Source organism: Callorhinus ursinus, unplaced genomic scaffold (genome assembly GCF_003265705.2).
Source record: "Callorhinus ursinus isolate GAN/ISIS: 27379988/994484 unplaced genomic scaffold, GSC_fseal_2.0 scaffold7, whole genome shotgun sequence".
NCBI classification, from domain to species: Eukaryota; Metazoa; Chordata; class Mammalia; order Carnivora; family Otariidae; genus Callorhinus; species Callorhinus ursinus.
In genome coordinates this window covers 66954214-67026302 of record NW_027397069.1, presented here as the reverse complement: position 1 = coordinate 67026302, position 72089 = coordinate 66954214, and the positions used below count along the sequence as shown (strand labels likewise).

General features: G+C 44.4%; 2 pseudogenes; one reads left to right on the top strand and one right to left on the bottom strand.

Annotated features, from left to right (window-relative positions):
* Positions 1 to 21180: 21180 nt before the first annotated feature.
* Positions 21181 to 22100, top strand: LOC112826385 (ferritin heavy chain pseudogene; annotated as a pseudogene).
* Positions 22101 to 66922: 44822 nt separating this feature from the next.
* LOC112826457 (large ribosomal subunit protein uL6 pseudogene) lies at positions 66923 to 67612 on the bottom strand (annotated as a pseudogene).
* Positions 67613 to 72089: the final 4477 nt, after the last annotated feature.

The following is a 72089-nucleotide window of genomic DNA, read 5'->3' as shown; positions in this document are numbered from 1 at the left end:
AGAATTCATAACTGAGTTCAGTAAGGTTGGATGATAGAAGATAAACTTACAAGAATCAATTATATTCCTATGTATTAGCAATGAATATATGCACACAAAATTTAGAAATATAATACCATTTACAACTACTCAAAATATGAGATACTTATATAATCTAACTAAATATCTATAGAGCTTGTATGCTGAAACCTACACAACACTGATGAAAGAAGTCAAAGAAGACCTAAGTAACCCAAGAGACATATTATGCTCATGGATTGGAAGAGTCAACATAGTAAAGACACCAATTATCTTCAAACTGATATACAGGTTTAATGTAATTCCTTTCAAAATCCCAGCAAAAGTTTTTATAGATACAAATGAAGTTTTTCTAAGATTTATATAGGCATGCAAAGGAATTAGAATAGCTAAGGCAATTTTGAAAAGGAAGAATACAGTAGAAAGAATCAGTCTACCCAAATTCAAGGCTTATTATAAACATAATATTCAAGACTGTGTATATTTAACAGAGAGATAATCACATAGATCAAACAAAACAGAATAAACAACCCATAAATAGACCCACAAAAATAAGTCCGACTGATTTTTCACAAAGTTGCCCAAGCAATTCCACGTAAAAAGATAGCATTTTCAACAAATGAAACAATTGGAAATCCATTGGTAACTAAGTAACTAACTAACTTAATAAATGAATGAATGAATGAGGCAGTAACGTACATCTTACACCTTATACAAAAATTAATTCAAACTGGGCAAATAAGATGACATAGTTGCATTTGTTGATCTTTGCGTTAAAAAACCTGGAAGGACACATAAGAAACAGTGCTCTGTGGAAGCAGGCAGTGAAGCGGTGAACAAGGTTATAGTTAGATGTGAAACTTCTCAATTTATAAATTTTTATTTTGTTCTAATTTCTGAACTATATGAATGTATTATATGAAAATTTAATTTAAATAAATTTAAAATCAATTAAAAATTGTTCAAAAAATTAGCTCAAAATGAATCATGGACTTAAATGTAAAATGTAAAACTGTAAAACTTTCTGAAAAAAAAGGGAAAATCTTTGGCAGTCTAGGGCTAGGCAAAGATTTTTTTAGATTTGACACTAAAAATATAACCCATTAAAGGAAAAATTGATAAATTAAACTTTACCAAAATTAAAAGTTTTATTCTCTTTTAAAGGCTGTAAGAGGATGAAAAGTTTCAGTACACATTGTGTGAAAATATTTGTAAATCACATATCTGACAAAGGACTAATATCTAGAATATATAAAAAACACTCCAAACTCAATGATAAAGAAGCAAACAATCCAATTAAAACATGGGCAAAAGATCTGAAGAAATATCTTACCAAGATGATACAGATCTATCTATCTATCTATCTATCTATCTATCTATCTATCTATCTATCTATCTATCTATCTATTATCTATCATCTATTATCTATCTATCTGTATCATCAATGATTAGGGAAATGCAAATAAAAACTGCAGTGAAATATTACTACATACATATCAGAATAGCTAAAATAAAAAACAATGACAACATCAAATTGGAATCAATTCAGATGTCCTTCAGTGAGTGGATGGTCAGAGAGTGTCTGGAATACTATTCAGTTATATAAAAAGAATGAACTATTTATACACACAACTGTATATCTAGATAAATATCCAGAGAATTACATTGAGTGAAGAAGCCAATTCTAAAAGTTTATGGGTTGTATGATTCCATTTATATAACATTCTTGAAATGACAAAATTATAGAAATGGAGAATGGATTGGTAGTTTCTAGGGATTGGGGTTTGGGGGAAAAGGGAAGTGGGTGTAGCTATAAAAGAGCAACACCAGGGATCCTTGTGGTAATGGAACTGTTCTATATCTTGACTGTATCAATGTCAATATACTGGTTGTAATAATCATACTAACTGTAATATAGTTTTGCAAGATGTTTCCATTGGGGGAAACTAAGTGAAGAATAAATGGAATTTCTCTGTCTTATTTCTTATAACTATATGTGAATCTATAATTATCTCAAAATAAAAATTCATTTAAAAAATGAGAAAACTGTCCAAATACTTTTTGTTTTGCTAGGGTTTTGCTCTGTAAGATTGTTTGAAATAAGAACAGCATTTGCTGGGGTATAGACATTGTTTTTATTAAATTGTAATTTCATTTTCACAGAGTTGGTTATCTTCCTAAAATGTCCATATTTTAGTTTCATTCATAACATCTTTAAGGGGGCCTAATTAGTGAGTCTTTAATCCAACGAGATAAAAGATAAATATGGGGGATGTCATTTTAAAATATATGTAACAGCAGCAAGACTCCTTAGGGAATCTGTACTCAGAATGGCCATTTCTCCTGGGGTTTTCCGAAGGGCCTCATGAGGTCTCTAAATTAGAAGAACCATGGGCAAGAATACTTGCTTGTGACACACACATAAGCCATATTCATACATTTTTATTTCTAACATCAGTTTTCTAAAATGATTTTCTTTCCAACTTCTTTATTTTCTAACCCTGAGGGGTATGACCTGGAATGATCAAGAGGTGAGGGACCCAGAAAACCAAAAGAAGCTTATTTATTTGGTAGAAAGAGAAGTCAACAGTCTTAGAGGACATTAATCAAGTCACATCATTTCTGTGAGAAATATATATAGAACTTGCTTTCCTATGGTGTGTCCTAACTATTTGATATTACAGTGTGTTTGAAGACCCACTATTCAACTGTATCAAGGGTGGGACAATTTCCTTCCATGTAACCTATGAATTCTTGTATTTGAAGTTGGTCAGTCTGCCAGTAAGCATGTTGCCTAGACACTCACCCCTGTTATATCATTAACCAGTGGCTGGAGTGAACTTGGTCTTGACACTATATAGAATAGATGACTTCCTCTTTGATGTGATTTTTAGAAATCTGATAAAGATTCTACTTTAAAAAAAGATCTTTCTTCTCTCAACTCACAAAGTCTCCACATACCCAATTTAAAGAAAATGTAGTTAAAGCATAATAGACAACATTATGGGCTTAAATCTAGGTCTTCTGATTCCAAGGTTGTCTGACTCTCCCTTTAGGTAACTTTCAGAATTATTCGACTTAGGGCAATTCTCTGTTTCCTTTGTTTCCTCATCTGGGTATACTTCTTACCTCAGAAGATGATTACAAAACTTTAGTAAGATAATATATGCAAAAAAACTTTGTAAATTCTAAATCCCTCTACAATTGTGAAGTGTTTCTGTTGAAGTTTAATATCTTACCTGTTCTCTCCTACTTTGCTTCTTTGCCCTGACTACTCATTAGCATCACCTGGGACATTTTAGTGACTACCAGTGGTACTTCTTTCTTTCTCTCTCCTCTGCTCCCCTCCTTTCCTTTTCCCTTCCTTTTTCTTCCCTTGGAGACAATGGCATGGTCAGGGACAAAGAGACAGGGGCTGAAGAACAAGTGTTAGGGCTCAGGGCTGAGGAGGTGTCAAAGCTAAGAAGGTGGCCAATGTGATCAGAAGTTTGGTTATACAGAGAAGGATTGGGCAAATATTGAATAGATTAAGGATTACAGAAGCCAGGTTTGCCACTCTCACTGTTGGAAAAAGGACTCAGAAATATGGAGAGAAGGAAACCTAGAAAGAACCTTGAGGTGTTGAATGGAAATTAAAGGTATTGGTGTGAATGCATGGTTTTATTAAAGTATGTATCCATGGGTGTGTGTGTGTGTGTGTGTGTTTTCTAACTCTGAACAGTAAGAGAGCCTAGAAGCAATGACACAATGACACCTTAGTAGCAATGAGCACAATGAACCACCTAGATTTGGGTTTCTAAATGCTAACAAGGACCCAAGGTCTTTGGAGAAATGGCTGATTCAAGGGCTAGGGCATATAAAGAATAGGAGAGTCTGAAACATTTTGTCTAGAAAGTAAAGAAGTATTATAAGGATATGTTGAGAATCTAGGAGCCGGCTTGAAGGAGTTCTCATTGGCCAAATTTAGAAAAATCGAATCATCAAAATATATAATGATACAGTTGGATTACAACCCTTTAAATAAAATAGAATACATGAGTCCATATGGATATAAATAAATAAGTAAATAAATGGGGTAAGGGGAAGAAAATTCTTAGAATGCCAACCAAGAAATGTAGAAGAAATAAAAGAATTAGAAAATCACCATTTGGCAATGCCAATGGCCATGAACTTTCCTCTCAGATTTCCAACTGCAGAGAACATAACTGACCTATGGCCCAAGGTGCTGTGTTCTGATACCATTGCCGAGTTCTCCCGAGGCATGTGTTTTTGGTCAATGGCTGTGAAAAGTGGGGATACTAAGGCAGGCTCTTTCTCTGGGACACATGGGAGTCTTCTGAGGAATAATTTGACTCAAGGAGTCCCGTGGCTTTACCAAAATTGTCTTAGAACTGTACTACAGTCTGTTTTCCTCCCCAGTCTTCCTTCCTTCCCCTCTTCTCCAGTATGATTAAACCATTTGGATGTGACATCTCTCCGCCCCTCCTCTGGCTCTGGCCTTCCCCCAGTCACCCTCACAGGACTGTCCCCAGTGCATCTCTTGCACATCTAACTATGTCTTGGTGTCTGCCTCTCAGAGAGCCCTAACTAACCCAGAAATCATCATTGGCGGTTTCATTTCAGGTGAGAGGCATCAATGGGTGGTGGGTGGTGGTTTAAGCTTTGATGAGAAACATGATACTGGCATAAGTCTTGGATTATCTTCCCACAAGTTACTTATTTAGCATAAAGGGAAAATGGTGCCTTTATAATGCAGGAGGTTGACAGACCTCCACTTGACCAGGTGATCAAGTTTAATGTTACCAGTTGTGGGACGGGTTGACATCATGTGTCCTGTGGTGTGCAAGAGGTGTGAAGCGTCACTTCTGTGGTATTCTCATCAAGCATGAATGATCTGAGTCTGGTCATGAGGAAACATTCATGGACCCAGTGTGGGTCCATTGAATAAAATCATGAAGCTCACAGAAGATAAGGAAAGACTGAGGAAATGTTTCAGATTGAAGGAGATTAAAGAGACATGACCATCAAACATAACATATGGTTCTGAATTAGATTCTTAACCAGAAAGAAAAAGAAATATCATGAGACCCATTGGGAAGATTCGAATAGGTCTGTGGAATGGATCATAGTTTTGAACAAATGTTGACTTCGCTTTTGGGAGGTTGTATACTAGTTATGCAGAGAAGCATCTGTGCTTTGGAAAATACACGTGGAAAGGCTTTCAGATAGTCCAGGAAAGGAATGATAATTAATAAAGGGTACAGACAGGGGTGCCTGGGTGGCTCAGTCAGTTAAGCATCCAACTCGGTTTCAAGATCCAGCCCTGCGTTGGGCTCTGCATTCAGTGCGGTGTCTGCTTCAGATTCTCTCTCCCTCTCCCTCTGCCCCTCCGTGCTCACTCGTGTGCTTTCTCTCTCTCTCAAATGAATAAACACAATCTTTTTTTTAAAAAGGGTACATTGGGGTGGAGCAAGATGGCAGAGGAGTAGGAGACCTGGATTTCGTCTGGTCTCAGGAATTCAGCTGAATAGGGATCAAACCATTCTGAACACCTATGAACTCAACAGGAGATGGAAGAAAAGAATAGCAACAACTCTCTGAACAGAAAAGCGACCACTTTCTGGAAGGTAGGACGTGTGGAGAAGTGAATCCGAGGCGATATTCAGGAGGATAGATGGCGGGGGAGGGGGCCTCCGTGGCAAGTGATAGAGCCGCAGAGCACAAAATCGGAACTTTTAGAAGTCGGCTCCGCTGAGGGATGTTGCTCCAGTGGCTAAGCGGGGGGTGGAACCCTCGCGGGACAGTGTGGTCTCAGGACCCTCGGGGTCACAGAAAGACCAGGGGTGCCTGAGTGCAGCAGAACTCCCAGGTATCAGAGCGGGGAAGCTGGCTGCAGAGACGGAGCCGAGGCGCGGGCTCTCAGCTCAGGGTTGCCATAAACTGTGATCGGTGACACAGTCGGGCCACTGCTCCTCCAGCAGGGACCCAACAAGCGGCAGAGCCGGGGAGACTCCCCTTCCACCCCCGGGAGGAGCGGCGCGGGAACGCATCGCAGGGTTCTGCTGGGTTTGGAGACTCCACAGGGGGTCGGGTGCCAGAGATAGAAACGCTCGGTCACAGGCCGGGTGAGCTCGGAGTGCGGCCGGAGACCAGGGAGACAGGAGTGACTGACTGCTTTTCTCTGGGGGCGCACTGAGGAGCTGGGCCCCGAGTTCTCAGCTCCTCCAGGCGGAGATTGGGAGGCCGCCATTTTCACTCTTGTCCTCCAAAGCTTGCAGGGAACAAAAGCTCCCGAGAGCAAACCCGAGCAGATTGCTTAGCCCGGACCGGGAAGGGCCGGGCAATTCCACCTCTGGCAAAGACATTTGGGAACCACGGCAACGGGCCCCTCCCCCAGAAAATCTGCACGAACAGCCAACCAAGACCAAGTTTACCAATCAATGAGAACGGGAGAACTCCAGCGCTAGGGGAATACTGTATATAGAATTCATGGTTTATTACCATGATTCATTAGTCTTTCAAAGTTAATTTTTTTAACCGTTTTTTTTTTTAATTTTTATTTTTCCCTTTTTCAACCAACATCAATCCCTTTTAAAAAATTTTTTTTATTTTTCTTTTTTAGAGTCATATTCTATCCCTTCATAGTAGTTACCCTTATTTTTGGCATATATATATAAGTTGTTCTCTCTTTAAAATTTTGAGATACAGTTTCTTCTAACAGATCAAAATATACCCTGAATCACTAGTGTATGGCTTTGTTCTAGTCTCCTGCCTGATCACATTCTCTCCCTTTTTTTTTCTTTTTTAAAAAATCTTTCTTTTTTCAAACAACTTCTTATCAATTCCTTTTATAAAATCTTTTATAATTTTCATCTTTACAGTCATATTCCATCCCTTCATTGTATCAACCCTTATTTTGTACATATATAAGTCTTTCTTCCTTTAAAATTTTAGCAGTAACTTTCTTCTAACAGACCAAAATACACCCCAAATCTAGTGTGTGGCACTGATCTATGCACCAGCCTGATTGTATTTGATCATATTCTGTTTTATTTCTTTTGTTCTGTTTTTGTTTGTTTTTATCTTTTTCTTTTTTTTTCTTTTTCTTTTTTCTTTCTTTCCCTTTCTTTTTCCCTGGTTTCAGATCTTTTCTGATTTGTTTAGAGTGTATTTGTTGGGGACATTGTTAACCTGTTAGCATTTTGTTCTCTCATTCATCTATTCTCCTCTGGACAAAATGACAACATGAAAAAAATCACCACAGCAAAAAGAACAAGAGGTAGTACTGTCTGCCAGGGACCTACTCAATACAGACATTAGTAAGATGTCAGACCTAGAGTTCAGAAGCATGACTTTGAAGATACTAGCTGGGCTTGAAAAAAGTATGGAAGTTATTAGAGAAACGCTTCCTGGAGAAATAAAAGAACTAAAATCTAACCAAGTTGAAATCAAAAAGGCTATTAATGAGGTGCAATCAAAAATGGGGGCACTAACTGCTAGGATAAATGAGGCAGAAGAGAGAATCAGCGATATAGAAGACCAAATGATGGAAAATAAAGAAGCTGAGAAAAAGAGAGACAAACAACTGCTGGATCACGAGGGCAGAATTCGAGAGCTAAGCGATACAATAAGATGAAACAACATTAGAATAATTGGGATCCCAGAAGAAGAAGAAAGAGAGAGAGGGGCAGAAGGTATATTGGAGCAAATAATAGCAGAGAACTTCCCTAATGCAGGAAAGGAAACAGGCATCAAAATCCAGGAGGCACAGAGAACCCCTCTCAAAATCAATAAAAATAGGTCAACACCCCGACATCTAATAGTAAAACTTACGAGTCTCAGAGACAAAGAGAAAATCTTGAAAGCAGCTCGGGAGAAGAGATATGTAACCTATAATGGTAGAAACATTAGATTGGCAACAGACCTATCCACAGAGACCTGGCAGGCCAGAAAGGACTGGCATGATATCTTCAGACTACTAAACGAGAAAAATATGCAGTCAAGAATATTATATCCAGCTAGGCTGTCATTGAAAATTGAAGGAGAGATAAAAAGCTTCCAGGACAAACAAAAACTAAAGGAAATTGCAAACACGAAACCAGCCCTCCAAGAAATATTGAAAGGGGTCCTCTAAGCAAAGAGACAGCCTAAAAGCAGCATGGATCAGAAAGGAACAGAGACAATATACAGTAACAGTCACCTTACAGGCAATACAATGGCACTAAATTCATATCTTTCAATAGTTACCCTGAATGTAAATGGGCTAAATGCCCCAATCAAAAGACACAGGCTATCAGATTGGATTAAAAAACAAGACCCATCAATATGCTGTCTGCAAGAGACTCATTTTAGACCCAAAGACACGCCCACGTTGAAAGTGAGGGCATGGAAAATCATTTACCATGCTAATGGACACCAAAAGAAAGCTAGGGTGGCAATCCGTATATCAGACAAATTAGATTTTAAAACAAAGACTGTAATAAGAGACGAAGAAGGACACTATATCCTACTTAAAGGGTTTATCCAACAAAAAGATCTAACAATTGTAAATATCTATGCCCCTAACATGGGAGCAGCCAATTATATAAGGCAATTAATAACAAAAGCGAAGAAACACATTGACAACAATACAATAATAGTGCGGGACTTTAACACGCCCCTGACTGAAATGGACAGATCATCTAAGCAAAAGATCAACAAGGAAATAAAGACTTTCAATGACACACTGGACCAAATGGACTTCACAGACATATTCAGAACATTCCATCCCAAAGCAACGGAATACACATTCTACTCTAGTGCCCATGGAACATTCTCCAGAATAGATCACATCCTAGGTCACAAATCAGGTCTCAACTGGTACCAAAAGATTGGGATCATTCCCTGCATATTTTCAGACCACAGTCCTTTGAAACTACAACTCAACCACAAGAGGAAAGTCGGAAAGAACTCAAATACATGGAGGCTAAAGAGCATCCTAATACAGAATGAATGGGTCAACCAGGAAATTAAAGAAGAATTTAAAAAATTCATGGAAACCAATGAAAATGAAAACACAACTGTTCAAAATCTTTGGGATACAGCAAAGGCAGTCCTGAGAGGAAAGTATATAGCAATACAAGCCTTTCTCAAGAAACAAGAAAGGTCTCAAAAACACAACCTAACCCTAACCTAAAGGAGCTGGAGAAAGAACAGCAAAGAAAGCCTAAACCCAGCCGGAGAAGAGAAATAATAAAGATCAGAGCAGAAATCAATGAACTAGAAACCAAAAGAACAGTAGAACAGATCAACGAAACTAGGAGCTGGTTCTTTGAAAGAATTAACAAGATTGATAAACCCCTGGCCGGACTTATCAAAAAGAAAAGAGAAAGGACCCAAATCAACAAAATCATGAATGAAAGAGGAGAGATCACAACCAACACCAAAGACATACAAACAATTATAAGAACATTTTATGAGCAACTCTATGCCAGCAAATTAGATAACCTGGAAGAAATGGATGCATTCCTAGAGATGTATCAACTACCAAAATTGAACCAGGAAGAAATAGAAAACCTGAACAGCCCTATAACCACTAAGGAAATTGAAGCAGTCATCAAAAATCTCCCAACAAACAAAAGCCCAGGGCCGGATGGCTTCCCAAGGCAATTCTATCAGACATTTAAAGAAGAATTAATACCTATTCTCCTGAAACTGTTCCAAAAAATAGAAATGGAAGGAAAACTTCCAAACTCATTTTATGAGGCCACCATTACCTTGATCCCAAAACCAAAGACCCCATCAAAAAGGAGAATTACAGACCAATATCCTTGATGAATATGGATGCAAAAATTCTCACCAAAATCCTAGCCAATAGGATCCAACAGTACATTAAAAGGATTATTCACCATGACCAAGTGGGATTTATCCCTGGGCTGCAAGGCTGGTTCAACATCCGCAAATCAATCAACGTGATACAATACATTAACAAAAGAAAGAACAAGAATCATAGGATCCTCTCAATAGATGCAGAAAAAGCATTTGACAAAGTACAGCATCCTTTCTTGATCAAAACTCTTCAGAGTATAGGGATAGAGGGTACATACCTCAATATCATAAAAGCCATCTATGAAAAGCCTACAGCGAATATCATTCTCAATGGGGAAAAGCTGAGAGCTTTCCCCCTAAGGTCAGGAACCGGCAGGGATGTCCACTCTCACCACTGCTATTCAACATAGTATTAGAAGTCCTAGCCACAGCAATCAGACAACAAAAAGAAATCAAAAGCATCCAAATTGGGAAGGAGGAAGTCAAACTCTCACTCTTTGCAGATGATATGATACTGTATGTGGAAAACCCAACAGACTCCACCCCAAAACTGCTAGAACTCATACAGGAATTCAGTAAAGTAGCAGGATATAAAATCAATGCACAGAAATCAGTGGCATTCCTATACACCAACAACAAGACAGAAGAGAGACAAATTAAGGAGTTGATCCCATTTACAATTGCACCCAGAACCATAAGATACCTAGGAATAAATTTAACCAAAGAGGCAAAGGATCTGTACTCAGAAAACTATAAAATACTCATGAGAGAAATTGAGGAAGACAAAAAGAAATCAAAAAACGTTCCATGCTCATGGATTGGAAGAACAAACATTGTGAAGATGTCAATGCTACCTAGAACAATCTACACATTCAGTGCAATCTCCATCAAAATACCATCCACTTTTTTCAAAGAAATGGAACAAATAATCCTAAAATTTGTATGGAACCAGAAGAGACCTCGAATAGCCAGAGGAATATTGAAAAAGAAAAGCAAAGCTGGCAGCATCATAATTCCGGACTTCCAGCTCTATTACAAAGCTGTCATCATCAAGACAGTATGGTACTGGCACAAAAACAGACACATCGATCAATAGAACAGAATCGAGAGCCCAGAAATGGACCCTCAACTCTACGGTCAACTCATCCTTGACAAAGCAGGAAAGAATGTCCAAAGGCAAAAAGACAGTCTCTTCAACAAATGGTGTTGGGAAAATTGGACAGCCACATGCAGAAGAATGAAACTGGACCATTTCCCTACACCACACACAAAAATAGACTCCAAATGGTTGAAAGACCTAAACATGAGACAGGAGTCCATCAAAATCCTAAAGGAGAACACAGGTAGCAACCTCTTCGACCTCAGCCGCAGCAACTTCTTCCTAGAAACATCGCCAAAGGCAAGGGAAGCCAGGGCAAAAATGAACTGTTGGGATTTCATCAAGATAAAAAGCTTTTGCACAGCAAAAGAAACAGTCCACAAAACCAAAAGACAACCGACAGAATGGGAGAAAATATTTGCAAATGACATATCAGGTAAAGGGTTAGTATCCAAAATCTATAAAGAACTTATCAAACTCAACACCCAAAGAACAAATCATCCAATCAAGAAATGGGCAGAAGACATGAACAGACATTTTTCCAAAGAAGACATCCAAATGGCCAACAGACACATGAAAAAGTGCTCAACATCGCTCGGCATCAGGGATATCCAAATCAAAACCTCAATGAGATACCACCTCACACCAGTCAGAATGGCTAAAATTAACAAGTCAGGAAACGAGAGATGCTGGCGGGGATGTGGAGAAAGGGGAACCCTCCTACACTGTTGGTGGGAATGCGAGCTGGTGCAGCCACTCTGGAAAACAGTATGGAGGTTCCTCAAACAGTTGAAAATACAGCTACCATACGATCCAGTAATTGCACTACTGGGTATTTACCCCAAAGATACAAATGTAGGGATCCGAAGGGGTACGTGCACCCCAATGTTTATAGCAGCAATGTCCACAATAGCCAAACTGTGGAAAGAGTCAAGATGTCCATCGACAGTTGAATGGATAAAGAAGAGGTGGTATATATACACAATGGAATATTATGCAGCCATCAAAAGGAATGAGATCTTGCCATTTGCAACGACATGGATGGAACTGGAGGGTGTTATGCTGAGTGAAATAAGTCAATCAGAGAAAGACATGTATCATATGACCTCACTGATATGAGGAATTCTTAATCTCAGGAAACAAACTGAGGGTTGCTGGAGTAGTGGGGGGTGGGAGGGATGGGGTGGCTGGGTGATAGACATTGGGTAGGGTGTGTGCTACGGTGAGCGCTGTGAATTGTGCAAGACTGTTGAATCACAGATCTGTACCTCTGAAACAAATAATGCAATATATGTTAAAAAAAAGAAGAAGATAGCAGGAGGGGAAGAATGAAGGGGAGTAAGTCGGAGGGGGAGATGAACCATGAGAGACGATGGACTCTGAAAAACAAACTGAGGGTTCTAGAGGGGAGGGGGCTGGGGGGATGGGTTAGCCTGGTGGTGGGTATTAAAGAGGGCACGTTCTGCGTGGAGCACTGGGTGTTATGCACAAACTATGAATCACGGAATGCTACATCAAAAACTAATGATGTAATTTATGGTGATTAACATAACAATAAAAAATAAAAAAGGTACAGACACACACATGCTCACATAAGAACAAATAAGATGAATGTTAATAATTGAGGGGATCTGGGTGAAGAAGGTGAAGCAGTTCTTTATGCTGTTCTTGCATCTTTTCTGTAAACTTGAAATGATTTCAGAATAAATTATAAAAAATACGTTAAGAAAATATCAGTAGCCAGGCCCCGACCCGGGCCAATTCAATCAGGATCCACCAGGCCTGGGCATTCTTTTCCAACTCCCCTGAGGTCTCTCCAGCATGTGTGCAGGGCTGTGAACCAGAGCCTCTCCACCTCTGCCACCATCCACGCTGATGTAACAGTTGTTTGCCATCTGCAAACTCATCCAGGCCCAGGCTCTGTGACCAATTCAGGCACTGTCAGTGATGGTTTTAGGGGTTCTAGGCCAGCGGGTCAGTTTAGCATTAAGTTAGCCCTGCTCTGGGCTAACAGAGCCTTGCTCTGCCCTTGTTCTTTGAAACCGGGCTCTGCCTTGGGCTTGTGATGACCTCTTGCCTTGTGTCCCAGTGATGAGAGCTTTACCGTGGCTCCCTCAGGCCCTATTTCCTAGTTCTCCTAGGGACCGAAGTCCCATCCCTAGTCTTCCTAGCGGGTGAGAGGCTGTATCACCAGCTGTCAAGCCCCTTGGATGCCAATTGTCCTCATGCCTGTCTACTCCCATCGTCAGCAGTCTGTCTGTCGTTATTCTCTATCCTGTTCTGGGGGCACCCCTGGCTTTCTCCTGCTGGCCCTCTGCATGCCACTGTCTAAGCTCCTCCATACCACCTGTCACAGATTCCCCCCGACATGCTCTCTGCCCGCCCGTGGCACAGATATTGCCCGACACCTGCCACCGAGATTCCCTTCAGAACATCTGCCTCACAGCATCAGTACATGCCCTGCACACATGCCCACAGCACTCCGCATGTTCATTGCCAGATGCACCTCACATTCCAGTGCTTAATTGTCTGCTTTATGCAGTAGATTAGATTCCATGATGGGAAGAGCTATGTCCTGTTCACTGCTACATGCCCAGGACCTATTTAGTATATGGTCCCAAGTCCATAGTAAGTACTTGGTAAATATTTGTGGAATGAATGAGTGAATGTTGGGAGTCCAGATCCTGCCTGACCCTCTTTAGCATGATCAGTCTCATCACCAAATACCATCATTTGCATGTGCTTGGATACAAAGCAGGATGGGACCACAGCAAAGCCAGCAGGTGGGGAAGACAGGGGTTTAGCTCACCAAAAGACAAGGATCTTCTGACTTTTCAGGCAGGTGTGGCGAGCCAGTATTTCAGGAGGAACATGGCAAGGGGCTTTCAAAATCTCTCTTCTTGAAACCAAGAAGAGAGTAATACCACTCTAGTGAGGGGGCATCCCACCACAACAGAGCATCTTCTGCAACTTTAGCAAACCTCAAAGGGTGCCTGAGGGAGCCTAATTAAAATGCAGATTAGAGGGGCACCTGGGTGGCTTGGTCGGTTAAGTGTCTGCCTTCGGCTCAGGTTGTGATCCCAGGACCCTGGGATGGAGCCCCGTATTAGGCTCCCTGCTCAGCAAGGAGTCTGCTTCTCCCTCTCCCTCCTGCTCATGCTCTCTCTCTCTCTCTCTCTCAAATAAATAAATAAAATCTTTTTAAAAATGCAGATTAGAGAGTCCTCCCAAGACCTGTTGAATCAGAATGTCTGGGCCTGGGGTCCAGGGCTCTATATTTTTAACAAGGTTTATGCAGACTGCATTTGGAGAACCTCTGAGTAGAATGGAAATAGGACCCACCTTCTTCAAGATGGGATTCTGTCATGAGTTAGGTTGGATAGCCAGACTCCAGCCATGAGCATGGGATTTGAGATTGTTTGTGCAGACCATGATTCAGAATTTGAAAGCAGAGGGGCACCTGGGTGGCTCAGTTGTTAAGCGTCTGCCTTCGGCTCAGGTCATGATCCCAGGGTCCTGGGATCAAGCCCCGCATCAGGCTCCCTGCTCTGCGGGAAGCCTGCTTCTCCCTTTCCCATTCCCCCTGCTTGTGTTCCCTTTCTCGCTGTGTCTCTCTCTGTCAAATAAATAAATAAAATCTTTAAAAAAAAAAAGAATTTGAAAGCAGGAAGACTTTTTTTTTGGTATGGGTATGTGTATTTTGATTTTTCTTGAATGCTTTTATTTTCACCTGGATTTTTTTTTACTTTAAAAAATTAATAGAGTTTATTTTTAAGAATAGTGTTAGATTTATAGAACAATTGAGCAGCTAGTATAGAGTTCCCATGTACCCCTCGTCCCCCCCCCCACAGTTTCTGCTATTCTTAACAGCATGCATTACTGTGGTACACTAGCTGTAACTAATAGTTATAATTAATAATGAACCAATATCAATATATTATTTTTAACTAAACTCCATAGTTTACATTAAGGTTCATTCTTGGTGTTACACTTTCTGTAGGTTTTGACAAATGCATACTATCATGTATCCACCAATATAGTATCATGCAGAATAGTTTCACAACCCTAAAAATCCTCTGTGTTTCACCTACTCACCCCTCTTCCCTCTCCCCAATCCCCAGCAACCACTGATGTTCTTACTATCTCTACAGTTTGGCCTTTTCCAGAATGCTCGATATAGTTGGAATCACACAAAACGTAGCCTTTCTAGATGGGCTTCTTTCACCTAGCAACATACATATAAGTTTCCTCCATGTCTTTCGTGACTTGATAACTCATTTTTTCTTATTGCTGAACACTATTCCATCATAAGTATGTGGCAGTTTGCTTATCCATTCATTTATTGAAGGGCATCTTGGTTGCCTCTAGTTTTTGGTAATTATGAATAAAGCTGCCATAAACATTTGTGTGTTGGTTTTTGTATAGTTATGTTTTCAACCACATTGGGTAAATACCAAGGGGAGTGATTGCTGGAGTGTACAGTAAGACTACATCTTGCTTTGTAAGAAATTGCTTTCCAAAGTGGCTGTACCGTTTTGCATTCCCACCAGCAATGAATGAGAATTCCTTGTTCCATATCTTCACCAGCAATTGGTATTGTCAGATTTTTGGATTTTCGCCATTCTAATAGTTGTCCGTGAATGAGTAGTGATGATCTCTATTTCATTCCTGATATTAGTACTTTTACTGATTTTTCAAAGAACCAGCTTTTATTTTCATTAATTCCTATTTTCGATTTCAATAAATTTGCTCTAATTTTTATTTTTTCTCTTCATCTGCTTTAAATATATAGCTCTTCTTTCTCTAGTTTTCTAAGGTGGAAACTTAGATTATTAATTTAGATCTTTGTTCTTTTCCAGTACAGGCATTCAATACTCTAAGTTTCCTTATAAGCACTGCTCTCGCTGCATCCTACACATTTTGATAGATTGTATTTTCATTTAGTTCAAAATACTTTTAAATTTCTCTTTAGAGCTCTTCTTTGATCCCTGTGATATTTAGATGTGTGTTGTTTAATCACCAACCATTTGGGGATTTTCCCCCTATTTTGATGTTACTGATTTCTAGTTTAATTCCACTGTGGCCTAAGAGCATGCTTTGTATGATTTACATTCTTTTAAATTTGTTAACATGTGTTTTATGGCCCTGAAGGTAGTCTATCTTGAAAAATGTTCCACACAAGCTTGAGAAGAATGCATATTCTGAGGTTGTTAGATGAAATATTCTATAGATGTCAGTTAGATCCAGCTGATGGACCTTGGAAATCAAGCCCACAAGCCCAAGTCCCTGGTTGGTTTGTGGAAGTCACTCATGTCCTTCCCAGATTGATTAAAAATTCATTGACAGGGAAGGGAATGACAAAAGCCCAAAGTGTTAGTAGAATTGATGGTACTTCTTGGAATCCAGGCATCTTGGAATTGCCCCAGTCAGTTGCTAAGCTTACTGGTAGACCCCAGACATTTTCTTTAGTTTCTCTTATGTACTTGTGTATCTAAAACAGTCTCACAAAATAAAAATTTTATGAGGGCAAAAGTCAGGCTAGCCCACCACAGGCTAAGAGCTGGTTCCAGTCAGGGCTGCAGCTCCAGGTCCAACAATGTTCTAATGCAGTCTAGTGTGGAGATCCTGGGAGGCCTGCCTGAAGCTTCCAGACTGGCATACCTCAGCTCCCACCCCTAGACTGTAAAATCCCTGAAGCTGATGGCTGCTACTCCAAGGGGAACACCCCTACTAGCCCTCTGCAAGGGCCATAGCTGAATATCTTGGCATGAGAAGGAGAGGAATTAAATTCCTGGTGGATGCAAAGAAAAAGATGAAAAACAAATGTAAACATTTTTACGTGTTCAGCATAAGAGTCAAGGTAACCCACCGTCAATTTACCTGTCTTAAAGACATGTATTCTGAGGGATACCTGGGTGGCTCAGCTGGTTAAGCATCCGCTCTTGCTTTTGGCTCAGGTCATGATCTCAGGGTTGTGAGATCGAGCCCCACATCATGCTCTGTGCTGGGTATGAAGCCTGCTTGAGGTTCTCTCTCTTCCTCTGCTTCTCCCCCCTACCCCCTCCCCACTCCCACTCTCCCTCTAAAAAAAAATGTATTCTGGAAAATCCTCAAATAGCCTTCTGTCAAAGATAGAATAATAGGCACCAGATTTGTCTTACTACCTGAAATAACTACCTGAAATAACCTGAAATAACCATGTGACACAGCCGTGTCACGCTATGTGCCCAAGAGGAATGAAATCCTATGCCTATACACATTCTGGAACATGAATGTTTATGTTAGCTTTATTAGTAATAGCAAAAAAATGGAAACAACCCAAATGTTCATCAGGAGATAAATGGATAGACAAATTGTGGTGCATCTATACGGTGGAATACAACTCAGCCGTGAAAAAGAATAGAATTCTTGATCTATGAACAAATGGATGAATTTCAAAACATTTATATGTAGTGAAGGAAGCAAGACAAGAGTAGAGTTCATACTAAGTTTCTTTCATATAAAATATATGAAAATGAAAACTAATCTATAATGACAGAAAGCAGATTGGTGGTTATCTGGGAAGTGGTGGGTGGGGTAGGAGTGGGGAAATGAGAGGGTGGGATTACAAATGGCTGGGGGAAACTTTGGTGGGTCATAGATATGTTTATTACCCTGATTATGATGGTGGTTTCAGGGGTGTATCCGTATGTCAAAACTCACCTAATTTTGCACTTTAAATATATACATTCTATAGTAAGTCAACAGAGCTGTTTAAAAATCTGTTCTCATTCCACATTACCTTTTGCTGTTGTTCCCCTTTAAAAAAATGTTTGTGGGTGCCTGGCTGGCTCAGTTAGTAAAGCATGCGACTCTTGATCTCAGGGTCATGAGTTCGAGCCCCACATTGGGCACAGAGATTACTTAAACAAGCAAACAAACAAACAAACAAATGTTCAGTTTCCCAAGTAATCAAAGAAACAAAAATTAAAACAAAAATAATATAACCATCTTCACACATATGGAAAAACTTTTACAAACATAAAACGTGGACTCAGCAACAGACTGTCTCCTACACCCTTATAAAGGAAAAGTGTATTTCCTTTACCTGCTACTCACTGAATACTTCATTAATGAAGTTCACCTAATGTGGGAGTTCTCCTGCTCCAAGCCATTCTGTGACAACCGCTGGGTGTTCTACAGTCTAATTCGTTTCTGAAACTATCTACCTGTACACACCACAGGGTAAGGCTCAGTCCCCTGCAACTGCCCATCCCCCACTTCAGACTCTAATCTCAAGTCCAGGCTGTCACCCAGGCTTCTGACCAATTGACTATAAACTGGAGGTTCCCATAATCCCTCCTTAGGTTCAATTAATTTGTCAGAATTGCTCACAGAACTCATGAGACAGTTTACTTACTAGATTGCCAGTTGATTATAAAAGGATGTGACAAAGTTAATTTGTATATCAGGACCCACAAAATGGAGGCCACCCCAGTGGCCCAGCCCACGTCATGCATCTAAACCTAAGTCAGCCTGCACTGATGGGAAATACCTGTCAAGGAGTCTTGATATACACCAGTCACAAGCCTCCGACTCAGCTTTAGCTAGTTTACCTTATCCTAGAAAATAGAACTTGTGGGCCTTATCGAAAACCCCTGACCTCCTGGCCAATTGTGCCCTGTTTCTGCAAGGCCTCCTCTAATTCCATATACAACTCACACTTGCCTCAAATTTCTCAGGAATAGTGCTTCACTGCTTGAGAGGCACTTACTCCTCCAATCTCTGGATTGTTTTCCCTAAAATAAAGGACATCAAACTCAGTACTCGGTTGTATTATTTTTCTCATTTGACAGATATATCTCAGGAATAGTCAGATGGAATAGATGCATAGGCCAAGGTCTGCGGGAAGAGGTGGGAGCTTCCACGCCTTACGTGGGTGCACCATGCTCAACACCTCCATGTGTTCACCAACCTGGACCATACTTCAAGAATTTCTATGGAGGCTACATTACTTAGGCATAATTAATGACATTATTGTCTGTTGGTGATTGATTCCTCTCCCAACTCCCCCTCCTCTCTCCCAAGGTCAAGGGGCGAGGCTGAAAGTGCCAACCCTCTAATCACAAGCTTGGTTTCCCTTGCAACCAACCTCATCCCTTGGGCTTTCCAAAAGCCACCTCATTAACATAAACTCAGGTGTTGTTGAAATTTGTTATAAATAAAAAAATACACCCATTTTAGCTTTATCCCTTTGAAGCTATTTCAGGAACTTGGAATAAAATTAAATATTATAACAAAAGATATCACCATAGCTCTTATATAGAAAATTATAAGGGTTTTAGATGCTATGTGTCAGGATATATATATATTATATATATACATATAATATATATATACACTATTATATATAAATATATGTATATTTTAAAGGTTTTATTTATTTATTTATTTGTCAGAGAGAGAGCACACAAAGCAGGGGGAGCTGCAGGCAGAGGGAGAAGCAGGCTCCCTGCTGAGCAGGAAGCCCAATGAGGGACTCGATCCCAGGACCCTGAGATCATGACCTGAGCTGAAGGTAGACGCTTAACCGACTAAGCCACCCAAGCATCCCCAAAATATATATTTATTACATCACAATATTACAACCCTCATACACTTTTGGTGGGAGCCATAATTGGCTCAACATTTCTGAGGGCAATTTGACAATAGGTATTTAAAGTCTTAAAATGGGCCTAACCTTTTAAAATGTGCCAGTCCATTTTAGGGATTAATTCTGAGGATACTTCCTGTCTTAGAATATGAGAAAAGCATAGTTTCAGGGATATTAATTTTAGCTCTGCTTATATTTGCAAAAACAATTATAAATAACCATATGTCAAACAACTTGAGATTGGCTAAATAGTGAATAATATGGTCACACAAAAATAGGTTCTCCAGAAACAGACGTGGAAATGGTTGGGGGGAGGTACATATATGAGAGGGAGCCAGAGGTGGCAGGATTAGTCAAAGAACAGTGATGCAGGCCCGGCAAAGCTTTGACTGACTTGAGGGAGCTCAGGTCAAAACAGCCAGGCTGTTAGAACCTGCCCTCGCTCAGTCGCTGGGTGTGAGCAAGATGGCCAGCCGGGTGGCCCTCTGCCGCGGAGGCCTCCCTGAAGGAGCTGAGAGCTGGAGGGGGTCTGCTGACTGTACATGGCTGCACAGCATGTCCTTCCTCCAGGGGCATCCAGACAGCAAGGATCTCTCTGTCCATCACCATCCCAAAAGCTTTCCCTCCCTGCTTATTTTATTCCTTAGGCTCTGCTTCCACTTTTTTTTTTTTTTTTCCTGCTGACTTTCAGAGCTTGTCTCTTTATGAAGTATTTATTTATTTTAAAAAAGTTATTTGTAAAGCCCTCTGGAGCAAGAATGTTATTAAAATTAAGTTAATGGGAAAGAGTGTGAGGAAATGAGAATCTGGAGAGAATTCTGTGCCAGAGAATGATAGCGACATTCACTGTAACTTGAATCTGATGGACTGGACAAAGGACAGTGATGAGTGAACTGTAGGAAAGCAAACCCGAGGGTTCCCTCCTTTCCCAGCATTCATGGGATGAGCCTTTGCCAGTGAAGTGTTTTCCTCTTTGGGTCAGAAGTCATCAAATTGGCTTCCTATACTGTCATCCTTCCGTCTGATCGCAGCCAGAGACCCAGGGTATGAATGTATCTGTTTGTATTGTGTGTGGGGCAGGGTGGGAGGGTGGTTGTTACCAGGACCAAAGACACAGGACAGCCTGTGCCTGCTCCCTGCATGGGAGAGGTACAGTGGGACTCCGGGACCAACCAGTAGACAGAGCAGAGAGCCCATCTGGGAAGGAAGAACATTAGTATCCACAATAACATTAGAATTCTGGGTCAAGGAGTAAAAGCTAGAACTATTACAGAAGAGTACTGCTAATTATGGAAGGAGACATGGGCAGGTGGCTGTTTCTATCTGAATCTACATTAGCATCCTATTATCAGGCAACGAGTCAAATGCAGAGGGATGGTTTGCTAAAAATAAAAGAAAATAAAATGGTCTTTTCGAAAACTAGAAACTCTGACGATGCCAAATGTCAGCAAGGATGCGGGTCAACGGTCTCTTTTATTTTGCTGGTGAGGGGTTTGCTGTTACATTATATGGGAAGCCATTTGGCATTATCTCTCGGTGTTGAACATTTGCCTTCCCTGTATTTCAACAGCTCCGCCCCAGGAATATACCCTAGAGGGACTCTTGCACATGTGCCCAGGAAATAATGTGGTATGATGTTCATAAAAACACTTCTCTCCGCCGAGAGTCGCCGCGGTTTCCTGCTTCAACAGTGCTTGGACGGAACCCGGCGCTCGTCCCCCACCCGGGCCGGCCGTTCAGAGCCAGCCCTCCGCCATCTCTTCGTCGCGCCCTTGGACCACTCTCCAAGGCCCCCGCCGCCGCTCGCCGCCACCATGACACCGCGTCCCCTTCGCAGGTGCGCCAGAACTACCACCAGGACTCGGAGGCCGCCATCAACCGCCAGATCAACCTGGAGGTCTACGCCTCCTACGTCTACCTGTCCATGTCTTACTACTTTGACCGCGATGATGTGGCTTTGAAGAACTTCGCCAGATATTTTCTTCACCAGTCTCATGAGGAGAGGGAACATGCTGAGAAACTGATGAAGCTGCAGAACCAACGAGGTGGCCGAATCTTCCTTCAGGATATCAAGAAACCAGACCGTGATGATTGGGAGAAGGGGCTGAATGCAATGGAGTGTGCATTACATTTGGAAAAGAGCATGAATCAGTCACTGCTGGAACTGTACAAACTGGCCACTGATAAAAGTGACCCCCATTTGTGTGACTTCATTGAGACTCATTACCTGAATGAGCAGGTGAAATCCATCAAAGAATTGGGTGACCACGTAACCAACCTGCGCAAGATGTGGGCTCCCAAATCTGGCATGGCAGAGTATCTCTTTGACAAGCACACCTTGGGAAACAGTGATAGTGAAAGCTAAGCCTTAGGCTGTCTTCCCATAGCCACAAGGGTGGCTTCCCTGGGCACCAAGGCAGTGCATGCATGTTGGGGTTACCTTTACCTTTTCTATAAGTTGTACCAAAACATCTACTTAACTTCTTTCATTTGTACCATTCTTCAAATAAAGTAATTTGGTAGCCAAAACAAACAAACAAACAAAAAAACCACTTCGTAAGAGCAAAAAGTTATAAACACCCAAATGCCCACAAACTAATGAATAGATAAATAAAATATGGAATATTATTTGGCAGTAAAATGAAATACTGATGCAGGCTATGACATAGATGAGCCTTGAAAACATTTTCCTAATGAAAGGAGCCAGACACAAAAAGCCACATATTGCATGACTCCATGTACACGCTATGATCAGAATAGGCCAGTCTCTAGAAACAGAAAGTAGATTGGTGGTTGCCGGGGCCTCAGGGGATTGCAGAGACTAGTAAGCCACTGCTAGGGGGTATATACAAAATTTCCTCTCAGTGTAATGTAAATGTTCTAAAATTGACAGTTGTGGTGTTACACAACTCTGTGAATAAACTAAAAACCATTAAAGGGCATGTTCTCAATAGGTGTCTTGTGTGATGTGTGAATTATATCTCAATAAAGCTGTTTACCAATAATCCCCCGAATGTCCTCGAATAGGAGAATGAATGTGTATTGTATATAGATTTATATAACAGAAAATTGTGTAACAATAAAAAAATGAATGAACCACAGTTATATGCATCAGCATGGGTGAATGTTGGCCACATTGGTGTAACATTGGCTGGTAACCTCGAGTGAAAAAAGCAGGACCCAGAAATTACAGAGAGCCCACAACTCTTCTTATAAAGTTCACAAAGTCAAACTAAGCAATCTATTATTTAGGTGCATATATGTGGGATAAAACAACAGCAACGGAAAACAAAACGAGGGAATGGATAAATATGATAGATAAAAATGGGAGCTCTGGGGTGAGAAAGCAGGGGAGAGGGATACTGAAGGACCAATGGTAATAGCATATCACGACTGACAAATGTTGATATGTCACATTCTGTGGCCCTGAATGCTATTAACAACTGATGAACAATAATAGCATTATACTAAAACTGGAACTGTGTTGGTCAATCTGTGTGCTTGGTAACTTATTTAATCTTCATCAGACCCCAATGAGATAGGAACTATTGTTGTGCTCACTTCATAGATAGGAAACTGAGATTTAGAGATGTCACACAAGTAGCATGTGGTGGACCCTAGCTCCGATTCCCTGCCCGTCAGACCCAGAGCCCTTGAGGTTGCTCTACCCTCTCCTGACCCCCCCATCACCCTCTCCAGTCCTCCCCACAGGACAGCAGCTCAGACTGTGCCTGGGCCCATCAGGCCCTGGAGCAGGATACCCCCAGTGGGATCTGGGTTAGCCATGGACACAGCGCTGAGGAATTTCCTGGCAGAGAGTCAAAAAGAATGGCTATTTGTTTGGGAAATGCAAATGACAATGAATCATGCGCTAATTCAGGGACATGATTAGAAATTGCTTCGGGGACAGATAAACCTTCTAGGAAGCAGAAAATGAGGTGCAGAAAATTAGTGATGGCCAAGCCTCTGCACCCAGTTTCTGGGGCCGAGTGCTGAAAACCATGGATCTCCATTCAAAGGCGCTTCCAAGTGGCCCTTGTCCCTTTCTGTTAGATCTAGCCTTAGTCCATTCTGGAATGAGGTTGAAGAATTAAGTGGCAGCTATTGAGCTGCCGTCTGCGTTCAAGCTCACCTCAGGGATCATCTCCTTTCTGGTCCTCATTAACTGAGAAGGTGCTCAACTGGTCTGCGCTTCTCATCCACACACGGGAAGTGCCTTTGAAGAAGCTTCAGTGAGCTTTAGCATCCTCCTCAGCAACAGTGGAGGGCTTTGTCAAATAAAATGCTCTGGCCAGATTAGAATATCAAGTAGGGAAGGGTAGGGGGGAGCAGCAGGGGTGGAGGGAAGGAGTCTTTCCAGGCACTTGTTCACCAATTCTCTTTGGATAAGTTCAGTGTTTCATGTGCGTTGTCAACCCACACACCTCTTAAAATACTTTAATTTCTGTTTTGAAAAGAGGGCAGGAAGAACTTTTGTACAACACCTCAAGGAACAGGCATTGAAAGACCCTAAGGGCATGGTCCCTGGCGTGGCCTCTCTGCTGTTCCACACTGTGTCCTAGGAGCAGTCCACACTCTGAGAGCAAAGGGAACACTTTGTGGAAGGAGAGAAGGCAAGTCTTCTAGGGCACTGAGACACCAGATCACAATCTCAGAAGCGAAGAAGGTGACCCACAGGTCAAGCCGTAGGTCGCTGACTATATCGGCCAATCAGTTCCCAGTATGAAATAGTCCTTATGAGCAAAATAGTAGTCCGAGTCCCTATCCTCAAGAACCACAAGGCAAGGGTCACTTCTGCATCCCCAGTCAAGACTCATAAGACCTCCACCATCCCCCTGGAAAGCAGATACCCCGGACTTCAGAGTGCAGGAAACATTCTCATAGAGTACAAGGCGGTATCTGCTTCTTTGACACCATTTCTGCACCGTTAAAGTTTTACTACTGTTTCTGTTTTGGGCATCTGAGTTACAGAAGTTGCAGTGCAGGGGGCGCCTGGGTGGCTCAGTCATTAAGCGTCTGCCTTCGGCTCAGGTCATGATCCCAGGACCCTGGGATCGAGCCCCGCATCAGGCTCCCTGCTCCGCCTGAAGCCGGCTTCTCCCTCTCCCACTCCCCCTGCTTGTGTTCCCTCTCTCTCTCTCTGTGTCTCTCTGTCAAATAAATAAATAAAATCTTAAAAAAAAAATTAGTTGCAGTGCAGGAAGAACTTGATGTAAGTCTTCACGGTTTGGAAAAGGGCTCCGTTTAGTTATGGACGCAATTATTAGCATGGTGGTTGCCTCCTGCAAAGCAGCACAAAGCAATGGTCTTGTGAATCGGGTTGCTTTTAGGAGCAGACCTGGGCACTGGATGAAGGTTCTGGGAGCTCCTCTCGCTCCTCTGGAGTCTGGAGGGCGAACTGAGTTTGTGCACTCTGAAGGCAAAGTCCTGCCAGCCAAAGCCAGATTAGTTGGGTGCGGGGGCGGGGGGGGGGGGGGGGGGGGGCAGGGGAGGAGCGGGGCGGGGGCAGTTGCTCACATATGTAAAGGCTTTGAAATGAAAAGGATTTGGCCTCAGGGAGACAGATGCTCCTCGCCTTGCCTAATTAGCTGTTTTGGAAGAAAGGCAGCATCTTCAGTCCTGGAAGACTTTCCCTGTTGAAGAGACACTCCTCTGTTGTCCCCAGACACCCACAGGTGCCACCCAGAACCAGCAGCTGCAGCAGCACGGGCCCAGCGGGCTACCTGGCTTCACACAAGGGGGCTGATGGTGCTCTTAAGCCATAAATCAGTGTCACAGTCACAGGTCTCCATGGCAACCTTTCACACAAAAAGGACATTTGTAAATATGCATGTTGCAAGCCCCCCTTTCTGATTTAAAATATCAACCTTTTGAGAACAAGTTGCTGTGTTCTGCTGCCGGACCAGGACAGGGAGGCCTCTCACTTGCCCCTCTCTGTTTGCTTGTGGCTCACTGAAATCACTTGGTAAATGCCCCCTGAGCTCCCTTCCTGGGTCCAGTGCCATGCAAGCTGATGTTGGGGACAGGAAAGGGAGGACAGCCCAGGGTTCACTCAGCACACTGTGTCTCTTCCACCTGATCACAGACCTCCAGGGGCCCTGGGTTGCAGGGTGTCTCATCAGCAGAGCAAACCGTCTTGGCCATTGCCCTCACACGGTCCTCACCGGGGTGGGCAGTCGACTCACCTGTGGAGTTTTAAAAGCTACAGATGTGTGATCCAGAAATCCCACTCCTTGATATTTACCCAAATGAGTTGGAAAGTTCTGTTCACACAAAAATCTGCACAAGGATGTTGATAGCCGTGTACTCATAATTGCTGAAAACTTAGAAGCCATCAAAATGTTCTTCAGTAGCTGAATGGATAAACTATGGAACATCTATACCACAGAATATTATTTAGCAATTAAAAGAAATGAGCTATCAAGCCACAGAAAGACATGGAGGAAACTCACATGCCTATTGCCAAGTGCAAGAAGCCAATCTGAGAAGCCTACATACTGTGGGATCCCAACTACATGACATTCTGGAAAAGGCACAACTATGGAGACAGTAAATACATCCGTGGTTGCCAAAGGTTGTAGAAGGTGGGGAGGGAGGGAGGAAGAGGTGGAGCAGAGAGGCTTTTTTTAGGGCAGCGAGAATACTCCCTCTAATACTGCCACGGTGGATACATGCCATCACACATTTGTCTAAATCCATAGAATGTGCCATCTCAAGAGTGAACCCTAATGTCAACTATAGAGCGTGGGTGATGATGACGTGTCAATGTAGGTTCATCAATTATAACAAATGTACCCCTGTGGATAATGGGGAGGCTCTGCGTGTGTGGGAGGACAGAGCTATCTGGAAATCTGTGCTTCCCTTTCAAGTTTTCTATAAACCTAAAACTGTCCTTAAAAAAAACACAAGTCTTAGAAAAAAAAGAAAAGAGGACCACATAGTATATGCTCAACAAATAACTTTAAAAAGGACAGCAGGAGGGCAGACAGTGAGCAGACAAAACTAGAATTTCCTCCTAATCTCGCTTAGTGATTAGCCTGTTGGCATTTCATTTGCTTAATGCGTGTGGCTAATGGGCTCTTTGAGTCTCTATCAAATATATTTGGTCAAAATTATTTAATTTCATTCTGTCATTAGCAATGAATGAATAACTTAAAAGCCAGCAAACGCTGTCGTCCAAAACTGCAGATGTCTTGTCCTATCCCCGGACATGGTGACTTGCTAGATCTGCGATGGGTCCTGGACATCTGTATATTAAAAAGCTGCTCAGGTGACTTGGCATTCATCCCTCCTTTGAAGCAATCAGAAAGGAAAAGAGCTTGGAAAATAGGCTTACCTGCTTTAAGAAAGAGACCTACAAAGGGTCAAACAGATGGGATTGCATTTTTCTCTCACTTAATAGCCCAAAACTAGGCAGGCAATCCAGGGCAGGCAGGCGACCGCTCCTCGGCTGTCCTGGGATGCAGGCTCCTCTACACCATTGCTCTGTCACCTAGAGAGAGCCCCTATTCTGTGTCAGTCTCCAGCCTGGGGAAGGGGGAGCGAGAGAGAGGTAGCGATGACCGGAGGGAGGCATGCCTCCCTCACAGAAATAACCACACAGCCCTATCTTGCTGTCAGGGGGGCTAGAAATTTAGTATTTGGCTGGGCTCCATGAGCCAGCTCACCCTGCTGGAGATTAGGAAGGAGAGAATGGGGACCGAGGACACAGTCACAGCTGCGGTCTCAGAGGACAGCTGAGGCCAGTGGTTCTCAAGCTCTGCTGCCCAATAACCTCATTTGGAGTTCTTAGAAAAAAATGTTGATACCCAGGCCACCTAAATCAGAATCTCTGGGGGTTCGACCCAGGCATCAGTACTTTCAAAATCATTTGTACAAACAACATTTTTGAGACCTGGAGGCCACAAACATCATTCCTAGGAGAACATAAGGAAGTTTCTGGAAAGCTCGCTGTCTTGAGTGGCCCACAGCTGCAGCAATGCTGTGATTTCCACTGCCCGGCCAGCCTGGACACTCATCTTGGTGAGCTGCGGCATCTGCCCACAGCCCACACCATGGAACCCGTTCAGACAAATTACCTGGTCCAAGGCGATCAGCACACTCTGCGCACATTTCTAGGAGAGATAATACTGATGACAACCCCAAATCACAAACTCTTTGAGAATGAGCCTGTCTGGAGGGATTGCAATGTGAGATTTAAGGGAGCCCTGACTCTGAGCCCAGCTCCACTGGCCATGGTCTCTTTCTTCATCAGGAAATCAGGGACGATAAAGATAATAGCTAACATTTATATGGCACTGACTGTTTGCCAACCATTTTTCTAGGTGCTTAATACACAGTAACTAATTTAATCTCCATACCCATTTTATAAGGTAGACACTATTGTCTGTCCCTATTTTATAGATGAAAAAACTGAGCCACAGAGAGGTTACATCCAAGGTCACACAGCTGGTAAGTGGCCATGGTAGGATTTGAACCCTGGTGATCCGGCTTTAACGTCCACGCTCTCAGGTCTGCTGATCCACTGCCGAGTGTGGCTTAGGTCGCAGCTTTGCCGTGGGGAGGAAGTGGGGTAATGAGTACCAGTAGAGTATTGTTGCAGGCTCCTAGTAGATGTTCATGACAGGAGGCTACTATGATTAAAGTCACACGTTGATCCTTAGCTGTTAAAATTAGGATGTCCGTTGTCCCAGGATCTAGTGGAGTGTCTAGGACATGGGAGGCACTCAGTAAAAAATGAATAAGATGCAGAATTGTTTCCCGAATCCCTCTCTCCCTCTGTCTGTCTCGGTCTCTTTTCCTCTCTGTCTCTCCCTGTCTCTCTCCTCTTCGGTGTCCTTGGTGTTGGGAGCCTCACGCGTTTCCTTTGGGCTTCTGGTGTGGGAGAGGCAGCCGTCAGGGGACGCTCTATAACCACGGTCTGGGCTCTAGCTGGTTCGCCCCTTGAGCTGCCCCTCCAGCTTTCAGTGCAAGATTCCAGGGCAGGGTGCCTGGGTGGCTCAGTCGGTTAAGCCACTGCCTTCGGCTCAGGTCATGATCCTGGAGTCCCGGGATCGAGTCCCACATCGGGCTCCCTGCTCGGCAGGGAGTCTGCCTCTCCCTCTGACCCTCCCCTCTCTCATATGCTCTCTCTCTCTCTCTTTCATTCTCTCTCAAATAAATAAATAAAATCTTTAAAAAAAAAAAAAAAGATTCCAGGGCAAGCCCCCTCTCTCTGGGGCCAGGCCAAGCCTTTCTGGGCACTCTATTTGGATACTTTTTTTTTTTCCGCTTCTGTCTGAAACTTTCCAAAATTACTCCCTTAGATTCACCCAAAATACTATTTCTTGTCCTGAAATAGCATCTTACACTCACACCAGCATTTTTTTTCATTTTCCTTTTCCTGGGCTGTACATTCAAAAAAAAAGTCACAATGTCATAAACCATGAGAGCATTCTAAGATGTTGTCTGGGCCTCGCCCCTCATTTGCGGAGGAACCTCTCCAGCCAGAAGCAGGGAACCTCCCTCAGGGTCACACCGAGGGGTCAGGGCGGGCAGCCCCCGAACACAGAGACCTGGACAATCAGTCCAGCCTAGTCTCTCTGGCTCAGGTCAGGGGAGAGGCCCGGCCCGAGGGAGGTTGGTCTACTCTGGTTTTCAGGGCTGTGGCCCTTCTCCCCCACATGCCTCATCTCTGTCCCATCTGAAATATCGGGGTCCCTGACTCAGAGTAAAGCTTGGCTCCTCCAAAAGAGAGGTGGTCAAGGAACTAGGATGAGGTAGAACTGTTTTCCAATTAAAGCATTCCAGGAGGCTTTCCTAAATCGGTGCTTTTTTTTTTTTTTTGGTGTTTCCAATGTTTCTAAGAGCCTCCCAGTGTGAGTGGTGGTGGAAACAGCTCTCAGCCATCTGAAAGCACAAAGAATCGAAGCCGCCACCTTCCCGAAGCTATTTTTATTGCTGAGGCTTTTCTGAGCCTAGCATTTTACTCAGGATTAGTCAGAAGCCTTGGAGAATGCAGCCACACATCCCACCCCCCCCCACCGCCGCCCTGGAGCAAAGCTAGGGGAGAGGTGTGGCTCCACAGGGCAGGGGAGGCCCGCGGCCCGAGAACCTAGAGGTGCTGTGGGGCAGCCCATGCAGTCCACGGACTGGGGGAAAGCCCCCGCAGGTGTTGTGAGGGGCTGCATCACATGCTGGGTCTCAGCCCTCCTCACTCCCAGTACTACTGCTCTGAGTGCAGGACAGTGAGACTAGCTTGAATACAGGTAAGGAAACTGAGTCCACACCAAAGTCAGACCCAAGCCCTTTGACCTACCACCCCCCCCACCCCTGCTTGAAGTTTTACATACAACCTTCTGCTGACTTTCCAAACTGGATCATTGTTACGTCTCACTAATCAGGCCACATATACTTAGCTCCTGACAGAATGAAGAATATGCTTAAACTAGAGCACAGGAGCATAAGAAACCATTTTCTGTGATCGAGAGAGAGGCATCTATGTCATGGGGACTTGTTCTCATGTGTCTGTTAGTTGTATGTTTCTCTGCAAGGCAAGGGACAAACCAGTGCTCTTCCAGAAAGTGCTGGTCCATCCGTGCAGGCTCCAGAAAAAGTGAATGACATTGAGACAGTTCATGTCCCAACGTCTCCTGCTCGTCCTTCCTCCTGCTTTCATCAGAGGGCTTCTGAGCCATCCCTGTTCTTTGCTTCACTCCCCCAAACACCCCTAAACAATCTCATCAGTTTAATGAGGGGAAAAAGCCAAATCAGTAATGATGCACAGAACCCCTTGCCACAACCCTGCTCCCTAAAGAAAAGCTTATTATTATTTTTTTAAATAAGTTATTGCTGAAAGTATGTTTGCTTTCTTGCACACTAGAATAGCCCTGGGAATTTGAAATAGTCCTTGTACCCTGGACTTTGAGACTTAACCATCAGTATTTTTTTTTTAACTCTCCAGATGATTCCAAAAGAACCGAGTTGAGAGCCAGTGATCTGAGCCAGTGTGCTCTCTCAGACTGCAGTGTGTATATGAATCACCTCGAGACCCCAGCAGAGACTTTGATCCAGGAGGTCTACGGTAGGCCTTCAGGGTCTGCAATTCTACCAAGCTCCCAGGTGATGCCAATGAGGCCAATCTGCGGACCACAACTTGAACAGGTGAGGTCAAAGTGTACTTGTTGCCCCCAGTGTGGAATGATTCATGGGGGAATAGAAAATATTGAAGCATCTTGGGCAAAAGGAAGACTTCTTTATGGCATAGGAAGGCAAGACAGTTTCCTTTGATTGAGGAACTTCCCCAGGTTGTTAAGAAATGATTTTTCAGCTTCCTACACAGATGGTTTATTGAAGAATCTGGACTTCTGTACTCTAGAATGTTCCAGACCAAAGGGATCTGGTAGATCACGGGAGCCAGTGACTCCCAGTCCTGGCTGATGATCAGAATCACCCAGGGGACCTTTCTAAAAATCCAGATTCCTGGGACCTGCCTGAATAACTTCTCATTAAACACATTTTTCAATAGTCAATTTAAGTTCAGACAGATTTGGAAACCAGTGCCCTCGCCCAGCCCCAGCTCCACCTCCTGCTCCCTCACACACACATTTTATGGAAGATGAAGCTGCCCTAGGCAAGGGCTTCTTTGTGACAACATTGGCACTTTTTTGTGCCAAGACAAAAAAACAACAACAAAACCTAACTGAGTGTTAGGCAGACCTTCTTAAGGGTCGCCGCCATTCTGGCTAATAAATTCCGGCTAGATGTCTGCCTTCGTGCTCTAGGACTGACAGGCTAATTTTATGAGATAGTAAAGCCAAGAGCCAGTTATATGGATAGCTAATAAAAAAGGCAGCTTGGCCCAACAAGAGGAGACACAGATTTTGTGCTTCTCTAGACAAGCCATGCCCACGTGCAGAAGGAGCATGGTACCCTGTCTGGCTGGGCTGCCTATCTGTCCAGTGTAACCGGACTGGCTCTGGTCATGGTGTGCTCTCCTTACAATTTTCCTGGTAATCTTATGACCCTTCAAAGACAAAAGGCAAAGATTTTTACAGCCTCATGACAAATCACGGCAGCCCTAACCTATGAGTAGAAATGCTTCTGCCTACCCCACTGGGACTACCCACAGCTCTCCAACCAGATGTCTTGTGAGGATGCTTCGGTTCTATGTGTCTATGTCACATCTGGCTCTGCTCACAGAACATACAAGGGAGACACTGGCTACTGCCAAGTCTGTTTGATACCCAACACCCAACCTGGAGCCTGGATGCCCCCATCCTGCCCAATATCAACAAGAAACACCGCCCGAGTAGCACTGAGATCATGCCATAATTGTTCATTCATGTGACTTTTCCTAACCAATAGACTTTGACTGCTTGATTTTTTTTTTTTGGTTAAAAAATGTTTAGGCAGCATAAATACTCTAAGTCTTAATCCATATTTAATCATTCATCCATATATTTATTTTCTGAGCACATACAATGTAGCAGTAAACACCATATATCTGTATGTTTTAATGCTATGATCCTGTTGAGTAGGTATGATTGTCTCCATTTTACATGTAAAGAGTCTGAAGTTCAGAGATTATGAGCTACCTCTCAAGATCATACTTCTAGAAAGCCATTTAACTGAGGTTTGAGCCCAGAGCTCTTGGGCTCCAAAACAACTTTTCCTTCCCTCAAATCAGATTGCCTAAAAAATAATGGTCTCTCTCATTTTAGACACTGAAGAAGGCAGCTGATTGTAAACTGATTTAGAGATTTTTTTAATGGCAAAGACACCGTAAAGCCAAGGGGCACGTGGGTGGCTCAGTCGTTTAAGCATCTGCCTTTGGCTCAGGTCATGGTCCCGGGGTCCTGGGATCAAGCTCCCTGTTCAGTGGGGAGTCTGCTTCTCCCTCTCCCTCTGCCTGTGCTCCCACCTCCCCCACCCCGTGCTCTCTCTCTCTCTCTCTAGCTCTCTCTCAAATAAATAAAATCTTAAAAAAAAAAAGAAATGGTAAAGTCGAAAGACATACCACCAACTGAAAGTAGTTTCAAGACATAACATCTTAACATTGGTAATTTACTAGCACACCCATAAATCAGTAAGCTGAAACTCGGGCATATTATTTTTTCCGAGAAGCCTTCCCTGAGCCTCCAGTATAAGTCAGGGCCTGCATTCCATTATTACATAGCCCCTTTATTCCCCGTCCTTGCCCAGACGGCACCCCCAGCAGTGTAACACATGCTTGCCAGGGCTGTGCTGCTCACCGCCAATGTAGGGATGGATGCACCTGCAGGACACCCCTTTGGGAAGTATTTATACCTCCAGGTTGTGGCCTATATCTTTAAAATGAACTTCTTATTTTGGAATTGTTTTGGTTCCTAGAGCAGTTGCAAAGGTAGTACAGAGAGTTTTCTCACTCAGTTTCCCCTACTGTTAACGTCTATATTCTTATGGCTAATCACAGTATCAGGTACATTTAAAAAGCGAGTTATTTTTTCTCTTCCTGTGTGGGGTGGGTAACCACTGGTCATGCAGCCAGAAGACTCGAGTCTCGGGAGCCTTGGTGGAGACCCTCTGAGTCTCCGTTTTGTCAGGGCACCCGCAGGATAACAGGCTGGCCTTGCCAGCCTTTCTTGGGAGGATTAAAAAGGACCATGTCTGTGAAAACCCCCAGGATGGTGCCTGGCATACTTTTTGACTGTGAACCTCTGTAATCCTCCTTGACACAGAAGTTTCCATGAGGCCGTGTTTAAAGCATGCCAGGTTTCCTATGCCTGTTACTATGCATGGCATTCCCCCCCCAGTGCTGAGCCATACTCTTGTTTACTTGATATACTCTGTACGTTTGTCTCCCTCCTCCTTCCTTCCCCCATCCTCTCCCAGTAAACCCTGGTTGACGAATTCAGGCCAAGAGAAGTGGCTCTCAACAGAGAAATTGTCTCCTCTTCCGGATTGCATCCGTCAAAGGGGCTGGCCCACCCAGGTGGTCCTGGCCAAGGCGAGGGGTGACACCGATGGACGGCCCGTGCATCCTGGGTTCTCAAGCAGCCGAGAAACCCTGAACGGGAAGAGAGTGCCAACGTGGTACGGAGTTGAAAGCATTTCCAAATCTGTCCTGTTCCTGGTGGGGAAGGAAGGAGGCAGGTGGGGGGAAGGGTGGGGGCGAAGAGGGGACAGAGGGAGCAAAAAACACACATAATTAGAAAATTTGGGCTCTTGACAGTTTTCTCTCCCTCCTGATTTGTTGGACGTCCCCTGAGCTAGACGCCAAGCTGGCACACGTGTTTTCGGGAATGAATAGGGTACTTGAACACTTCAGAATTAAAATGAGACACTCTTGAAGGGTGCGCTCAGGGACTGGGGCTACCTGTGTCTGCTCTCACATGGACGCCCTCCAAAAGAGGCACCTCCTTTGGGCACATCTCACCTCGCCCACGACATTCTGGAAGCCAGCAGACGCCCGAAGGGAACCTGGCTTGGGGCTGTGCCTGTATAATGAGACTTCTCTTTAAGGCATTCTTTCTTGTTTATCCCAGTCCATTAAGAAGATTCCACTCAAAGGGCGCCTGGGTGGCTCAGTTGGTTGAGCATCTGCCTTCGGCTTGGGTCATGGTCCCAAGGGTTGTGGGATCGAGCCCCGCCTCGGCCTCCCTGCTCCATGGGGAACCTGCTTCTCCCTCTCCCACTCCCCCTGCCTGTGTTCCCTCTCTCGCTGTGTCGCTCTCTGTCAAATAACTAAATAAAATCTTAAAAAAAAAAAAAAAGATCCCACTCAAAATGAGTGTTTGCTAGCCCTATGGAAAACAGCTGCCCATATTCCTTAATTCGCACAAGACAACTTGAAATAAAATATTTACACACTGTTATTTCTTTCTTTCCTCGTTCCTTTTTTTTTTTTTTTAAGGAGACTGGGTTGTCCTTTAATGCCTGCTTTCCCTCGTGTGCCCAGGTTTTTAATTGGACCCCTCCCCGTGTTTTGGGTCTTTGGCTACACGGCCATGTGCGTGGAGGAAGTCTGGGGTGTCTCCTCAGCCAGGCAGAGCAGACGGCCAGAAGCAGCAGGAGAGAGCCCTTTCTGAAATGGAAGAAACAAGACAGAGAAGAACTGAACACTCACTCCCACAGGCAGCCGCCTTTCAAGCAGGGTGTGGAAAGAACTGCACTCAGCCGCCTTCGGAGGTAGGGAACAGAGAGCAAAAGGTCACACACCAGGATCCTGAAGAGAATTATGGCTAATCTTAAAAATGATCATGTACAGAATGTTCTAGAAATCTAGGTAGGGTCTTTTTTTTGGGCATTAAATATGGTTTGAAATAAGCCAAGGTTTACGGAGGTTTATCACGACCAAGATGTTTCTGCGTGCCACCTGTTGAAATGAGGGTTGGCCTACATACACTCCAACAAAAGGTAGAGAAAACAGAGCTGTTTCTTGGCACATCTAAATACCAGTATGTAGGAAAGGGTTTTGAGCTTTGTCTGTAAGTTGTGAAATAGTGTTTTTGGTGCTTGTTTCTTCGTTCCTTCCGGGTGGATGCAAACTCTTGCAAACAGGGGAAATGGTCAGGGGTCAAGGTTCAAAGGCAGGACACCGAAGAAGAGAGTTAGAGCAGGTCTGGCCTAGGAGTTAAGTGAGCTTTAGTCTGGCACTAAACAGCCACAATAATAATACTAATTTAAGATGCTAAGAACACTTGCCACATATTGAGCATTTATTATTGCCAGGCATTATCTGAAGCACTTTAAAACGTAACCAGTGCAATTGGAGGAGATGATGTATTCGTGGTGCCCATTTTACAGATGAGGACACTGAGGTCTAGAGATGTCAAGGAGCCTCCCCACAGTCTCGCAGCTGGAATTCAAACCTACCTTGAGGCCTGTGTCCCGACACTGTGTTGCCTCTCCTGTGCATGGGATCAATTAACTTACATTCCCTCAGTCCCTGTGAAGTGAGAGGGTCTTAGTAGCTGTTTTAAAAGCTCCTTCCAGGCCTTTCTTCAACTGAGACTCCTGGCTGCTTCTTCCACTCACCCGTCCTCAAGACTTAGCCCCAAAATGCAGCCGCTCCCTGAGGCTGCTGGGGCCAAGGAGAATTGGGCATTTAACATGTGCCGTTGTCTCTTAACATGTCTCCCTGCAGCCCTTGGAGGGGAAGCTTCACATTCCAAACACAATATTTGAGTTCATCAAGGTCCCATGCAAAAGACCTTGCTGGAGATCTGTGGATCAGCGCTGCACTTTAGCAGAACGTAGGAACTACACTAAGGTGCTTGAACCTTGAAGGCATTATGCTAAATAAAATAAACCAGACATAAAAGGAAGAGTGCTGTCTGATTCCACTCCTATGAGGTAAGTGGAAAGTTAGATTCATAAAGACAGAGGGGAGACGGTGGTTGCCAGGGAATGGGGGCGGGGGAATGGGGAGCTGGTGTTGAATGGGAACTGAGTTTCAGTCTTGCAAGATGAAAAAGCTCTGGAGATGGATGGAGGTGATGATTGCTCAACAACGCAAATGTGCTTAATGCCACTGGAACTGCGTTCTTAGAAATGGCTAAAATGGTAAGCTTTATGTTATGTCTATTTTACCACAATAAAAAAGAAAAGAGTTGAATAAATAAAAAGAATCTTATTGTTTGTTTATGACTGTATATAATATACACTTGTTTAAAAACTGAGTATACAAATCAACTCAAAATTACACAATTTTTACTAGCAAGATCTGACTATAATTATGATTTCTATCCAATCTTTTTCTTTGTATTCATCTACCTACCTAGCTCTCTCATGTGTATGTAGAAACGTTATGTTTGAGCTCATACTATAGAAGCAGTTACTTTATTCATTTTACTTTTTTCACTTAATGTTATGTTATGAACATTTTCCAAGCAATTGAAATTTATTTCTAAACATAATTGTAATGGCCACACACTAGTTCAGGCACGCTCTCGTTTATTTAGCCCTCCTTCTGCTTTTGGATGTTTAGATTTTTCCAATTTTCTGCTTTGTAAATAGCTTCATAGCAGTCCTTATAGTGCGGTCATCTTTGCCTGCCTCTGATTATTTCCTCAGCCCAGCCTTCTAGAAACAGAACCACGGGGTCAATGGACACGTTAATATTCAAAAGGCTTTTTGGTAATTCTGTGTGTGTGTGTGTGTGTGTGTGTGTGTGTGTGTGTGTGTGTGTGTTTGAACTAGCTTCAGAAGTCCTTTACCTGCCCTTTGTTCCTTTAGAGACTGGATTGTCAGCTTCTTCCCACCTGTTGCTGGCTGAAGAGTCCTCAGATTCCCGCTCCCTGGAAACTGCCTTGAGAGAAGACTGTTTGAACTCTGATCACCCCTTAGTCCAAGCCTAGAGATCTGAGCAAAGGAGGTCTGCTGGGCAGACGGAATTCGGCAGGTTCTGAGGTTTTGTTTGTGTAAACACGGCTGGTATCACACAAGAAGGTGTGAGGTGAGGGTGGAAGTCAGTCCCAGGGCTGCACACTAAAGCATCCGGCACACTTCCTGCTCTCTTAAGAGCAGGGAAAGCAAAACCTCGCTCACGCTTCCTCAGCTGCTGGTGCCCAAGTGGTTAAACGTAGCTGGGACAACATGACCTTTGGGCTTCTCTGCATTATGTCACTTACTGCTAAGTCACACACACAGCCCCATCCTTGAAGGGGAGATCGTCAACCTCTGGTCCCCAGGCAATCTTTGGTTTCAACAACTCTTCTCGCGGTTTTTCATCAGGGTCTGCTGACCCTTCTCTCGTTATGCTTACCCTGCTTCCCTTACGTAACTCCCTCTCAACCGCTCAGATCTCAGGGCGAATGTGATTTCCACGTGGCAGCTTTTGTGACCCTCTCAAACTAGATCCATGCCCCCGTGTGCTTTTCGTCACAGTGCTAGTCACAATTTGTTATTATACTAAGCTGAGGAATCTTTTGATTAATGTATCATTTGATGTTTTCAGTCAACAAATATTTTTTTAAGTGCCTCTGTGTGCCAGGAACTGTACAACTTGCTGGGATCGCAGGGACGAGCGAGAACAGATCTGGTTCCTTTCCTTGTGGAGCTTAGAGGCCAGTGGGGGGAAAGGACAAATAAAAATCCGATGCCAATCTTCAGTAAGTGTTATAAAAAGAAAAAAAGGGGGACTGAAGCAGGTACAATGACAAAGATTGGTGGAGGGCCCCGGTCAGACGGAGCAATCATGAAGATGGGAAGAGTGAGAGAAGTGAATCATGGGAAGAGCCAGGAAGAAAGCAGGAAGCATGGGGGAAGGCACAAAACCCGGGCATCAGGGGTGTCTGAGGAAATGACAGGAAATGGAGGGAGTTTTGTGTGTCAGGGGAGAGGGACATGAAATGCGGGAACATAGACGGACAGGGCTGGAGTGGGCAGTTGGAGATACACGAAACCAGACCAAAGCCGTTGAGAGGCCGAAAGTGTCCATTGGAGTTGACAAAACATGGCGGTCGGTGGTGACCTTAACAGCATTTTCCAGTAGCAGCCAGATTGCAGGGGGTTGAGGAAGAAGTGGATGGTGAGGAATTAGAAAGTATGTGCATAAGAAGAAAAGGTTGAGTTGTGCAAAGGAATAGAAAAATCGGGTGGGCCAAGGGAGTGATTTAAAGTTGGTTTCCCTGATTCTCTTTCTTTTTTTTTTTTTGGATGGGAGATAGTAGAGCATGTTTATTAGCTGTGGGGATGACTCAGCGGGGAGAGAGAGAGAGACTTAAAACGCTCGGTGAGGCAATGAATGGGGAGCTAAGTCCTTGAGAAGATAGAACGGGATGGGATCCAGAGCAGAGATGAATAGATAAGACTTTTATAGGAGGAGAGCAACCTCATCAATTTTTTAACACTTTGTTATGGAAATTTTCAAACATATAAAAGTGTAATGAAACCCCAGGTACCCATCACCCCTGCTTCAACACATCGCCATTTGCATTTCATCTATAATCTCACCCAGTTTATCACCCTTTCCCAGATTATTTTGAAACAAATCCAAGACACTATAATTTTCCATCCACAAAGACCTGAGTAGTATGCCTACAAAATAAGAGCTTTTTAAAAATCACAACAAAGCTATTACTGCATTGAATAATTAGCAATTTCTTTTTTTTTTTTAAGATTTTATTTATTTGACAGAGAGAGACACAGCGAGAGAGGGAACCCAAGCAGGGGGAGTGGGAGAGGAAGAAGCAGGCTTCCCGCGGAGCAGGGAGCCCGACGCGGGGCTCAATCCCAGGACCCTGGGATCATGACCTGAGCCGAAGGCAGACGCTTAATGACTGAGCCACCCAGGCGCCCCATTAAGTAGTGATTTCTTAATGTCATCAAATATCCAGTGAGTGTTCAAATTTCTCTGACCGGCTCTTATGTCTTTATCATTCGTAACTGGTTTGTTCAAATCAAAACCAAAACAAAGTGCACATGTAGAATTTGGTTGACATACCTTTTAAAGTCTCTTTTGATCTATCGGTTTCCCCCTCCTTTTTCTTCCCTTAACATCTGTTAAGAAACCAGATCTTTTGTCTTACAGAATTTCTCACATTTGGAATTTTGCTGATTGTGTACCCAAGGTGTCACTTAACACCTTCTTTTCTCACTTGTAAATCCTCTAAAATGTTAGTTTACAACTTATGTCTAAAGGCTTGCTCAGATTCGGGGTTAGTGAGGGTTTTCTTGGAGCCGGGAGAGGTAAGAGTCCCTCCTGGGTGGTGCTGGGTCCTTCCTCTGGCATCACATCAGAACGCACTGTAATGCCTGGTTCTCCTGCATCTGGTGATGTTCAGATTAGTCAGTGGTTTGGTGCTCTTGCCTGCCTCATTCTCTATAAAGCTCCTCAGCAGGTATTTGCTGATGATTTTAGCAGTTACAGATGGCCATGGCCTAGATCTGTTCTTTCATTAGCAATGACAAAATGATGCTATTCTAACTCTGTCATTCTAGTATGGGTTGAATTATGACCTCCAGATTCATATGCTAAAATCCTAACCCCAGTATCTCAGAATGGGACTATATTTGGAAATTAGGTCATTGCAGCTGGAATTAGTTAAGATGAGGTCATGCTGGAGTAGGGTGGGCCCCTTATCCACTATGACTGGTGTACTCCCACAAAGGAGAAATCTGGACCCAGAGACAGGTGCCCACACAGGAAGAATGCCATATGAGGACTGGAATTATGCTGCCACAAGCCCAGGAACTGTCAAAAGCTGGAAATCTATAAGCAGACTCCCCACTGAGCATGGAGCCTGAAGTGGGGTTCAATCTCATGACCCACGAGATCATGACCTGAGCCAAAACCAAGAGTCGGATGCTTAACTAACTGAACCACCCAGGAGCCCCTTTAAAATACTGAATGGTTTCCTAGTATCCTCCAAAGCCGACCACTGAGGTTTTATAAATTTAGTATTATTATAAGCTATAAATTTGAAGATAACTGATATATCTCAAACCACTGAAATTATTAATCTTTTTGATGATCAAACTGCCTTCTCTTTGGCCAGACATAGTCCCTCCCAGATGACTCCTGAGTCTTTTGGAAGAATATCCAATTGCTTGACAGCTTTCTTGCATTTTGGTGCAATAAGATGTTCTGTGTTCATCTAGCTGCCATTTCTCCAAGGACCTCTGGTTCTCTTTAATGGGAAATGATATTTAGAGACTACAATCTGGGTACAAATGACACTCATTGCTACCAGGTTGATTACTGTTTCCAGACTTTTCCAGTGGATAGAGCTAGAAAAAAACTGTAAGAGAAAATACATCATGACTTTATAATACTTACTTCTTTCACACTGAAAATCTTAGTTCTTAGTCATTAAATTTATTCCAATTAATTATTTGGTTTATCTTACTATATGTGTCTATATCACAATTTTATTATAGAGTTAAAATACAGAGTAGTTAATACACACACACACACACACTTCAAAATAACAATGCCAGTATGATTACTAACAATAATATTGTTGAAACAGTTTAAGATTTCTTTGTGACTCTTTATCATACATATCTCCACTAAACATGCACAATCTAATTACTAGGTTTTAAAGTCATCTGAAATAATTTTTCCCTATGTGCTTAAGCCACTCATTTTATATGCATTTACATCGTTTTATTTTGTTTTCAACATTTTGGGGGAAGTGCAGTTTTCTTTTTGATTAAGTTTTGTTTCATGAGACATTCAGATGACTCCTAAGTCAAATCTATAAAGTCCATTCAGATAGTTTAGTTTATATTGTCTTCCCCATCATCTTGTTTCCTCCCTTCACACGTAGGTAACAATTTCTATTAGTTTTTGGTATATCCTTTCATTAAAATTTTAAAATAATAGGTATGTTGGGGCACCTGGGTGGCTCAGTCGTTAAGCGTCTGCCTTCGGCTCAGGTCATGGTCCCAGGGTCCTGGGATCGAGCCCCACATCGGGCTCCCTGCTCAGCGGGAAGCCTGCTTCTCCCTCTCCCACTCCCCCTGCTTGTGTTCCTTCTCTCGCTGTGTCTCTCTCTGTCAAATAAATAAAATCTTTAAAATTAATTAATTAATTAAAATAAAAAAATAATAGGTATGTATACAATTTCCCCCCATTCTAAGATGTAAGGTAGCATACCATATACACTATTTCTGCATTTTGCTTTTTTCACTTAACAATATATGCTAAAGATCTCTTTATAGTAGGATGTAGGGGTATGTATGCCTCATTCCTTTTTGTGATGCAAGGTTCTCCATTGTGTGGATTTGATTAGGCCATGGTTTCTTCAACTAGTGCCCTAGTGAAGCACATTTCGGCTGTTTTCCAGTCTTTAGCTATTACAATAAGTACTGTAACAAATAGCTTTGTAAATAAACCTTAGTGTATTTTTGCCAGCCTATCTTTTTTTTTTAAAGATTTTATTTATTTATTCATAAGAGACAGAGAGAGAGAGGCAGAGGGAGAAGCAGGCTCCCTACTGAGCAGGGAGCCCAATGCGGGACTCGATCCCAGGACCCTGGGATCCTGACCTGAGCCGAAGGTAGATGCTTAACCATCTGAGCCACCCAGGCACCCTTTGCCAGCCTATCTTAGCGATATTTTCCTGAGTGGGACTGCTAGGTCAAAGAATAAAATACATATGTAATTTTTTCGAATATTACCAAACTCCCCCTCATAAGAGCTGCTTTAGTCTGCACTCCTACCAGCGCTGTATGAGAAGGCCTACTGTCCCACAGCCTCACCAACAAACTTCTGGATGTTTGCCACTACAACAGATGAAAATGGTATTTTTATTCCATTCTAATTTGCATTTCTTTTTTTCATTTCACTAATTTTAAAGGGAGAAGACAGGTAGAAATGTGAGCACAGATTTGTACATTTGGTGTTAAGTAGATGTTTGTCCCTCTAGGCTCTAAGCTCCGTGAGGGTAGGAGAGTGGTGTTTTGCCTACTCTTGTATCTCTGGGGCTGGGCCCAGGGGCTGACACAGAGGACGCCCTTGCCAGTGTATAAGGAAATGGGTGAATGAATGAATGAATGAAAGACAAAAATGCCTTTGGCCCATCTCATAACTGAACTAGGGTATATTCAACACCTTACCTTCACTCCTTCCTTCTCCTCTCTCTAGATTCACACCTACAATTTGGGGAGCCAATTGGAAGTCTCAATTGAATTGTGAGTTTCAAAAAAAAAAATAAAGTCACAGAAAGGACTTGCTTAATACCATGTCGTAAGGTTAATGTGTTGTGCCCGTGTAAGGAGTGGGGATGCGGTATAGCAAGAAAATGTTACTGTGGTTGACAGATACTGGGAAGACTAGCTTAGCCAGGTGAGCGTTGGCACAGGAATGATGAATTGCTTGTTTAAGGGAAAGAACTATCTTTATGCAAATTCCCTCCCTCTTCATTCCATCCTATTCACAGACTCTCAGAATTTACAGCAATGTCAGGGCTCATTGACTCTTGCCCCTGGTCAAGGGCATTCTGGCATTCATCCACCCTGAGCTTGGCCATCTCAGAGAACAAGGAGCTCATCTTGCTACTGGGGGATGGACTAAGTATAAAGGCTCTTTGACTTAGAGTCCTTTAGAAAAAAATAGCTATCTTACCATTTATATTTTATCTTCCTTCCCCCTGCCCCCCCCCAAAAAATCTCAATTGTCTTTACCCTTTCCTTAAATAACATGGCCCTTCACATGAAAACTCACTCCCAAACTTCCACCCCTTCTTCCCAGCTAGACACTATCCAAAGTTACATTTCCCTGACTATATCAAAACTAAGGATTTCCACTTAATAAAAAAAAGCAAGGACACAATTAAAAGGCAAATGACAAATCAGGAAAACACATTGCAAATATCTAAACCTGACACGGTACAAATATCTACAATGTCTGAGGAATTTTTTGCAAATCAATTTTTAAAAAACCTAATTGATAAATAGGTCAAAAAGTATGAATAGTCGATTCATATGGGAGGAAACCCAAAATGATAAGCAAATGAAGAAATGCTGGAACTCATTTAATCAGAGATATAAAATAAAAACTATGATGAATTATGACTTTATGCCCAACCAACTGCAAAAATTAGAGAGTTGGATGATGACAGGTCATGGCAGGGCTGTAGGGAATACAGGACCATCGTGTGATGGTAGTGGGAGTGTAGATGGGGGGGGGCAGCCCCTTTGTTTAGGGCAACCCAGCAGTACTTGGTCAAATGTACTTACCTAGGACCTAGGAATCACATTTCTGGGAATGCTTCCAGAGAAATTCTCGCACTGGTCTCTGAGGGAAGGTGCATGAAGATCCTTGTCATAACCTTGATTATGGGGACTGAGAGTTGAAGCCACGCCAGGTGTCTATCACTAGGGGAATAAAGAAGTAAAGTGTGGTATTGAACAGCAGCAAGAAGCAATGAAGCAGAGGTACAATCAATTCTCATTATTCGATGCAGTTGTGTCCTGTAAAGTTGCTGTGGGGCACCTGGGTGGCTCAGTCGTTAAGCATCTGCCTTCAGCTCAGGTCATGATCCCAGAGTCCTGGAATCAAGCCCCACATTGGGCTCCCTGCTCAGCGGGAAGCCTGCTTCTCCCTCTCCCACTCCCCCTGCTTGTGTTCCCTCTCTCGCTGTGTCTTTCTCTGTCAAATAAATAAATAAAATCTCTAAGAAATAAAAAATAAAAGTCAACACCCAATTTAAAAGATAATATAATAATAATAATATAATAATAATAATAATAATGATAAAAAGTTGCTACAAACACAGAGTTAGCAAATATTGAACCATTGCTCCTAGGGGAAATATAGACTTAGGTTCCTGCAAGCCCCTGGTCACAACATTTTTGTCAACTCATCAATACATTACCTTGGTTTATGTGTTTTTCTGTTTAAAGACATCTTATTGAATCCATATTGTTGATTCATTAACATTGAACTCATGGCCAACAGTTCTGTAACTCATGTTTGAAGGAAGCTTATCTAGCACACATGTATTTTCTGTATGGCATATCCCAGCCTTCTTGCACTAAGAACTCTAGACAGCCTTTCAGCACTGTGTTTGGGATGATTTCAAACAGCAGAATCATCAAAAATTCCCAGAAATGTGAACAATATAGCACTAAATAGACTGCCAAAGGGACATTGGATTATAGCATACTGAATCCAGAAGGCAGAGTGTCTCCTTGTTCTGTCTCAGATGAGAACACGCCTGCCAGTGACTCACATTTTTCTCTTCCCTGTTCATGTCTGTGAATGACCATGAATGTGCCCTGAAGCTCCCCAAGTATTGGTTTGGAGGTTACAAATAAATTTTAGTGAGTTGGTGAATTTGCAAAAACAGAATCTGAGGATAATGAGGATCGACTGTATATTCCGCAACCCCATTAGTTCTGACGAACTAGACTTGAATGAAAAAAGCAAGGCAGAATCAGGTACATAGTAGAGTACTATTTATGTGAAAATGTGCACAAAGCAGCAACACGTGGTTTTTAAGAGCCCATACATATCAAAGGATACACATCAACTTATTAAGATGGTTGCCTCCTGGATGAGGGAGAACAAAAGAAGGACATAAATGAATCAACAAATTAAAGGGGAGACCTTAGTGGTGCCCAGAACAGAGTGTGACTAACTTACCTCCCTTACACTCCCTTCCCTTTCTGTCACTTTGTGCTTTGTGGTGGGGCCTGAATCCCCACGTTGTTGGCCTTTCCCTTCTCCAGGCTGGGTCTTTCCTCTCTGAACACCATCCTTCTAGAACAGTTTCTGGCATATTTTACTTATTTGCTCTTATTTATTTTTTTACACCTCTACTCCGTTGCAAAAAAGGATTCAAGGCTACAGCCAATCAGGCACATATACCTGAATGAGCAAACGAATGGGTGATTTCTAGACCTTTTCCATCACATTCTCATCTCCTCCTCAGGATCAGTCCCAATATTACAAAAGGGGGTGGCCAGTGCAGAGGAAGCTCTTATGTCCATTGAACCAGGCTCTCCCCAGCTGTTAATGCAACCTAGCCCTGCATTTGCATTTTGGACTGTTACTGATGATTCGTATTACTGATGATTCATATTCAGCTTGTCATAACTCAGACCTTCCAGGTCTTTTTCACATGAACCACATTTGTGTAGTTGACTTTTTTCTTAACCTGCTGTATACTATTTTTTTAGATAAAAGCTAGATGATAGGTAGGTAGGTAGGTAGGTAGACAGACAGACTTAGCTCTAAACGATCAATTCAGAATATTAAATTGGTTTGAAGCTTATTTCTGTTTTCCAGTGTTTTGGCCATTCCTCCCAGTTCTGTGTCACCTGAAAGTTGGTAAGAGTGCCTTCAGTTACTTTAGGTTTTTGGTAAAGTTCAAGGTAATGGAACAGCCTTTTGACAGGTCATGTGTCAACTCTGGGAATGTTGGCCTCTGTGAATTCTTGTAGACATATTTCACCCACCTTTGGTCACTTATACTGAATTTCTCTTTCTCTATTTCTCACTTTTCTCCTGAAGAAGACCATGAAAACTTCCTAAGATGCTTGTCTGAAATCCAGGTACGCTTTCTCCACACCAGTCCCTGGATATATCAGCATGATTTTGCATCACTGCACTATGGAGTTGGAAACACATGCTAGATGTTATTCAACACAGGGCATCACTGATGGGGAAACGAGATGAGAGTACTGGCACAAGCACTCACAACAAGTAGTCATGAGTACTCACACAAGTACCTGCATGAGTACTCTTAAACACACAAGTGTTCAAGTATCCAGGTCAGGGAGATGGTCAGCAACGGGGTCCTGACTCAAAGCCTGGACTACTGACCCCACGTACAAGGGACTTTACAAAATGTCCTGCCACTACAAGAGAGATCAAGCTGACTCCTAGTGACTGCTCCTTGCTTTTGCTCAATCTTTTAAATAAATCTACTCCAGGGGGCACCTGGGTGGCTCAGTTGAGTCCCACATTGGGCTCCCTGCTCCACGGGAAGCCTGCTTCTCCCTCTCCCACTCCCCCTGCTTGTGTTCCCTCTCTTACTGTGTCTCTCTCTGTCAAATAAATAAATAAATAAAATCTTTTTAAAAAAAAAATTAAATAAATAAATAAATAAATAAATGTACTCCAGGATGTTACTGAGGCTTCATGTGATATCAGAAAACTGAAGCCCAGGGAGCATCCAGGGCTTTGAGCTAAGTCTCTAGACCAGATACATTACATTCCACAATACAAAAATTACCTGTCTGTGTGATCCTGCAAACATGGTGGGCAGTCTTCTTTAAATAGTCTGAGCACAATTTTTGGAGAAGATTGGAATTGAGTGGACTGCTCTGAGGAATGGGAAGATTTTGATTGAAAGAAAGGCCGTTAAAGTGGGAAGTTGGAGTAGCAGTACAGAGCTGGGAATGTATGTTCTGGACAATTACAAGGGGCAAAGGAACAGTATCAGCCCACCTAACTGGAAAGGACAGGGGTTAACTAGAATAGCTGGTCTAAAGACACTACAGGCATGTTTCTTCCCATTTCTCAGCTGAGTTTAGTGGGCCCTCTCTTTTTTTCAGGAAGGTTGCCCTAGAGACTGGTGACTGCCACTATCACAATACTAGTGGGAAAAGAGTGACTTTTGCCAATAATTCCAGAAATGTCTGAGGGAGGGCTCTCATTGGCCCCCTGAATAGGGTTGGTAGATTGAGCAAACAAAAATACAGGATGCCTCATTAAATCAGAGTTTCAGATTTAAAAAATGAATAATTTCTTTTTTTAAGTCTTTTTTTTTTTGTAAAGTTATTATTTAGTTATTTGACAGAGCGAGACACAGCGAGAGAGGGAACACAAGCAGGGGGAGTGGGAGAGGGAGAAGCAGGTTTCCCGCCGAGCAGGGAACCCCATGCAGGGCTTGATCCCGGGATCCTGGGACCATGACCTGAGCCGAAGGCAGACACTTAACGACTGAGCCATGTAGGCGCCCCAAAAATGAATAATTTCTTAGTATAAGTATATCCCATGTAATATTTGGACTATGGAAGAAATTACTTACTTACCTAAAAATCCAAATTAAAATTCGAATGAAATTAAATAAGCGTCCTGTATTTTATCTGGCAGTCCTATCCCTGCCCCAGTCCACCAGCATCTGACCAGGCAGATGAGGAACTTAACTAGTCCACCCTGGGTCACATGCCCATACTCAGATCCTAGGAGTGAGTTCAGCCCCATCCCAACCCCATGGCTTGGGAGTGGGGACTGCTCACAAGTCAGAGGCTTTACCAGACAGGGCTGCATGTTGTGCAAACAAAACAGCAGGTGCTGACTCGAGTTTACTCTACAGACAGCAGGAATACCAAGGTAAAAGTGAAAACAGTACTCAAACAAATGAGTCTATTTTCCCTGTTACCCCCAATAATGTTGGGACTTCTCCATCTGCTTTTTCTGAGTCCCCTGCCATATGCCCGCTAGTCTGTAAGTTCCCAGAGGACAGGTCTATGGATTTCTTATTATCACTGCAATCCCATTGCTGGGCACAGAGTAGAATCTCAATCAAAAATTATTGAATAGCCAAATAAATGAAGCATCACATGTCCTTTATACCACCTTGGACAAATTTAATTATCCCCACTAATTGGGATTCTTCGAAGACTTTCAAAATGTTTTTACATGAACAACAATGAGGCTTTGATAACAATAGCAACACTAACATGCTATGCCTCTCTGGTACTGTATACTTCTGGCTCTCTCTCAATGTTCTCTGAAGAGCTCATAAATTCCATCTGATAATATCTCTGCAAGAAAGATGAGTATTGTTCCATTCTGCACGTTTGGGAGCTGAATCACCAGAGGCTGATTCTTCCATCAGGACCTCAAGTAGAATGGATAGAATCTGACAGAGTTTGGGGAGTCCCATTTGGGGTTTACTCACCATCTTCCTGAGAACTCGTGTTTTGGGAATCATATTATTCACTCTCTGTCATGCAGCATTTCAGCTTAGAGAAAGCTGACCGGTTCCTGCAGAAAGTTAGAGTGTATCCACATTTTTGTTTCTGGCAAATGCATTAGTGAGGTGTTCTACGGAAAGATAAGAATATTTTCTGAAGGTGCATTTAAATCATGAAGGAAGGGGAGCAGGAGGAGAAGTCAACAGACTTGAGGTTCAGTCCTGGTGCTACATGTCACTTCAGGTTCCCTGGTGAGACAGGATGGGGACAAGGGCTACCCCACTAGGTGACAGCTGAGAGCCCATGTGTGCCAGGTACCGTACAGAGTGCCTCACTGCTATTGGAAGCCAAAGGCCTCCCTGGAATAAGGGAGCCAAATCCCAGGGACATCTTTCATGCATAGTTACCACAGATTATGATAATTTTCTGACAAATGGAAACAAAATGTCTTGAGGAAAAGACTTCTTGTTCTAATCTGCCCACTAGCTTCTTCTGTGCCCCAAAGCCTTCCTTGTCCTAGTAAGTTAGTGTTATAATCCGAATTTTCTAGAGGAGTAAACTGACTCGGTAGTTTCTTACCCAAAGTGAAATAAAGTAACAGGCAGCACAGTGGCGCCTGGGTGGCTCAGTCGGTTGGGCGTCCAACTCTTGGTTTCGGCTCAGATCACCATCTCAGGGCCATGGTATGGAGTCCGCTGACAGTCTCTGCATTCAGTGGGGAGTCGGCTTGGATCGCTCCTTCTCCTTCTCCCTCTGCCCCTCCCCTGCTAACACACACATGCGTGTGCACTCTCTCCCTGTCTCTCTCAAACTAAATAAATAAATCTTAAAAAAAAAAAAAAAAGTAACTGGCAGAACAGAGATTTAAAGCCAGAGGAGCCTGAGAGCAAAATCTTGTGCTGTTCTTCTACCCCAGACCTGCCCCTCAAAGTGACAATGGGGAGGGAATGAGAGGGTATGTGTCCCCTGGAGCCCCCTGCAAACATAGGGACGACTGTTAAGATTCACTGTTAAGCAGGACAATTGACCTTACTGACAACCTTCTCCTGACTGAGGACAAGCCATCACGCTATGTGGCCTTTGACAGGAGAGCACAGCAGCATGAGAGGAGAGTCCTCGGATAACGGTGACAGAGGAGAACATGAATGGCCATGCCCTCTGTGTGCGTGAGCACCACACGTAAGACAATCACATGTACACATGCACCTCTTCTTCCTCCAGGCCCCACTTCTCTGGGACAATCAAGGACTGAGGTGAACATTGCATAGGTTTTTAGGGGTACTGAGTTTTGTCCGTGCCCTGTCCCTCATGGCCCTTCCTCCATGGGTGCTTCTGTTCCTGCTCCTCTGTTCTGGCTACCCACACTCTACCGTTCCTGCCACTCACACACTTTCTGCCTGCCACAGGGTTGCTCCCACCCTGTTCCCTAAGTGATTCTGGCTCTTTCAGGCGAGGCTTAGAAGCTCCACAGGTCTCTGGCATTTCTTTTATGTGCAGGGAGTTCAAGCAGGTAAGCAGTATTCACTTATTTTCTCCTTTGTGACTCAGAGACAGAGAGGAGGATGCTCTCCCCCCACGCAGCAGCATCGGGCCTCCCAGAGGTGGCTGAAGAGGAAGGAAACCACCCCTTCCCCCATGATTTCCACCAGGTGCCCCCAGAACCAACCCAAGAAACAACAATCTAAGCAGAAGCCGCATGCCTGCTATGCACACTCAGAGCCCCTTTCCTACATCCCCTTCCGAGCCCATCACTGCCCTGCACCCTCCCAGTTAGCAATCATGGTGCTGCCACCAGCGTGCGCACAGCCCCCAAAGACCCCCCCCCCTCCAATATGCTTCAGTTACCCACGTTAAAGGCCAGGTGTAGTTTGACCTGCCTTCTGCACTCATCTGAACTGAGTTCTTGCAGTGCCCACCTCTTTAAGCCACGGATGTGGCATCTAATCTAGAAACGGAAATGATGGGTCTCCGCCACTTCTGGTTGGCAGTGGCAAACCTCAGCAGGCCACTATTGCTCAGAAGAGAAGACCAGGCCAAGGGCAGGGCCGTGGGCCTGAGGACCACACCATTTGAGAGTGGAGTCCCACACCCAGCCCTGGGCAGATAAGACCGCTGACTGGCCTTCCCAGGGCTGTGACCTTCTGGCAGCACGCGGGAGCCTGGCACATGGTGGATGTGTGATGAACGGCTGTGGAACTGACTGCTCCAGATGCATGAAAAGTGGGCCCGTTGTCAGAGGAAATGAAGAACATCGATCTCATCTAAGACATCCTGATTTATATAACAACAACAAAAGAGAACCTATTTTGCATTTTAAGGGCTATTTTAGACCAGTGAAGTTGAGAACAATATCATGCAGCCCCAGCGGCACTCTGGCCCTGACCAGCCCCTTGGTCTCCTTCCTCATAAGCTCTAAGTGAACTCTAAGGCGATCCAGCCCTGCCATGATGTAATACTGATTTTAAAGTTGTTTAAAAAGATATTCATATATATATATATATTTTGCCTTTGTAAAGTAGGCCAATTTTAGTGCCTTAGGCAACCCTTTAAAAAGTACAAAAAAAATTGTTTTAAGTGACCAAATGGTTTTTGACTTAGTATACTGTAGTGGACACATTGTGGCCTGGAGGAGAGAGCAGTGGGCAAAGAATCCAGATTATCTGGGTCCTAGCAACGTCTCTTAGACCAACTAACTCTGAGCTACGGGGCAGTAACTTAACATCTCTGAATTCCATTTTCCTCATCTATAAAATTTAAAATGCGTGGATTACAAGAGCTTTGAGGTGAGTTACTACTGGTTACCCATAAGTAGGACACTCCAAAATGATGGGACTAGTGTTTTGAGACCACCTTCTCCCTCTTCTCCGTAGCCCTCAAGGTTAGTGGTGAGGAGCAACCCCCTGGTTGGGCCCCTAGGCTGTGTCAAAACCGTGCCAAGTGCTGCAGGAAGGAACCAGGGCCCAGGAGTGGTGGCAGAAGGGGAGGTCCCTATCCACTGCCAGGAGCTTTTATTTTGATTTTATTGATTATATTTTATTTAGCTCCTGTAAGAGCCACTTCCTGGATCAAAGCAAAGTGTCATCAAAGAAGGAAAATACACCGTGGGGTGAAAGAAGGAAGAGGTCCAGCCTCCCTTGGCACTTCTCGCTCCAGCCCAATGGAGAAGAGAGGTTGTTACCCAGACAAGCCTGTGAAAGCCTGCTTTCCCAGATGGAGCTGAAATTCTTTTTAAACTGCCATTCTCCAGTGAGGAAGATGCTGTTGCTGTAAATAAGGAACTAAGAACGGGGAAATTTAATGAATAGGTCTGGGATTCTTAAGTAAAAATCAGAGAATAACCAGGGCAAAAAAGGGGGGTGGGGAGACGCAAGGGAGCAGAGACTCCAAAAAGCGACAGAAGGAGGCAATGAGGGACATTCTGAGAAATAGGAGCAGACATGAGGCAGGCTGAGCCTCGAGCCGTCAGCCCGGGCATTGTCTCCCTGCCTCCAGCGAGATGTCCTAAGCTGGTGAACTTTCCTGACATGGAAAATCAAGTGACAGGAAAAGGAAGTGGGAATCTTGAGCTCCCTCCCCAGACACTGCTGCTGAGGGAAATCCAGGGCAGGGGGAAATGCCTGGGGAGGTGGGGGGCGCAGAGAGAATGTCAGCCTTTGCAACCCAGTCACTCTCTCCCGGTGCCTCCCTTGTCATCAACTCTGATGTGGCATTATTATTTTTTTAAAGACTTTAAGATACTATTTTTACCCCAAGCACATTTTTTTCCCCTTTTCCTTCCAAAAGGAACAAAAGGATCACAACCCACATGCTCCTCAAACTGGCAGCCCTGAGAAAAGGCAGGGCTCGGATTTACATGTCAAGGGAGCTCTCTCCCCACATTCCGCCCCCTCCTCATTCCCACAGAAATGAAACTAAGAGGAATGCCATGGGCTTGGTATTGTCACCCCTCCTGAAATACACAAGCAAACATAGTATGAAATGATGAATGATGGGGCTTCACAGCCAGGGTGATTATCGGTAATAATTTTGGCCATTAACAATTAGTGTTATATTTCTACACGTGGAAGGGGGGTATTTTCTCTCTCTCTCTCTCACACACACACACGCACACACACACACACACACGGCCTGGCAGTCTGGTTTATTCCACCACCAACATTCTGTTCTGCTCTTTCATAGTTCATAGTTCCCATGTCCCTTAAAATTTCCGAGGCAACTAATTAAATATCACTGGATCATTCAGCAGTTTAGGAAAGTTTACAACTTTCATGCACTGTTTTTTCTTTTCCTTCAAATAGCGAGTACTTAGGGGTCTTGTTCAGAAACATCAAGATGGTGTCTTTCTTGCCCCCCATGTGACTTGGTTAGAGTTTGATAGTAGAAGCAGTTATCTCTGATGTGTATATGTAAGAAGGAGAAAGAGATTTAAATATATGCATATATTTTGGGTTTTTTTTTTTTTAAGAGAAACAATCTGGTGAAAAACATACAACAGCCCACAGTCTGTCTAAACTTTCTGAGTTTCTCTTAAAATGGAAAATATTAAGAGTATTACTCATACGTTCATTTTAAAAATGGAAGGCAAAGGGAGAGCAGATGATTCGGTCCAACACCAGAGATAAAGAACAAATCAAAGCCAAAATGACTTCTGCTCTCAGGCCTTTGAACTCTGGGCAAAGGACCCGGTGTCACCTGCAGGAGCTGCACTTTGGTCATTCCCCAAACCCACTCAGGCCTCACTGCCCTCTCCAAAACCCTGGGTCTCACCACCACACCACCCTTACCCCAGTCTAGCCCCTACTCATCTGGGAGATCTTGGCTGGTACCTGGCTGGGATCTTGCATACAACAGATATGATATCTCGGCTCTTTATGGGGTGCTCCCTGAGCACCTGCTTCCTGGTGCCCTGGGGAGAGCAGGAAGTCGAATCCCCTGCTGGAGGTCATGCTCATCTTTACTGCTTTCCCCCGGGCACTCTCCCCTTTGCCTATCAGTGCTGAGGGGCCAGGTGAACGGGGCCTTACTGAGCTCCTGAGACTTCCCCGGCCCCCATTCCACACAGCACTTAAGAAACAGAAATAAGAAAGGCCCTGAAGTTGCATAGAAGGAAGAAAAAAAAAAAAGAAGAAGTACAGATATGTACTTAAGGAAAAGCCATTATTGGATATTTGCTGTAGAAGAAATAATAAATCAAGGTAATGATCCTTTGAGCAGACACCTGATAACATTTTTTTGGAAGGACATGCCAGTCTACCTTTAAAAAGGATATTAAACAGATCCGTCAACCCCAGGCAAACTACGTTTGCTAAATAAACTGACAATTAATAGATAACCCAGAAGATAAACACCACTCAGCGAAGGGTTGCTAAAAGCCTGGTGTTTAAAAGGAAGGAGAAAATGAAGTTAGCAGATCAAGTACCAGATAAGAAAGAGCTCCTCTTGGGCTCCAGCTCCAAGTATCAGACTTTGAATTCCCTTTACCAGAGAAACCACAACTTCCTCTCTAAATGTCTGGTTAGTGAAGGGTTAACCTCTCTTCGGTGTTTTTTGTTTTAAATGAAATAAGCTGCAGTTTTTGTTTGTTAACTTTCCAAACACATAATAGGCACCTGAAAAGATTGTATATTTTACCACAAAATAATGTGATGTAAAGCAACCTCCTAGGAACCTGCTGAGCCCATACATCTGAGGCCCTTTCTTATTTGTTATTTGCTCACAGCCAAAAACAGAATGTTGAGCTAGGGTTCAGCTTCAAGTGCATCAGCACATTTATTAACTGTGGTTTGGGCTTGTAAATCTATTCCTAATGTCAATTGTTTAAGTAGGAGCTTCTTTTTGATCATTTTCTGTCAGGAACTATTGGTTTTCACAATGATGCTCTGATTTCTATGCGTGTTTCCTTTTTCAGACATGACGGGCCGGCAGGCAGGCAGGCAGGCAGGCAGGGGAGGGCCCTCCCCAAAGCTAGCGAGTGCATCCCCAGGAGAGCACGGCTCATTGCCCCATCTTTCCATAGACCCAACCTCCTCCTCACTACAGCAGGGCCACGGCGGCCCGTTCCTGGGAGTGCTCTTGACATGAAATCACTCCTAGTCACCAGTGTCACTAGAACGGTCTCCAGGCCAACTCAGGTTCTCAGGCTCCTGGGAGTGCCACTGGAACGCTGCAGAAGGCAGGTGTACACTGTCTTTATTGGCCTCAGCCTCCATCTCTTTTCCCAGACAGGCAAGTGATCAGCTGGTCTCCTTTGCCCCACCAGCATCTTCTTTCCAGCAGCCTTGTACAGCAGGAGTGAACCAGAGAAGGTAGCCTCTCCCATTCTCAGCTCTTCTCTTCCCTTGTCCCCAGTGCCTGCTCCCTCTGCCTTCTCAGGAGGTATATATACATCATGCCCACCTGAGTCTTGGCCAGCGAAGGGTTCCCTATTTCTTCCACCTCTGCCCTCTCTGGAACCGAGGAGAGGCTTCCTGTGGTGTTGCAGGCAGGCCTCTTGTGTCCTCATGCTCCTACTCCTGTTTTGGCCTTTGGGTTTGGGTTATCGGCCCTATCTGGCACTTTGGTCCCCCTGCAGGCATCCTCTCTGCCTGACTCCCTCCCAGAGGCGGGTGCCCTGTCCTCTGCCCTACCGGGTGGTGGCTAGTCCCTGTCCTGAGAGTAGAGCATTGTTTCCCTACAGGCACCTTGGCAGATTGTCCCAGGATGTCCCTGTCTGCCCGACATCCAGATCCTGACCTCATCTTGAGGTCTCTGTCGCCTTGTTCTTCCCTTTGACAGGACTCTCTCTTTATTCTGGAATTCCTAAGGCTAAATATTTGTCAGAACTACCCAGGGAAGGTGATCTTCCCTGGCCAGGTGTATCTCTGGTACCAGAGGTGTCTCTGAAGCTGGATGAGGTCCCCGGACTCAGCCCAATGGGTGGGCCGTCTTGCTCCCTTCCTGTCTGCCCTGTGATGTGGGGAGTAATGGGCTGGCCTTCAGTATGGACATTACACGTAAGGACACATCAGTGCAGTCTGCGACAGGAAGGCAAAGGCCCAGCCACCTGGCCATTTGAGAGCTCAGGCACCTAGCTCTACGAGCTGCCTCCAAATTTCAGCAATACCAATACATTGGGATGTTCCCAGATCAGCCAACAAGAAGCTGAAGATGGGGCCACCCGGCTAGCATGGGCCATTTGCCACACCAGTCTAAATGTGCTTCCTATCTCTGCGTTAGCATTCAGATTTGGTATTCGGGGTGCCCTGATGCTACTGAGCCCCTTTTATACCCACTCTTTATTAGAACATGTTCTCCTTTCTCTCCATTGTGAGAGAATATAGCTGTGTTCTGATTAATAGTGGTACAGTCACTGTTGTCCATGGCAACAAAGCTGCATTGGAATGTGCTGTTTGGTAAATAGAATGAGTTTGAATTGTGTGGGTGTGGGCTTACTGCACCTGGGGTGGGGTGGCTGGGAGTGGACCCTTGTGAGATCTTCACCAGAACCCTCTTCTGTGGACCTGAATATCTCTGTGCAAACTTGGCCTGCATTCATGGAGAAAGAGCCTGGAATCGATGCCCTGGAGCACATTTATTTCCCACCATGAAAGGGGAAAATGGGGAACATTAACAGTATTTACTAAGTGCCAAGTTAAGGTCTTCACATGCATCCTCTGTGTAATTATCTGGTTCTCCCGACAACCTTGTGTGGTAGCTATGAGAAGGCCAATTCACAGATGAGAAACCCAAGGTACGGGGAGAATCCAGCAGCCAGAACAACAGTTTGTATCCTGGCTCTGCGTTTTCCAGCTGTGTGACTTGGGGCACCCAACGGGTGGTACAGTTGACATTCGAACCAGGTCCATCCCACTCGAATGGCCATGACCTCCCACTATGTCATGAGCTGAGACATTTTCATGGGCACGACTTCTTTGGTCCTCACCTCTCCACAGGCTCCAATGTTCTAAGCAGCGTTGGGGTTTTCCTTAGAAACCAGCTTCAAGTCCAGTTATTAGGAAGGGTCAGCAGATACTTGAGTTCAGCGTGTGGCTCACTGACCTGTAACCTCCACGCAGCAGAGAGGTGGGGTGCAGAATATCTACAAGCAAATGCTTTGTGAAAATAGAATTTGCTTCTACACAGGGACTTCTAACCACAGGAGCGGCCAAGGGCAGTTTTAAAGATGAGAAAGTGGACCCAGCCAGGGAGGCTGTGAGTGGCTGAGAGAGGACGTTGCCAGCAGCTGGAGCTGGAGGGCCACAGTGCTGGGCCGATGGCTTCACGGAGTGAGTCTGGGATAAGGGTGGGAAACCACAGCAGGCCACGGAAGAACGCTGCCCACAGTGCCTGGACACCCTAGTTCAGGGCAAAAGCAAGTAGGCCAGAAATGGCAGGATCAAGAGCAACAAAAACACAGTGTTTTCATCCTACCCGCAGAATTCAATGTTGCCTGTTTTCAGGCAGAGCAACTATGAGCGGACACGTACCCTGGTAAGGGCCAGAATGGGGCCAGTCTGGATGGACAGGGACACTGGCACACAGGTCAGCTGCAGAAGGAGGATGGCTAACTCAGGGAGAGGACTGGGCAGTGGAGCAAAAACAGAATCACTGCTGGGGGTTCTCTGGTGCCTCCAACAGCCAGCAAGGCACTGGTGGCTAGCCGCGAACTCATACAGTAGCTAGAGTTATTTGGGGGTCCATGCTTGCAAACATCTCTAAATTCATTCCATACAGAGGTGTCAGTTCCTAACCAGTCACGGAGAGTGGGGCTCGGGGTTTCAGGATGGTACGAGGGAGCAAAGAGCACATGGGCTTGACAGACTTGAGCTTGAACTTGAGAGTAGAGCATTGTCTCCCTACAGGTACCTTGGCAGATTGTCCGGGGATGTCCCTGTCTGCCCGCCATCCCGGTCACCAGCCATCAGTGTGAGATGAGCCCTGGTTTCCTCAACTGTCAAAAGGGAGCAGCAATGGTTAGTATTCATCAAGATCTGGGCAGGAAAAAGGTGGCACAACCGAGTGGGATTGAGGAGCATTTAATCAGACTCTCTACCAAGATGCAGGGAACGATGGTAGGGCTCCCAGTTCAGGGACTGGCGAGAGTGGAAGCCAACCCAAGCGAGATGTGCTGGGCCCTGGTGAGACAGTCCGAGGTGGGAGAGGAAAACAGCTGTTGCCCAGTGGCAGCCTGCCAGGTGGAGAGGGAGCCCACGGGCTGCTCTCGTCTCCCTCCCTCCCTCCCAGCTCTCCTCGGTTCCTCCCACAGGCCAAGCCAGGGGGCTGAGGGGCCTGAGCCACACAGTTCCTTAGGGTCAGCACAAGAGGCAGGGCAGGGAGGGGTGAAGGATGGAGCCACGGGTCAAATGGAAACGAGCCAGTACGTTCGACAAATAATTTATCGAGTGCCAAGTGTGTTCCACACTGCTAGGGCAGTGCTGAGCTGAAGCTACAGACCGTGTTGGGTGCTCACAGGCAGGGTGCTCGGGGTCTAGCGGGGGGAGTCAGTTATTTACAAAGAGAGGAAATCATGGTATATTTGCAAGCTGTTAATAGGTCATGTCAAGGAAAAGCATAAGGAGCGATGAGAGTTTCGTAGTGGACCCTGACCAAGGAGCCAGGATAAGGTGCATGAAGAAGCCACTGTTGGGCTGAGATCAGCAGGATATGGAAAGTCATTTTAGATGAAAGGCTAGAAGGTGGGTTTGGTGGAAGAGAAGGTCCTGAGCAAGGGCTCTGAGAGGTGGGTGGGGGCTGATCATACTTGACTTTGCAGGCCAGGAAGGAAAGTGGTCTAAGCTGTGATCCCCAGGAGGCCATCAGGTGGGAAAGTGAGTTATGTATGTTTTTTAAAGACTAGAGCTGGTACAGAGTGTGGAGATAGTTGGAGGGGCCAAGAGTAGATACTGGGAGATTTCTGTGCTGGCTTCTCTGGTGGCCAAAGTGAGAGGTGACAGTAGCTTGGCTTGGAACCATGGCAATGGCTCCTTCAATCATTTATTCAGTTAGGACCCTACTCTGTTCCAGCCACAATTCTCGGCCTGATGACAGAACAATGGACAAGAGACATGAGGTTTCCGTCCTCATGAAGCTTACAGTGCGGAGGGATATGACAATGGCTCGGGAAACCAAGTGAGGAGATCAAGCCAGTAGAACTTGGATCCGGGCTGAGGGAATAGGTCATATGGAGGATAACACCCAGGTTTCTGGCTTGCACCATGGGAATAGCTGTGCCATTCACTTGGGGAATGAATGGCACAGCTCTCAACACAAGGGATTGTGTTGAGAACCTGACTTTGGGGAGATCATGAGTTCTGTTTTGGACATGTTGGATTTGGACCCCATGGCTTCGCTACGTGCTGCTTTGCAGGGTAGCCGAGACACTTAAATGAGAGAGTGTCTCCAAGGGCACTACCCAGGATCTGGTAAAAGTTAGCAATTCTTACCCTGTCTGTAAAATGCTCCAAATAAGAAATGTCTGTTAGAGGCTTAGTAAGTGGAAGTATTTGAAATGGTTGGGCCAAATGACTTTTGTTCTAATTGGGTAGATTAAGGAAGTACCCCACAGCGCAGAATCTGAGATGCTGGAGAAGAACTTGGCTCTAAGCAGGGCAGAGAATTACATCCCCTCCTGGCGCCTGGCGGTTGGCGGCCAGATCTGTTCTGAGAGAGATCTGAACTAGATAGAATCTTTGAAACCCTCAGGTGTCTTAGGGTCCCCTCAGAACTAACTCAGTGGAGCAAATTCCAGGGTTTGGCTTATCTTTGAGTTATCTCTGATAGTTTGGGGAAGGTCAAGGCGGTCATTCAAGTCAGTGCTGTGTAGCCCAGGAGCCTGGACTGGCCAGAATCCTTGGCAATTTCCTGAGTCTATTATAAAATCAGGGACTTCCCAGGAGAATTTGGGGCCCAACAAAACACACGAGGTAACTCACTGCCCAGCCAACTACTCTGAAACAAATTCTGCTTAAAATAAAAATCAAAGAGAGTCATGGAGGGAGAAAAGAGGGAAGGCGCCTCAGAGAAGAACAACAGGGAACATAAGGGACAAATCCGGAAGCATGGAAGGGCAGGCCCATTGATTCTCCCTTGTGATGGATAAGGACTTTTCTGGCCTCTTTTTTATTCCTTGCAGCATCTGATTGAGCCAGCTTCTGCTCACGGGCTGCCAATTCCAGCTACTGGGTTAAAACAGACGGGCCCTCTAGAACATGAGGAAGCCTGCTCAATGGGCTTTCCAGTTATAGAGGCCACTAGCAGATGCTTTGGGAATGAATGGTTTGGGTTGGCACATCGGTGCTTTGTACAATACTGAACTCCTCAAGTTCTCTGAAGTTCATTTGGTCGTTCGGTTTTTATTGAGCAGCTACTATGTGCCAGAAAATGTGCTAAGCAGTGGGGCTACCACAGAATGAACCCACAGGTGCAGGAGTGGAAGTGGAAGGCAGAGAGGGAGGAGTGAAGAGGAGGGAGGAAACATTTTACCTAATGTCTTTGCTGGCCTATTGATTGAAGCCTCAAAGAGGAAAGTGGAAAATACACCTGAGACAGTAATAGCCCATAGCAGTATTGGTATTGATGTCAGTTTTATTTTTAAATAACTGTGCACACAAATAGAATCCAGGATGTTTGTTTCTGGAATTTTCTCTTTGAGCCATCAGAGATGATAACATCTAGGGAACGGTTCCTACCCAGAAAGCCATAGAAGAGATTCGGTGCTAAAAACATGCTGCCCTTAGCACAGGCGGGCTGAAAACTGGGATAGATTGGCCATGGCTAGAATTCTGGGGTTTTTCTCCTCCATTCTTTAATAGTGATTTTTAAAATTTGACTTTAGAATTGGACAGAAAAAAACCCTCTCAACCAATGCTGCGTATTTGAAAAAGATGCCAAATCACTCCACAGGGAGATTTATAATTCAGTCCACCACTGCTTTATGTCTAGAAGCAAACAAAGTAAGTACTTTGTTGATAAGGGGATTAATTAGTTAATATTTATAATGGGCTTTAAAGGTAAAAAATGCTCTATAAATGTAAAGTATTATTAATATCTCCACTAGTTCTACTGCTTTTATCTTAGGTAGGAAGACTTGTTCTTTAGCCTGGTTATGGATTCTTATGGTGAAAATAAAAAGGAAAAAGGGAACAGCAAGCATTCACAAAAGAATGTGGCCCACTGGCTTTTGCTTATTTTGAAGGAATTTCCATAAGTGAAGAAGGCTTTCCTGACGTCTCACCCAACACAGGAATATGTAGCCCCCAATTCTTTTTATTTGATATGACGGCATCACGTCCCCCTGCCTCTTCCATCAGTCTCGACCTCTCCGGGCAAGCAGTTGGCGTTTTTGAAAACTGGGTCTTGCAGCAAGAGAGGTGGCTGTGGTCTCCTGCTGAATGTCGGACTGCCCGGAGAGGACACACAATTGTCCAGGCCTGAGGGAGTTTGGCCTTCCTCACGCAAGCATCTGGTTGGTGCACAAATGATGTCTTGGTGGGTGGCGACTAGGGCACTTACCTCCACTCTCACATATAATACAGTGTGGGGTTTGGTGACAGCATGGCCAGGGGTGACCTGGATAATTCCCAAAGGCTTTGGAACATGAGTCGTTTTCTATTAATGTAGTAGTGCAGGGGGTTTAAACACAGGAAGGGTTGCCTTCTAGGGAGCCACTGGTTACATCAAATGCCAGGTTAAATGCTAAAGCACTGAGTCAAGGGGCCCGGGGACCCCACTGATGGGGAGAAGGCAGAGCCCTGGAGGAGTCTCAGGAAGGTGTATCTTCAGCAGTAGGAACCAGCCACCTGTAATGCTGGAGGATGGCCCTGGAATAGAAGACAAAAGAAGGCCGGGTGGTAGGTCACGTGAGCACTACCATTGACGCTCCCTTCACCATGGGCCCAGACGCTTCCACATTATCGAATGTATTATGTGCCTGGCTGTTACTCGCCAATCGACACACTTTGTGAGGCTCTGAGGGAGTCGGGGTGGGGAGCGTACATAAATGTGATTGGAAAGTAAGCACAGTAGGCAGGGCTGGTGAAAAGCAGACATTACAAAGTGTGGGATCCGGTCTAGAATGGAACTAGCCTCTCTCAAGTCTCCAAATGACACTTCAGCTGCTAATAGGCCTGTACACAAAATTCCCTGGCCTGTTACTGAGGACCCATTTTTGCAGATGAAAAAAATGCATGAGTACAAGAAATCATATGACCAGGTGTCAGCAACCATTTTCCCAACCAAGTCCTGTGAATGCTGTTGCACTTCTCCTGAATCCTGATCTTCTAGGTTTTAATCGGCCCCATGAGAGATACTGTTTTGGGAAATGTGGTGGAGCCTGAGGCAGAGTCACAAACAAAACCATTTTCCAAAATACCAGGTTCATCTGGGGCGCCTGGGTGGCTCAGTCAGTTAAGCATCAGCCTTCGGCTCAGGTCATGATCCTGGGGTCCAGGGATCAAGCCCCGCATCGGGCTCCCTGCTCAGCAGGGAATCTGCTTCTCCCTCTCCTTCTGCCATTCCCCCTGCTTGTGCTGGCTCACTCTCTCTCTCTCTGTCAAATAAATAAATAAAATCTTAAAAAAAATAGCAAGTTTGTTTTGATAGTTACCATCAGTGACTTTTCTGCAGATGGTAGAACTTTCAAGCTGTCTTTTGAAGATGGTTGAGATAAGAACCGGTGTGTTCTGGGCTTGGCACTGAAGCTACGCTGGTGAGTGTTTGTTTCCCGTTATTCTCCAAGCCTCCCTCATCTCCTAACAGGCAGAAAGACCCGCACGATGCTACCTGACATCCCTTTGTCTTCGAAATATTTAGCCATCGCCCCTGACATGTAGTATCTGTATACTTTTAACACCTGTCTCAGGACACAAAAATACTGGAATCAGCAGGTGCTAAGACGCTGGACTGAATGTCAGGAGGAGGAGATGGGAAGGAGGGCATCCGATGGCAAACATCTCCCAGGAAAAATTAAGTGGTGACAAGCCAGTTTCTCTCTATCCCCTGTTGATGGGACTCTGCACCCTCCATCATGGAAAGATGGTCCTCAGGGTGCTGGAGAGGTGGAAACTGGGGGGAAATCATGAAATAGAGGTGTTTTCCATTGTCCGAGCCTTGTGCAGAGTGCCTATTTTGGAGCTAGGCTGGAATTATCCATACCTTAGTTCCCAAACTGCCAGAGTGTTCAGTTGGGTATTATAATATAAATAAGATCACCAAGAATCCAGCAAGGCAGAAGGCCGCTTTTCTTTTAAGATAACCCTGAACCCATAGGGATATGGCTGTTGAAAGAAGAGCCCCAGAACCACTAACAATGTCGATCTGTCATTCTGTCCACCTCTCATCTCTCCCCCGCGTTGTCGTGTGTTCATTTCAGCAAAGGCTGATAAAGAAAACCGCCACGAGGGACCACAAAGGGTGGCAACAGATCTTCCGTGTGTGTACGCGTGCGCACGCGTGTACCAGCCCGCACGCCTGAATGGCGGCCTGCGTGCGTGCATGCGCCTCTGTGCGCGGAGAGCGAGCGGCCCCAGCTGGCCGGCGGAATGCCGTTGTGCCCTTTGCTGCCGGCGGCCGCTCCACCTGCCCGCCAGGCCGAGGAACGGGCTGCCCTTGCGACTACTAACTTACTTGCTGCTGGGCCGCCGCCTTGACCGTTTTTTATTTCTGCTGCCTGAGCTGTCATTGTTTCTTATATTTCTGTATAGGTTTGCTCTCCCCAGTGCGATGATAAATTGCTTGAGAATGAAGGCCCTGCTGTATTTGGGGTGTGATCGTGAGACAGTGCCAGGGCGGCTCCCCTGATCTTTGTTCAGCCGATCCCTGACTCCCCGGTGACCGCACCACTGCTGCTTCGTTGCGGCTCCTGGAGTAAGCCAGGTCAGGTCTGCAGACTGTAGGTACTGAAGGGGCCAGACCCCAGCAGCCAGTGTGAGCGCGGTTTCTGGCCGTCACGCCCAGCAGGTGGGAGCCACCAAGCCTCCCATCCTGGGCTCTGAGGCACCCATGACTGGGACTTCAGTGCGAGCCCATCCAATCCTTTCCTCCCCAGGTGACATACCGGGGCCATGTTACCGTTCCCTCTTCCTGGCCCCCAGATCCACTCTCCACCTTTCTCTGACTTCTCTGTGTCCCGGATGCTAACTCTAAGGTTTGCATCATGTGGGTGCTCTGGTCCTCTGGCTGCCAGTTGGGTTGAGCCACGGGAGACCAAAGTTGGAAGGAGAGAGAAGTCAGAGCATCTGCACGCACACTGCCACCCCTGACCTTGTCTACGGTCGTTCTCTCCCACTAGACGAGATGTTGGCAGAGGCTGAGTTCTTTCCCCAGTACGACTCTTACAGGGTGACCCTCTTGAAAGACTTCTCTTGCAGGCTCCAGTCCTCACTGGCTCTAAAACACTCTTTCCTCCCCTTGTCCCTCTGGCTGGGGTGGTCATGCCTTCCGCTGTTACTACCCTGGAGGCCTGAGTGTCCCTCGCTGCTTCCCTCAGCCCCGCCCACCCTCAGTAAATAGCCAACTCAATAAACTTCCCTCAGGTGAATCTTTGAGTGCGCCATGTCTTCTACCCACCTGCTCCCCAACCTTAATGATAAAACCATAAACTGTGAGCCCTGAGGGCAGGGCTCTGCCCCATACGTTGTTCATCCTAAAGCTTGGCATGTTGTCTGGCCCATAATTAGGTCACCAACAGATATTTGTTAAAAGAACACTGAATGACAGAGGAATGAGTGAATTGCCTGGATGAATGGTCCGGTTACCACAGTGAGGAAAGCCAGCAGTATCTCATAGCACAAGAACAGGAACACGGGTCCGCATTCCTGGAGGTGATGAGAATTTCAATAGGAAGGAAAGTGAAATAGTTCCTGAAGATGGCTCTGGCCTGTCACATGACCAAACCACATGGCAGCGAAGGTGTCATTTTGCCTCGGGAGCATCTCATTCAAGCCTCAGTAACAGCAGCATTGGAAACATCCTCAAGCTTCCTGGCAGACAGAGGCCACACTGCATTTCTCTGGAATGCCGAGCGGGAAGGAAAAGGCAACTGAAGAGGAGTGGTTCCCCTTGTGTAGGTGGAACAAGAGAGAAGGAGGCAGAGGGAGAGCAACGCATCAGTTATGAGGTTAGAGAAGAGAAAGATGGCTGTTGAATCTGATATGCCCAGCTACAGTTTCCCTTTCTAATAGCTGCGGTGCATAGCCTACTCAAACAGAGGGCCGATTTTAAGAATGAATGAGTCCCATTCACAACACGAAAATTTTTCATGCCGTGTCCTCCCTATTTCCTGTCCAGGAGCAGAGACACTTTTTGAGCCAGGATCCCCTTTGGGTAATTCTTTTTGCATTATTGCCTAGAAAAGAATTGCATGTGTCAAGGCAATTATGCAACAAATTCTGTCAGCACCAGAGCAGGTAGGGACATTACTTGGCCATTATGCCAGAGAGTAACAGGCTCTTACTCTGTAGGAAGGGGAGTGAACTTCTGCGATAAATTGGGTCTCATCCCCCACTGCCTCATGTCCTCAGCCTCTGCAGCCACTCGTAAGGCCATGCTGTCCCCGGTGTGCCCTCTGCGTGCTGCTCCGTCCCCTTCACCAGATTCCCGGCTGACATCACTGTGGGGTGGTTTGTTATGCGTGAAGACAACCCCATGGGTAACAAAGATAATGAATGGTGGTCACAGTGTATTAGACTCTGTCAAATGATCTGTTTTGTCTTGATGCTTTAAAAGCTCTTTCTTGATCAGAGGCTACCATCAGCTCCACCTGAGTCTTGGGAGCATTTAGATTCACAGTAGCAGGCTGGGAAGCCATTCTTTTTTTTTTTTACACATTCCCTACCCTTTGGGGACCCCTCTTCTCGTGACCTCTGTGGGTCTTATGATATTATCTTCTCAAGAAGAATCTCATCTATATTGAGCTGGACAGCTGGGAGCCAATCCTATTACAGATATATTCAAGGAAGATAATTTCATTATCTCCCTAAATAATACACATCATAATAAAGATCTTTCTTTGTGACAGTGTCTTAACCCATTTATCAATCGATTGATTGATTCGCCAGGCACTATTCTAAATGCTCTGCATGTTTTAACTCAATTCATCCTCAGCAGCCACGATCTGGATACTCTTGCCATCTATATTTTCAGACTAAGACTCTCTGAGACTCAGAAAGGGTAAGTGACTTGCCCCAGATCACACAGCTAGGAAGCGTCAGAGATGGTGTTCGTACTTGGGCATTCTGGCTCCACAGCCCATACATAATGATTCATGTATTCTCCTGTTTTTGAAAACAAATCTTTTATTCAGTATGGTTTTACTGGGAATAGAGAATCCACTGAACAGTATCTTCGTGTACTACTTTTGTTTAGTATGATATCTTTAAAAAAAAAAAAGTAATGAAGTATTTAAAGTGTGGCTGAAGGACACAGCAATCCATTCCAACAATGGAGGAAAAGTAGGCTGTGATGTCTGTCAATAGGTGGGTGCTCAGTTTCCCCAGGGATCCTTCCTGAAAGATGTGCAAGGATATGTTTGACTAGACTATATTGAATCTTTGCCTGGGGTTCCCGGCTTGGAGCCCAGGACTCACATAAGGCTTCAGTCCCTGCAGGCTCGCCACCTTTTAGAGGCCAAGTGCCAACGATGCTTGTGTCTGATACAGTTAGCACCACAGTAAAGACACTTCTCCAGGAGCAATGACACTGTACCTCAAACATCAAGGGCAGTCGATGGATAATTGTTAAACAAATGAATGAGTGGATGAAGGAAGACTGTATCACCAAATCCGGGGCACAGATGATAGTTAGGAATTCTTGCCTTTCAGGGAATGAATGGGCAAACACCTGCTCTTGGCTATGCAGTGGCTTGAGGGGGCTGGATCTGGGGGTTAAGATTAAGGCCTCCAGTTCGTATCCAGATCCTCAGGCTGTGCAAAGACTCCTTCTGCTCTAATTCTACCCTAAAATCATGTCATGATAAAAAAAAAGATGGTGAGGTTCTGAGACTTCACAAATCTAGTCTTTATGCTGTTCCTGTGTGTAACCTTATTTGAGAATGGACTTGGTGCCCTCGAGAAGTGGTCAGTGTCCAGCTTGTGACGATAGCAATGAGTGTCGGAGCAAAATAGCTCTTTGAAAAAGCACAGTAGAACAAGTGTCATGTTTTCTGAAGTTAGATCTAGATCTCTCTCTCATTAATCATGCATATAGAGTCAGTGGAGATCCAAAGTGGCATTTACCTTCACCACCCCTCCCCACAAAGATCTCTCAGTTTTAGAAAGCAATTAACACTGTAAGGTTGAATTCACAATAGTCAAAAGATGGAAGCAACCCAAGTGTGCATCAACAGATGATAGATAAACAAAATGTGGTACACACACACAATGGAATAATGCTCAGTCTTTAAAAGGAAAGTCATTCTGACCCGTGGGACAATGTGGGTGAAACTTGAGGACATTATACTAATTGAAATAAGCCAGACATATGCCAGTGTAGGATCCTACTACATGAGATCCCGAGCATAGTCATATTTCTAGAGGCAGAAAGAAGAATGGTTCTTGCCAAGGGCTATGGGGGAACAAGCGATGGGGAGTTGTTTCGTGGTTCTGGTTTCAGTTTTGGAAGACGAACACGTTCTGGAGACTGGTTGCACAACAATGTGAGGGTACTTAACACTACTGAGCTGTACACTTAAAAATGGTTATGATGGTAAATTTTATGTTATGTCTATTTTGCCACAATTAAATAATTTCTAAAGTAAAATAAAATTATAGTGAGATTCAGTACAATGTTCCTTCTCCCACCACCAAAAGCCCACCTCCCACATAGGCCGGTGGGCCTCCCTGCCTCACATGGGGGCTAGAGGACATTTCAGCCCCCCTCATGGTGTTGAAACCTCACGTGCAGTGGCCAGAAGGAGTCCCCCAGTGAGCCTCCTACCACCGCACACAGGGTAAACTACAAGTTGTAGACTTTCTTGGACTAAAGGGCTTACTGTGTACAAAGCTCTTCAAACAGTGCCTAGCATATAGGATTTTTTTAATTTAATTTAATTTTTTTTTCCAAATCAGTATAGCTTTTATTGCATATTTAAAATATCACAAGTCTGAAAAATCATCCGGCATCTTTTGCTGTTTCTGTAGATGACAACTCAGATCTTATTCATCAGCCTGCTGAACTGTTCCTTTGTCAGAAACATAGATACCATCCAAAAATTTTCTGATATCCTTGTTTTTAACGGTTGTGGCTTGCTGAATCAAAGCAGCTGAGTTCGATACAAGTTCAATGTCATTTCCTTCAAGAATTAACTCATCTTTTTGGGCTTGAGATACAGAACAAGCAACACCTGGCCTCACCCGAACCCTGCGGATATATTTCTCACCCAAGAAATTTCGGATTTCAACAAGAGAATCATTCTCCTGAATAACAACGTTGATGGGGAAGTGAGCATACACAGACCTCATCTTGTAACGGAAGCCCAGTGTAACGCCCTTGATCATGTTCTGTACATGACTACAGATAATGCGAACAGTAGCCAGCTCTTTTCTATTTCCCCACCATTTGTCAACTCGGAGCCTCTTCTTTTTCTTTCCAAGAAGACTGAGTTCTACATTGATGTGATTGAAGTCCCTTCGCAGGGTTCCTCTGGGTCCCTTCACAATAACTGTGCGTCCCTTCAGAGTGATGTCGACATTTTCTGGAATGTCGACAGTCTGATTGCTGAGAATGGTCTTCATTCTCGCAGGAGATGCGGCCTTAATTTTATTTTTTTATTATTATGTTATGTTAATCACCATACATTACATCATTAGTTTTTGATGTAGTGTTCCGTGATTCATTGTTTGTGTATAACACCCAGTGCTGGCATATAGGATTGACGGAAAGATGAAGCTGCCTTGTGGGGAGCAACAACTGTATCCTATGTCATCTAAGGGTTAAAAGAAAAGTGATTTGGGGGGCACCTGGGTGGCTCAGTTGGTTAAGTGTCTGCCTTTGGCTCAGGTCATGATCCCGGGGTCCTGGGATCGAGTCCTGCGTTGGACTCCCTGCTCATCGGGGAGTCTGCTTCTCCCTCTCCCTCTGCCCCTCCTCCTGCTTATATTCTCTCTCTCTCTCTCAAATAAATAAATAAAATCTTTATTTAAAAAAAAGAACATTTGTTTGTCTTTTTTTTTTTAAGGCAGACTGCTCCATGTAGTGCCTCAATCAGTTGTGTCTGGAGTCTTGGAAGCTGTCGAGCTTACCCTATGTTCTCCTACAAATGGATCTTGAGAGCTTGTGTGGAGGTTCTAGCGGGAGAGAGAGCAGGAGCTACTGGTATACCCTTGACCAAAGAACGGTCCTCCTCTCTTGAGGAAGGCTGTCTTCTTCAACTGAGCATGCAGCTTCTAGAGGGATGCACGTGCAGGGCTGATAGAGGGAAGGGACACCCGCCTAGCCAGCCATATCAGCCAAATCAACCCTGGCAATCAATGGAGTGACAGATGTCACAGTCAAATCATCCTCACATCCGGATTTGTCTTTTTTTTAAATCATCTTTACTTCAAAATCCACATACTTTGGCCCCATACATCTCTGTCACATAAACTCAAAGTTGTCTAGGAGGTCTGGGCATTGTTTTGTTTATTTAGTTTCCATCATCTCAACCTTTAAAGAGAAGCAGTGTTATCTACACATTTCATATTAACAATTTATAGTAAAATATATTTTATAATAAAACTGTAATTAACAGGAACATAACTCAGAACCTTCAAGTCACCATATTTTGAAAAGCTATATTCTAGAACACAAGACCCACGATGAAACTTACACACACACACACACACACACACACACACACACACACACAGAGGGATAAAAATGTAATAAAAATTCTCCTTCTGGGGCACCTGGGTGGCTCAGTCTGTTAAGCGTCTGCCTTTGGCTCAGGTCATCATCCCGGGGTCCTGGGATCGAGCCCCACATCAGGCTCCCTGCTCAGCGGAGAACCTGCTTCTCCCTCTCCCTCTGCTTCTCCCCCTGCTTTTACTCTCTCTCTCTCTCTGTCAAATAATTAAATAAAAAAAAATCTTTGAAAAGAATTCTCCTTCTAGGGTTAAATTCCTGGGTGGTTCTATCTCCAGCCTCACAGGCATGAACCATAAGCCAGGATGAGAGGAGAGAAATCTGGGTTCTGGCTCCAGCTAAATCACATTTAAGTCACTGTGCCTCTTTAAAATTCTCTTTTACTTTGGGTCAAACAGGAGATTATGAGATTCACTCTTGCCCCCTTCTCCGTCTGATTGTCTGTAACTCTGTGGTGACATTGTCATATTCATGTGTTTGTGCTGCCAGAGACGAGACAAGACCCTTGGTTGTCAAAGGAAGTTTAGAAGAGACTCAGAATTCTTTCCTCACTGAGGCAGGAAAGTGGAATAAATAAACAATTTAGGAGCATTTTCAACAACAAGAGTTGAAATAAGAAGATATTTCTATTTACTCTTCCTCCAGATGAAGTTTATATCTTCTGAGCATTTTAAATTATGCTTTGTTTTAAATCTTTTAAAAAAGCTTTTGCCAGTTTTCAATACTTTTCTTTAACGTATATGTAATTTCCCTACACTTTAAACAAATGAAGAGAAATACAAACAGATTGTTAATGATTTATTTATATATTGCTCACAAGGGTTCTCTTTTGGTCAACGTAATGACAAACTGTCTCCAATATTTATGAATATTCTATGCTCAGGGTTTGTGTTTTCTTCTTGTACTATCTATGGGAACAGAAATCTGGTATGGGCAATAAGATTTGTAAATAGTTTCCTTGCCAGGTAATGAGTTGTGTGTATAAAATTGAGTTTAAAAGGTACCAAAGTGAAATAAATTGAGTTAGAATGAGTCCATTTAGAAACTTTATTTCATCTGAATTACAGACTCATTATGAAGTCGGAGCATTGCTGGTCTGATCTATGATGACTTCTAAGACCAGACTATCTTGTGGTCCTGCCCCCGCAGAATGCAACTCCCTAGGAGGGGCCCCCTCACCTGCCACTCTCTCCTGCAGCCTGGCAAATGACCTCAACAATTGCTCTTTCAAGGTCAGTGCAACCAACATTTATAGAATGTCAAGGTATTCAGGTGTGTGTTAGGATGGTTTCTTTCTTTCTTTTTTTTTTTTTGTTAAGGTTTCATTTATTTATTTGTCAGAGAGAGAGCACAAGCAGGGGGAGTGGCAGGCAGAGGAAGAAGCAGGCCCCCCACTGAGCAGGGAGCCCAATGCGGGACTCAGTCCCAGGACTCTGGGATCATGACCTGAGCTGAAGGCAGATGCTCAACTGACTGAGCCACCCAGGCGTCCCAGGAGGTTTTCTATGGTATATAGTGAGAGATGTAGCTTATATAACTGGGAGTTACCAAACTCCATGTGCTATATTGATTGGCTGTTATTCATAGCATTTATTGTGTACAAAGAATTCTGCATATGTCATTGTTCTATCAGTCGTCTGCCCGGGTCTATTACCCTAAATCTCATCACACAGAGAGGAAACGGAAACTGGAGAGGCTAAGGAACTTGCTCTGAGTTGTGTTACACAATTACTAATATCAATAGTGAAGTCCACGATTACATACCTGCCTGCCTCGCAACCTCCTCGGCATGTCACTCTCTATAGTCCCTGCTCACCCTGCCTCCCCATCCCCCAGATTTCTTTCAGGTCCTCAGCACCCCACTTTCTATCACCTACAGATGCTTGTCTTTGCTTGTCTTTGCACCTCCCTTCTCAGGCCCCTCACTTCACATGGCAAACTCCTAGCCCTTCCCTGAGCTGTGCCCACCCCACCCCCCCACCCCCTACTGCAGCTTCTGCCCTCTCCCTTCCATACTCACTAGCCATGCCTGAATTAGTTGTTAAAACAGAACCTCTTCTTCGAGGGCAGGGAGCATGCCTGGTTGTCTTCCACTCTCTGAGTATCTGTTGCAGTGCCTGATACGGTGGATGCTCAGTGAGTATTTGGTGAATAAATCCATGAAGATGTGAATTGATGGGAGGTGGGCTGAGAGGGTCATTTTGACCTTGTTCCTATGTCCATCCCAGCCCTGGCACTCCTGAACACTAGAGGGAGGAGATGTCCCCCTCAGATGAGAGAAGAAGTTTCCTCTCTTCCAATACCAGCCACCCAAAAGCTGGTGCCCAGAGTGAGTGCGGGCAAACCATATTCAACTGAACACCGCAAAGTGCCATTTGTGCATAATGACCAAGGAAGCGGAGTACAAACTAAATTTAAAAAATAATAATAATAAAGAAGTGAAATGAAATGTGCTCCAATGGTCTTGTAGCTAGGGCTCAGTGGGTATGAAAACTAATGAGACAAAGACCATTGCTCATGGAAATGTTGGAGGTGTATTTGTGCCTGACCAGTATTGTACAGACAACACCCCGCATTGAAATTTAGTCTTCTTTCTACTCGGCCACAGGCAGTTTCTGCCAAGCATGACTTTCCCATAATAGCAAAGGCGCTCATGGAGTCCATGGATATAAAACAAAACTGGGTGGGGGTGGGGTGGGGGTGGGAAGCCAAACCATGCAGAGGTATTTCACCATCTCTGGGCCTCCAAGTCAGACCTCTGTTTTCAATACTGTCACATGAGCACTTATGAATGGAACCTCCTTGGAAAATTCCAGTGAATGCCTTGCTTCCCGGACTATCAAAAGACCACAATGATGATCCGGCATTTGAAATCTAAGTGAGGAGTTTCCCATGCTGGAACTCTTTCTGACTTGGATTGATAGGGTAAGATTTCTTTGACCTTGTGGACAAAGTGTAATATGCCCTCAAGTTTTTTTCTCTTTAGTTATTTTTTTTTCATTTCACACCATCACTGGGGCTTCTTTCCTAAAGCTTAGCTCATTCCCTCCTTCCAAAACCTCACCATCATCCCCAGAGTAAAAGCAAAGTTCTTGAGTGTGACCTTCAAGGCTGCTTGTGTTCCAGCTCTCTCTCTCGCTCTCTCTCTCTCTCTTCCGGCGTGTTCTTCCTTCCACATCTCTCCTTGCTCCACTGTGGTTCCAGAAGGAGCCTAAACAAACCCACAAGGGCCTCACCACGATCTCGTGCCCATGTTGTTTCCTCAGCTTTGGGCCCTTTACCCCGTCTCCATTTATCGAATTCCCATTCATCTTTAAAGAATGATCTCAGTTTTGCTACCTCTTCTGGAAGGCCTTCTCCATCACTGAGCCGTCATAAATT